This window comes from Brassica napus, chromosome C4, assembly GCF_020379485.1.
Source record: "Brassica napus cultivar Da-Ae chromosome C4, Da-Ae, whole genome shotgun sequence".
NCBI classification, from domain to species: Eukaryota; Viridiplantae; Streptophyta; class Magnoliopsida; order Brassicales; family Brassicaceae; genus Brassica; species Brassica napus.
This window is the reverse complement of record NC_063447.1, coordinates 34,506,630-34,577,359: the sequence shown is the minus strand read 5'-3', so window position 1 is coordinate 34,577,359 and position 70,730 is coordinate 34,506,630. Positions and strand designations below refer to the sequence as shown.

The following is a 70,730-nucleotide window of genomic DNA, read 5'->3' as shown; positions in this document are numbered from 1 at the left end:
GGTCTCTGGGAGGAAGGGACTTTGATGAAGTTCTTTTCAATCATTTTGCTGCTAAGTTTAGGGAGGAGTACAAGATTGATGTCGCACAGAATGCCAAGGCTAGTCTCAGGCTCAGGGCTGCGTGTGAGAAGCTGAAGAAGGTTCTGAGCGCTAACCCTGTGGCGCCGTTGAATATTGAGTGTTTGATGGATGAGAAAGATGTTAGGGGTGTCATCAAGAGGGAAGAGTTTGAAGAGATCAGCATCCCTATCTTGGAGCGTGTCAAGAGGCCTCTAGAGAAAGCTCTCTCTGATGCGGGGCTCTCAATTGAAGATGTACATATGGTCGAGGTTGTTGGCTCTGGCTCTCGTGTCCCTGCTATTATCAAGATCCTGACTGAGTTTTTCGGTAAGGAGCCGAGGCGTACAATGAATGCTAGTGAGTGTGTGTCGAGGGGATGTGCCTTGCAGTGTGCCATTCTCAGTCCCACCTTCAAAGTCCGTGAGTTCCAGGTAATGGCTGCATATCTGTGCTTTAAACATGTGTGTTTTATCGCCTAGTATAGTATCTAACGAGTCATGTTATTGATTCTGATAAGGTTCATGAGAGTTTCCCCTTCTCCATTTCGCTGGCGTGGAAAGGAGCAGCGGCTGATGCTCAAAATGGAGGAGCTGAGAATCAGCAGAGCACCATTGTTTTCCCCAAAGGAAACTCAATTCCTAGTGTCAAGGCTCTGACGTTTTACCGCTCTGGAACATTCTCTGCCGATGTGCAGTACAGTGATGCGACTGACTTGAAAGCACCTCCAAAAATCAGCACATACACGGTTTGATCTTTTGCCCAGTGTCGTGTGTATCCTTAAGACTGTAGCGTGCCTTGTTTCTCATTGTTGTTCTCCTTTTTTTTTTGCAGATTGGTCCCTTCCAGTCATCAAAAGGCGAGAGGGCAAAGCTTAAGGTGAAAGTGAGATTGACCCTTCACGGAATTGTCTCTGTTGAATCAGCAACTGTAAGTTTGTGTTGTATTCATCCAACTGATCATTCAATGCGAACTTGAGATCGTTTAGTTTATGCTAAAAAATGTTTCCCTCTCCTTCATTGCAGCTTTTGGAGGAGGAAGAAGTTGAAGTTAAGGTCACAGCAGAGCAGATGGACACTGACAAAGCCTCTGGTGAATCTGATGTTAACATGCAGGACGCAAAGGAAACCAGTGATGCAGCTGGTACTGACAATGGTGTTCCTGAGCCGGTGCAAATGGAAACTGATTCAAAGGTTAGTTTTCTCTACTGAGCTGACGGTGCTTGCTATTTTTTTTTTCATTCGTGAACTTGATGTAATCAACGGGTATGGTGTATGTGCAGGCTGAGGCTCCAAAGAAGAAGGTGAAGAAGACAAACGTACCTCTGTCAGAATTGGTATACGGCGCCTTGCAATCTGTGGAGGTCCAAAAGGCTGTGGAGAAAGAATATGAGATGGCTCTCCAAGACAGAGTTATGGAGGAGACCAAGGACAAGAAGAATGCTGTTGAGTCCTATGTTTATGATATGCGAAACAAAGTAAGTAAACCCTTTTCTTCTCTCTTTTTTTTTATTTGCATTGAGAGATTGTATTTTTAAGGGTTGGCTAATTGCTGTGTTTTTTTGTTTTTTCAGCTGAGTGAAAAATACCATGAGTACATGACCGAGTCAGAGAGGGAAGCGTTCCTGGCGAAGCTGCAGGAAGTGGAGGATTGGTTGTACGAAGATGGAGAAGATGAGACTAAAGGTGTCTATGTTGCAAAGCTCGAGGAGCTCAAGAAGGTAAATATACACACATATGATAGATGGCGCTATTTTATTTCTAAGAAAATAATGTTATAACGTTGGACTTTGATGTTAGGTGGGTGACCCAGTTGAGATGCGTTACAAGGAGTCACAGGAGAGAGGGACAGTCATTGGTCAGCTTGGTCACTGTGTTAACAGCTACAGAGAGGCAGCCGTTTCTAATGATTCCAAGTTTGACCACATTGAACTAGAAGAGAAGCAAAAGGTATAACTACAAGAGCTCTGAAATATTTCATGATTATTTTTTTGCATAAGAATGTTGAGATGTGTGTTTGTAATCTGTTGTTGTGGAATGCAAATGAAGGTATTGAACGAGTGTGTGGAAGCAGAAGCATGGATGAGGGAGAAGCAGCAGCAACAGGAGGCGCTTCCCAAGCACGCAACACCAGCTTTCTTGTCAGCCGATGTTACAAGGAAGGCTGAGGCATTGGACAAGTAAAAAATGCAAAAGCTTCTTCTCACTTGTTTCTCTCCTGTTAGTAGGAAAGTGACTGAACGTCTTTTTGGATTTTGTTTTGGCAGGTTCTGCAGGCCAATAATGACCAAACCAAAGCCGGTTGCTAAACCGGAAGCACCACAAGCCAAGGCGGCGGCTGATGAGGAGAAGAGTGAGCCACAGCCAGAACCGGCCTCTGGTGAAGAACCAATGGAGACTGAGAAGCCCACCGAAGATAGTGCCTAAGAGATGATGGTTGGTGCTGTGTATCGATTTTGTTTTTGTTTTAGCTACCCCAAAAGAATCTATATTCAAACTCTTTTCAGGAAGTATTGTTTTCCCTTTGTGTTTTTCTTCTTTATAAACTATTTATCGTGTGTGACATGAGGATTTGTTCTACTTGTTACATGTTTCTGAGCAGGTTTTTAAGCAAGAAATATGCATATTTTGCAATTTGTATCAACAGATTTATTTTAAGACTAAACGAACTTTGGCCAATAGAAAGAAATACGCATAGAAGGACTCACAGTTGATTGTTTTAGACTCTAAAGGACACCAAATTAAAGATGTTAAGTTGTTAACAAGAACTCTGTCTTGTTCTAAAGATCAAAACACTAGAGATTCGAACATGAACAGAGTTCTTGTTTCTCCCATGGAGGATGCTTACTACCAAAAACATTGCAGACTGTTTTTGTGAGAGCATGTTGATGGTAAAACCTTCTGGGATGGCATTAGATGAAGCCATTTCACCTCAAATCAAATCTCTCTCTTCTGATGATAAAAAACAGCTCTCTCTACATTCCAAGGGAACTGCCATACTCTTGACTTGGATCAATCCTTCTAAAATGCTTTGAATGCACAAATTTTCTCTCAGGGTGTGATGCTAATCGAATTACTTACACACATGAGATTGCTTTCTTCTTCTGTTAGGTTTCTGTTTCATCCGGAGGATTGCCAAAGGATCGAGTCAGGTAGTGTTTACATCTGCTTTGTTTGATTTCTTCTTTGGGGACTCTCCAGTTTCTCCTACATTGAAATCCTCACTGGCTAATCATTATTTAGCTATGGTGGTCCTCAAGTAACACTAAATGTAACATTATCATGTTGTAATATGAATATCTTGAAACTTGTAACGTGTTAAGTCTAATGTTTGTGTATAACCAGATAAAGACACCATGTTTGAGCTTAACTTTAAACTAGAGCTCCTAATGTTGGGAATAAAATATGATTGTGACTGAGATTATATGGTTTTGGCCAAGTTGAGCAAGTGAGCCCTTGACCACATGCAACTTCCTGTGTCACATTTTTCATATTGTACGTGGAGTTTTATTGTGTGATGCATTATCATATTTATAATTATTATATCGCACCAAGTAAGAAATATATATATATATTTTTTAGTATTTTGGTTGGTAGAATTTTTAATTTATATTTAACATCAAATAAGGAAACAACAAAAGAAACAAATCTGCTTGGGGTGGTGGTGGATAGTTTGGCTCCTTGATCCTTCAGTCAAAACTCTATTAAAGTAATTGTGAATGGTTACAAAAAGCATGATTCATGTGGTGAATGGTGGTGATTGTGTCCCCCTCTGTTGAATTTTGATTCATGCAGTTTCTTTCTGAGTATCTTTGATTTATTATTATTATTCAGTGTTGGTGGTTATATAGTATCTTATACTGAATTATGCAGGGCCTAACCTGATATTGCATCTAAGTATTTTCCTTTTCTTAAAGAGGCTAATCACTCTATGTTATACATCTAGTTTTGGATTTTCCCACTTCATTCAAGGTTTGTGACCTTCTTCTTCTTTTCAAGGTTTGTGACCTTCTTCTTCTTATGTGGAACTTCAATCTCGTTTCATTTGAAATTTTTGCTTTTTCAATCTCGTTTCATTTAAAAAAATTTCCTTCCAAGAACTTCTTGAAAATGCCCTTTCTGAAAAATCAATTTTTTTGCTACAGAATGCTTTAAAGGAAATAAGGAAAAAGTAATTGAGTAGAAATGGTCGTTTCCTTGACTCACAAGAAAGTAGTTTACTTTATTATATCTACTTAGATTTTAAGCATTTTATTTTCTTATCAGTTTCGCGGGTTAACTCTTTGGTAAGAGATAGTGTTGTGTCGGAGAGAGAAGGAGCAGACGGTGGCCTAAACAGAGAAACTTTTATAGTTTGGGTTTTCAGCCCATAATTAATAGTTTTCTAAGTCCATATTAATAAATGTAACAAACCGATTTGATGCAAAAGTGCATCTTATTGTTTATGCTTGATTCGGCTGATTAGAATAATGAACGTAGGAATGAGGTGACTAAAGACGCTTTTATTAAAATCAAACAAGAGGTTATAAGATTGACGGAAAATAAGGAGACAAGATCAAAGGTTTAAGCAACATGATCAAAGAGATTATTAGGAAACCCTAGATCTAGCCGCTTCTGTATGTTTTGTCCCAAAGTCCCCTTTCGTTGTCTCCTCATCCCCCTCTTATAGTGTAACCGTCCGTGATGCTCTAATCGTGTCATCCTTTGGGCCCTGTCGTTAAAGGCCGAGTATGCAGGCCTTGGTACTGTTCTCTATAAGCCGAGCGTATTTAGTCGGCTTAATTGATCGGCTAAAAGTACTCTGGGTCGAGCCGACACCTTTAGCCGCTTAAGCCGACTAAACTTGTCAAGCTTGCCTGTTATTCGATGGGCCTTGTGGAGGGATGTAATCCATCTCCTACAATAAGTCCCCCCCCCCCAGTTCACTTGTGAGCGGCGTAGCGGTCTCAGTGAATTTGTGGGTCAGGTTCGTTCGTATATCAGGTCCTAGCGTGTTTAGTCGCATGCCGCTTTATTGACGTTTCTAGTCGCTTAGAGTAGTACTTCTTCATGATCTACTTTGCTCGCCGAGGTTTTTGTCACGGAGGCACGTTTTACTCGGTAGGCGAATTACTTCGATAAAATAGCTCAAGCTTATCTCATCGGTTTTCGTTAGAAAACCGGTTTAGACCGAAATCAGGGATTAATTTCGGTTTGGCATCTCGATTAGAGATCGGTTTGAACGAGAAACTGAACCGTCGCGAGTAAGCCTTTGGGTATTTAGGCGGCCTTTGAGGCCCATTTAGGTTTCTTTAGACCTAATGATTGCGCTTCGGAGGATGTGCCCTTGTTTTTGCTATAAATAGGCTCCTCCCTTTCGCTTTCGTCATTCTTCTCTGCAAGTTCAGGTATTCCGCTTTCTCTCCCTTCTCTCTACTTTTACTTTCTTTCTCTAGGTACGTTTCTCCTCACACAGGCTTGTCGGTATCGTCCGGCGGTTGTAGTCGTCCCCTAAATCCAGGATCATGCCTCTGAGAGGTCGTTTGTCGCGAGAAGAAAAAGGGAGGGGCGTCGCAGATTCTCCGAGTCCGACCAGAGATGAACGGGCAGCTGACAGCCCGCTGGATGATTTCGACTTGATTCATCGCGACGCTCTTCGGGATTTAGACAATATGACCCTATCTCAACGCCTTTTGGTCGCTGATGCTCATAAGATGATCCGTGACGAACGCGCGGATCGCGTTGAAGTCGGGAGCAGTGACGTGAGCAGTAGCGGCTCTGAAGCGTCTAGCCAAGCCTCAAGGTCTTTGAGACGAGCTAGTCGGGAGATTCCTTTCGACCAGATAGACTGCCGACCCACGATCTATCATCATGGTGGGATCTTCGAAGAACTCGGCCCACTCCCGTTCGAATTGCTTCGTGACCCGCGGGCTCAGTCGTGGGGGAATGTCTTCGATTCTTGCTCCTCCCATAAGATGGTGAGGGATTTATTGAGGCGAAGTGGAGGTGCCGGTGTTACATACATCATTCCTTCCAAGCGACAGCGTCCTTGGTCGCCTCCAATTGGCTATCAGTGTGTCTATGAGTCTTATTTTGGAGACCATATGAAGCTCTGGTTTCCAATTCCCCGACTGATCACGTCGTACGCATTCCGTCGGGACATCGCCATCTGTCAGTTGCTTAACGGGTCGCTGCGCATCGCGGTTATGTTAATGGTGATGGCAGCGGAGATAGATGTTTCGATGAGTGTGAGAGTATTCGAAGAGTTAACTTTTACGAAGGCGGAGCCACATGGGATATTCTCAGTGAAGATGCGCTTGAGCTACAACGTCTTGTCAGGGCACCCGAACAAGACGAAGGACTGGCAGCGCTCATATTTTTACGTCAAATCTGACGAGCATGCCTTCTCGGAGCCACCTGGGGACGACTACCGCGTTCTATGGAACAAAATGCTTGGTAGATAGTGTTCGTTGTTATCATGCCTTATTCGAGTATCCTAACGGCGTGTTTCTTGTTGTTGCAGTTCGTCACCTGAATACGATCGCATACCCGGAGAAATTCTTCGAGAGTGCTCAGGCAATCGTGGCTCACAGTCATCTTCGTTGGCGTGATCTTAGTCGAGAGTGGATAAGACGCCAAGAAGCTCGGATTGCTAGAGGTGGGTTCATCGATCTTTCTCTGAGAAGTTCTATCAACAACTTAGTCTCTCTTCTTTTTTTTTACAGCTGATTGGGAATCGAGGCTTCCTGTTATGCTCGGGCCCCGTAAGTCGCGTCTGTCCCTTTTTACTCGGAAACAGCAGAAACTTCTGGACGAAGCTAGGAAGATGGACGGAGTGCCGGATTTGAGTGCACTGTTGAAGGGGAAGCTGCAATTGCTTTCGAAGAAATCGATTCCTGCCGATGTGCAAGGGTCGACCAGTTCTAACGCAGGCCGAGCTTCCAAGGAAGGAGCTCCTGGTTTAGTCGACAAAGACGTTGGGGCGGAGCCTCCTGCCTCAAGTCCTAAAAAGAAGAAGAAGAGCAAGAAACCCAGGAGGAAAGCAACCGAAGAGCTTCCTCTTGAAGAGATCGCTTCTCTCGACGAAACCTCCGAGGGTTTGGAAGCAAGGAAGGGAGAGAAAGGAAGGAAGAGGCCTTACGAAGGGGCTACTTCCTCCATTGATCGCGGCGAGGCGCCGGCAGTAGGACGAGAAGGCGCTACAAGGGGTTCCGTCGAGTCTGACCATTCCGAAACGGCGCCTGAAGATCGTTCCAGAAAGAAGAAGAAGAAGAAGTCCGTCGAGGCAGAGCCGCGTCCTTCTGATACGGAGACGGGCCACATCGATGTTGTCGCGGGAGAAGACGTTTCTCTTGAAACCCCTCCTGAGGAGAGAGAGGTCTCAGCGCGGGGCAGTGATCCTGTTACGGGTGAGAGATATATTCTTGATCCGTCTGCGAGGAAAGGGTCTCGTTTAGAGGGTTCTACTGCGAGGAGGAAGAAGATCGAGTTCCCCGATCGCGTCGAGTTTTCCTACAACGAGACGACCCCCCTAATCCTTAATCCTCTTAGATGCGCGGAGCTGACGCGCCAAATTCGTGGTGGGACGAAGGAGATGCCACAGTTGGACGGTCTTTACTTTAGGAATGAATACATAGACGCTGCTTCTTCGAGAGCTCGGGTAACTGCGCTACCCTTCATACTTTATCTCATTATTCGATTCGTCGGGTTTACTCGTCTCACGTGGTCTGTGTTTATTGTTTTTGCAGAGTGATGGGAGTATGAACTTTCTGGTTGAGAAATACGATAGTGCTCTGAAACAGACGATGATCCAGTTGGGATCTTCGGAGAAGCTTGCCCAGACGAGGTTGAAGGTCATCAAGAGAGTAAGGGCGGAGCATAAGAAGGCCAACGAGAAGGCCGTAGAGGAGAAAGAGATTCTTCGAGTAAAGTTCGAAGAACTGGAGGGCAAGCTTAAGTCTTCCAGCGCGGCGAGGAAAGAGCTCGTTCGAGAGAAAAGTCATTTGGAGCACACGGCTGCGAACCTGGAGAAGGAGAAGACCGAGCTAGTCGAAGAGAGAGATGCCGCGGTAGACAAACTAATCAGAGAGAGGCAACGCTTGAGGGACTCCCGGGGTTTGGAGGTTACTCGTGAGAGGGAAAGAGTCGAGGCTGCTATGGCTGAGAAGGCAAGTCGCCGTTTTGATCGCGTGCGCGACCATTTTACTCGTCTGTAGGCATTTGAGAAGGCGAAGAACCTGTATGGTCAAGCTTCGGGAACGAGGAAGTGCCTCGAGGTTATAAAGGCGAGTGGGACGGAGATCCCCCAAGAAATGATCGATCTCTTTACTGAGCAGGAGAAACTTTACGAGGCGGAGGTTATGAAGCTCCGAGTAGAGCCGCTGTCCGATAGTGACCTTACACTTTCTCCGCTGGTCCTTCCTTCTCGTTTCGCCGAGGACCGGTTCAGAACGTCATTCGATCCCTATGGGTTGAACGTAAATTTGATCGGGCCAGAGATGGCTTCTCGGCTCGTTACCTCGCTCGAAGTTGTTGAGGAGCCGTCAGAGGAACCACTTGTTGATGTCACGTCTATCCCTACCGAGCCTGTCAAGTCCCCGGTGGGAAGCGGTTTTGACGAGCGCCCAGAGAATGAGAATCTGAAGGGGTTTCCTGGAAAGGACGGCCTCGAGAAAGGCGACACTCTGGTTCGAGAGGGAGAGACCGAGAACGCGGGTGTCGAGGATCCTGTGCTCGTCTCGGATTCTTCCTCCGAAGGACGAGAGGATGGGGAGGAGGATAACGATGGGATCGAGGAGGCGTCGCTGCCACGTCCCGCTGAGGAGGAGACGATCTACGAAGCTGGGGATACAGATGTTCCTCCACGTCCCGTTGTAGACTCTCTTGCTTCTATTCCTACTCGGGCGGAGGACCCAACTGCTGCTGCTACCAAGGGTCCTGACGATCAAGATTCTGTTCTTTGACGTTTCACTTATGTTCTTATCTGTCGTGGTCTTGATAGACCCTGTTGTTGTACGATTAGACATGCGTTTATTATTATTTATTATTTTTTTTTTGGGAAGTCGCTGTTTTAAGCGGACTTTAAATTTTTGGGTTGTGTTTCTCATATGTACTTGCAAACTTTGTTAAAGTAAATGTCAGTATCTTTAGTGTCTCGCGATGTATTCGCTTAGAGACAATAGATTCCCGACCTTTGGCTTTTGCAAATAGATAAGGAAACGAACCGCTAGGGGATTTATTCAGCTCTTGTCGCGTTTCGATCGAGACGACGTTTAGGCGCATCGTTCTACATTGAAAACAAGGGACTGGATCTAAGAGTGGAAAGTTCTTTCGTCCGTTTCCTCAATGACAATCGAGTAATTGAGTAGCTAGTCCATTACGCGTTTAGTCGAGGAAAGGTTAAAGATTCACTTTGTTTAGTCGGTCAATGCTCCTTGGGCATAGGTGACTAGCGACTGTTGGGTCCTCAGGCTAAGTTTCTGATCAGGACATAGCCAGGAAAAGGAACGATAGTGTCCGCGTATCTTCTGCTGGAGACACGGGAGCCGTTGGGTTTGATAACAGGCATCCACTCAGTAGAAGTTGAGACAAAGAACAAGATTTTGACTTTGATTTTGTTACAGGTGGACCTGTTTAAGGCTGCCTACGTACCTCGGTTGAGGATCAAGCCATTCGTAGTTCGTTTTTCCCGAGTAAAAGTGGCCGTGAGTGGCGCATTTACTCGGTCGAGTAGAAGTGACCACGGGGTGCATATACTCGGGTTTTTTTTTTTTTTGGGATACACCTAGGAGTAGAAACGTCTTAGGTGCATCGAGTTCCATGATCGGGGAACTTCTTCGCCACGTGAAGTTTGAAGTCGGTATACTCCGGGTTTGACGACTTTGATGATTTTATAAGGTCCCTCCCACCTGGCGCCGAGTTTACCGGCGTTTAGCTCCTTAGTGTTTTCAAACACCTTGCGCATGACGAGGTCACCTAGTTCCAGAGGTCGGGCACGAACCCTTTTGTTGTAGTAACTCTCGATCTGGTGTTGATAGTTCTGGATGCGCAGCAGAGCTTGATCTCGTCGTTCTTCTATCTCATCAAGGGCGTCGAGTAGCATTTCCTTGTTGAGTTCGACGTATTGAGGCATCTTGGAGCGTCGAGGCTTGAAACATTGACTTCAGCGGGAGCCATGGCTTCTACACCGTAGGCGAGGGAGAAAGGTGTCGATTTAGTCTATCCTCGCGACGTTGTGAGATGGCTCCATAGGACCCCATCGAGCTCGTCGGCCCAGTGACCCTTTTTCAGATCCAGGCGCTTTTTAACGCCATCGATGATGAGTTTATTGGAGGATTCTGCCTGGCCATTATCTTGCGGGTAATGAGGAGTGGAGGGGCTTAGTCGAATGTTCCATCTGCCACAGAACTCCTTGAAGTTGCCTGACATGAACTGCGATCCGTTATCGGTAACGATCTCATAAGGTAAACCGTGGCGGCAAATAATATTTTTCCAGACGAAACCGCGGACTTCTTTGTCCGTGACTTGAGCGTATGCTTCAGCTTCGATCCATTTGGTAAAGTAGTCGGTGAGGACGAGGATGAAGCGTCTTTGGCGGGAACATGGAAGTGGTCCAATGATGTCCATTGCCCATCGCATGAACAGGTATGGAGCGGTGGTTGTTCGTAACATTTTGGTTGGACAATGGATACTAGGTGCGTGCCGTTGGCACTTGTCGCAGCTTCTCGCGTAAGACTCGCAATCTGCGTTCATTGTTGGCCAGAAGAAGCCCAAGCTCCTTACTTTGATTGCTAATGCACGTCCGCCCGAATGATTTCCGCCAGCGCCTTCGTGCGTCTCTGCCATAACCCTTGCTGTCTCGTCGCCATGAATGCATTTTAGGAGTACTTTACTCGCGGTCCAGCGGTGTAGTTCATCGTCAAGAACGACGTAATGGGCGCTGCGTGTTTTTAGTCGGCGAGCTTCCCATTTGTCGTTTGGGAGTTCTCCCTTCGAGTGGTAGTCGATAAACTCAGTTCTCCAATCAGGACCAAATCCGTCGTCATCTGGAGTAGCGGGTTCGATGATCGGGGCAACGAGGGTTTGGTCGATAGGAATATTGATGCTTGGTTTCTCGATACGATGTATCGGGATGGTTCGTTTAACTTGATCACGAAGCTTGCTGCCAAGGGCCGCAAGGGCGTCGGCGCAGACGTTTTCGCCTCTGGGAACTTTGATGAGTTCGAAGAACTCGAACTCTGCTGTCAGGCTTTGCACTATTTTGAGATAGGCATCCATTCGGTCGTTGCGGGCATCGTAGTCGCCGCTGAACTGACTGGCGACTAATTGAGAGTCGCAATAGGCGCTTAGTTGTTTAGCTTTTACGGCTTTTGCTAAGCGGAGTCCGGCGATCAGAGATTCGTATTCTGCTTCGTTGTTTGACGCGGGAAAGCCAAAGCTAAAAGACTGCCTGATTAGCTCTCCGGTCGGGGACTGTAGTTGGACTCCAGCTCCTGCTCCCTTGTTGGTCGATGATCCATCGACGTGAAGCGTCCAGTTTGAACTTGGGAGTATAAGATCTTGTTCCAATTTTGGGGCCAACTCGACCAGGAAGTCCGCGAGGACTTGGGACTTCGCTGCTGTACGGTTCTTGTAGGTAATATCGAGCTCGCCGAGCTCGATGGCCCACTAGTCGAAGAGAGAGATGCCGCGGTAGACAAACTAATCAGAGAGAGGCAACGCTTGAGGGACTCCTGGGGTTTGGAGGTTACTCGTGAGAGGGAAAGAGTCGAGGCTGCTATGGCTGAGAAGGCAAGTCGCCATTTTGATCGCGTGCGCGACCATTTTACTCGTCTGTAGGCTTTTGAGAAGGCGAAGAACCTGTATGGTCAAGCTTCGGGAACGAAGAAGTGCCTCGAGGTTATAAAGGCAAGTGGGACGGAGATCCCCCAAGAAATGATCGATCTCTTTGCTGAGCAGGAGAAACTTTACGAGGCGGAGGTTATGAAGCTCCGAGTAGAGCCGCTGTCCGATAGTGACCTTACATTTTTTCCGCTGGTCCTTCCTTCTCGTTTCGCCGAGGACCGGTTCAGAACGTCATTCGATCCCTATGGGTCGAACGTAAATTTGATCGGGCCAGAGACGGCTTCTCGGCTCGTTACCTCGCTCGAAGTTGTTGAGGAGCCGTCAGAGGAACCACTTGTTGATGTCACGTCTATCCCTACCGAGCCTGTCAAGTCCCCGGTGGGAAGCGGTTTTGACGAGCGCCCAGAGAATGAGAATCTGAAGGGGTTTCCTGGAAAGGACGGCCTCGAGAAAGGCGACACTCTGGTTCGAGAGGGAGAGACCGAGAACGCGGGTGTCGAGGATCCTGTGCTCGTCTCGGATTCTTCCTCCGAAGGACGAGAGGATGGGGAGGAGGATAACGATGGGATCGAGGAGGCGTCGCTGCCACGTCCCGCTGAGGAGGAGACGATCTACGAAGCTGGGGATACAGATGTTCCTCCACGTCCCGTTGTAGCCTCTCTTGCTTCTATTCCTACTCGGGCGGAGGACCCAACTGCTGCTGCTACCAAGGGTCCTGACGATCAAGATTCTGTTCTTTGACGTTTCACTTATGTTCTTATCTGTCGTGGTCTTGATAGACCCTGTTGTTGTACGATTAGACATGCGTTTATTATTATTTATTATTTTTTTTGGGGAAGTCGCTGTTTTAAGCGGACTTTAAATTTTTGGGTTGTGTTTCTCATCTGTACTTGCAAACTTTGTTAAAGTAAATGTCAGTATCTTTAGTGTCTCGCGATGTGTTCGCTTAGAGACAATAGATTCCCGACCTTTGGCTTTTGCAAATAGATAAGGAAACGAACCGCTAGGGGATTTATTCAGCTCTTGTCGCGTTTCGATCGAGACGACGTTTAGGCGCATCGTTCTATATCGAAAACAAGGGATTGGATCTAAGAGTGGAAGGTTCTTTCGTCTGTTTCCTCAATGACAATCGAGTAATTGGGTAGCTAGTCCATTACGCGTTTAGTCGAGGAAAGGTTAAAGATTCACTCCGTTTAATCGGTCAATGCTCTTTGGGCATAGGTGACTAGCGACTGTTGGGTCCTCAGGCTAAGTGTCTGATCAGGACATAGCCATGAAATGGAACGATAGTGTCCGCGTATCTTCGGCTGGAGACACGGGAGCCGTTGGGTTTGATAACAGGCATCCACTAGGTAGAAGTTGAGACAAAGAACAAGATTTTGACTTTGATTTTGTTACAGCTGGACCTGTTTAAGTCTGCCTACGTACCTCGGTTGAGGATCAAGCCATTCGTAGTTCATTTTTCCCGAGTAAAAGTGGCCGTGAGTGGCGCATTTACTCGGTCGAGTAGAAGTGACCACGGGGTGCATCTACTCGGGTTTTTTTTTTTTTTTGGGATACACCTAGGAGTAGAAACGTCTTAGATGCATCGAGTTCCATGATCGGGGAACTTCTTCGCCACGTGAAGTTTGAAGTCGGTATACTCCGGGTTTGACGACTTTGATGATTTTATAAGGTCCCTCCCACCTGGCGCCGAGTTTACCGGCGTTTAGCTCCTTAGTGTTTTCAAACACCTTGCGCATGACGAGGTCACCGAGTTCCAGAGGTCGGGCACAGACCCTTTTGTTGTAGTAACTCTCGATCTGGTGTTGATAGTTCTGGATGCGCAGCAGAGCTTGATCTCGTCGTTCTTCTATCTCATCAAGGGCGTCGAGTAGCATTTCCTTGTTGAGTTCGACGTATTGAGGCATCTTGGAGCGTCGGAGGCTTGAAACGTTGACTTCAGCGGGAGCCATGGCTTCTACACCGTAGGCGAGGGAGAAAGGTGTCGATTTAGTCGATCCTCGCGGCGTTGTGAGATGGCTCCATAGGACCCCATCGAGCTCGTCGGCCCAGTGACCCTTTTTCAGATCCAGGCGCTTTTTAACGCCATCGATGATGAGTTTATTGGAGGATTCTGCCTGGCCATTACCTTGCGGGTAACGAGGAGTGGAGGGGCTTAGTCGAATGTTCCATCTGCCACAGAACTCCTTGAAGTTGCCTGACATGAACTGCGATCCGTTATCGGTAACGATCTCATAAGGTAAACCGTGGCGGCAAATAATATTTTTCCAGACGAAACCGCGGACTTCTTTGTCCGTGACTTGAGCGTATGCTTCAGCCTCGATCCATTTGGTAAAGTAGTCGGTGAGGACGAGGATGAAGCGTCTTTGGCGGGAACAGGGAAGTGGTCCAATGATGTCCATTGCCCATCGTATGAACGGGTATGGAGCGGTGCTTGTTCGTAACATTTCGGTTGGACAATGGATACTAGGTGCGTGCCGTTGGCACTTGTCGCAGCTTCTCGCGTAAGACTCGCAATCTGCGTTCATTGTTGGCCAGAAGAAGCCCAAGCTCCTTACTTTGATTGCTAATGCACGTCCGCCCGAATGATTTCCGCCAGCGCCTTCGTGCGTCTCTGCCATAACCCTTGCTATCTCGTCGCCATGAATGCATTTTAGGAGTACTTTACTCGCGGTCCAGCGGTGTAGTTCACCGTCAAGAACGACGTAATGGGCGCTGCGTGTTTTTAGTCGGCGAGCTTCCCATTTGTCGTCTGGGAGTTCTCCCTTCGAGAGGTAGTCGATAAACTCAGTTCTCCAATCAGGACCAAATCCGTCGTCATCTGGAGTAGCGGGTTCGATGACCGGGGCAACGAGGGTTTGGTCGATAGGAATATCGATGGTTGGTTTCTCGATACGATGTATCGGGATGGTTCGTTTAACTTGATCACGAAGCTTGCTGCCAAGGGCCGCGAGGGCGTCAGCGCAGACGTTTTCGCCTCTGGGAACTTTGATGAGTTCGAAGAACCCAAACTCTGCTGTCAGGCTTTGCACTATTTTGAGATAGGCATCCATTCGGTCGTTGCGGGCATCGTAGTCGCCGCTGAACTGACTGACGACTAATTGAGAGTCGCAATAGGCGCTTAGTCGTTTAGCTTTTACGGCTTTTGCTAAGCGGAGTCCGGCGATCAGAGATTTGTATTCTGCTTCGTTGTTTGACGCGGGAAAGCCAAAGCTAAAAGACTGCCTGATTAGCTCTCCGGTCGGGGACTGTAGTTGAACTCCGGCTCCTGCTCTCTTGGTGGTCGATGATCCATCGACGTGAAGCGTCCAGTTTGAGCTTGGGAGTATAAGATCTTGTTCCAATTCTGGGGCCAACTCGACCAGGAAGTCCGCGAGGACTTGGGACTTCGCCGCTGTGCGGTTCTTGTAGGTAATATCGAGCTCGCCGAGTTTGATGGCCCACTTCGTGAGTCTGCCAGATCTGTTGGTGTTTTGGAGTATCGTTCAAAGAGGTTGATCAATCAGTACCTCCACTGAATGTGACTGGAAATACGGTCGAAGCTTTCTTGCTGCCTCGATAACTGCTAAAGCCATCTTTTCCAGAGTCGGGTATCGCGTCTCTGGTCCGGTCATGCGTCTGCTTGTGTAAAAAATGGGCTTTTGTTCGCCGCGGTCTTCCTTTATCAGAACGCTGCTGACATCAGCTTGTGACACCGCGACATAGAGAGATAGAACATCGCCTACGTTCGGCTTAGCGAGTACTGGAGGTGTTGTCAGGTATTGCTTGAGTTGAGTAAATGCATCCTCACACTTCTCATCCCAAATGAACTTCTTATTTCCTCGCAAGAGATCGTAGAAGGGGAGGCACTTGTCGGTGGATCTGGAGATGAAACGATTTAGAGCAGCTATCCGGCCCGTGAGCCGTTGTACTTCTCTACTGTTCCTCGGACTTGGGAGGTTCAGGACCGCGGATATTTGCTTCGGGTTTGCCTCGATTCCTCGCTGTGTGACTATGTAGCTGAGGAATTCGCCTGAAGAGACTCCGAATGTGCACTTTGCTGGGTTCAACTTCATGCCGTATTTGTTGAGAGTTTCAAAGCATTCTTGAAGATGACGGAGGTGATCAATGGAATGGAGCGACTTAACCAACATGTCATCGATGTACACTTCCATAGTGATGCCCAGCTTATCTGCGAACATCTTGTTTACAAGTCGTTGGTAGGTTGCTCCGGCGTTCTTCAAACCGAACGGCATGACCTTATAGCAGTAGGTTCCCTTATCTGTGATGAAGGCTGTCTTCTCGCGATGATCCGGGTGCATCATTATTTGATTGTATCCAGAGAAGGCGTCCATGAAGGTCAGCATCTCGTTTCCGGCCGTAGACTCGACTAAACGGTCAATGTTGGGAAGAGGGTGGCTATCCTTTGGGCAAGCTTTATTCAGATCAGTGAAAAAGACGCAGACGCGCCACTTGCCATTTTTCTTTTTGATGACTACCGGATTTGCCAACCATTCGGGGTAGCGGACCTCAGCGATCGAACCTGCGCCAAGTAGCTTGTCAACTTCTTCGTTTACGGCCTTCGACCTGTCAGGGCCGAGCTTACGTCGCTTCTGGCGGATAGGTTTGAATGTCGGGTCGACGTTTAGCTCATGAGTCGTTATAGTCGGATCAATACCTTTCATGTCTGCCATAGACCAAGCGAATGTACACACGTTCTTCCTGAGGAAGTTCAGAATTGACTGCTGCATTTCCTCATAAAGGTATGCACCAACCCTTACGGTTCAACTTTGATCGGCGTCGTCAATAGGTAACTCGAGAATCTCGCTTTCCTGGGAACGGACTTTTGAGGTTGGGGGAGACACAGAATTAACGGGTAGAGATGACCGTTGGAGTTTGACTGGGGCGACTAGGAGATCCCTAGCGGCCTTTTGATCCCCTCGTAGCGCTTTTATCCTTCTGTCCGTACCAGGGAACTTGACGCACTGGTGGTAGGTGGAAGGAACGGCTTGCATCGAGTGTAGCCAAGGGGTGCCGAGTATAGCGTGATAAGGAGCTTTTGTGCTTACAACGGCAAACTTAACCGTTCGAGTAACGCCACACGCGCGTACCGGGAGGCGGATCGTTCCCAAGATAGTTTCAGAAGATCCATTGAATCCGGTTAATGTCCTTGAAGACGCTTTTATGTCGTCAAGATCAACTCCCATCTTCTGCAGAGTTCCTCGGAAGATGAGGTTGACGGAACTTCCGGTGTCAATGAGGATCTTGGTGACATCATACTCTCCAATTCCAAGGACGACGAGAAGAGGATCATTATGCGGAGCGTGAACTCCTTCAGCGTCGTCCGGTGAGAAGGTTATCGGAAGATCACTTGTCCGTTTAGTCGGCCACTTCTGGGTTGTCGCGACCTGTCGACGATAGTCTTTTACAGAACGGACAGTGTCTCCGCTAGGAGGGGAGCCTCCCATGATGACATTCAACGACTGTCCCTTTTGTACTCGCTTAGAGTCTAGCAAGGTGCGGAGGTCTGTGGATATGTTGGTGTCATGCGCTGGGGGTTGAAAATGACCTTTAGCTTGCTCCAACTATCGTCGTAAGTCTGTTGGTTTTGAATGGTTGAGCTGTATGCGAAGGTCGCAGGCTGCAGCGTTGAGTTTATCTCGGAGGTCTGTAATTGGCCCTTTGTTGTTGTTAGCGTCGCTTGTCGAGATACGACGAGACTTCCGTGTGTCCAGCATCGTCCGCAGATCTTTGTGCTTGGGACTGCTATCATTTTCGGACTCGAACTTCCGCTTCAGGACGTCTCTCAGATCTCCGAGTACAGGCGCATCATCGTTATCGTCGTCGGACGACAAAGATTGCTGTGAGAGTATAACCTCGATGCGTCTGCGATTAGCAGGATGCTCTTCGTCGGCGGAGGAGTCTCCCCCACCGTTTTCCTTCGGGGTTTCCTCCTCGTTGTCTTGTCGTTGAGCGTCGTTTTGCCGACCTTTGCCGGTGGCTTTGCGCTGGGCTCTTCTTTCCTTGTTCTTGCTCCAGCTCTTGCTATTCTTTGGTTTAGCTTTCAAGGGTTCGAACTTAAATTCACCGCTCGCAAGTGACGAGAGATAATGAGCGTAGAGTGATTTGCATTCTGTGGTATCATGTCCCTTGACGTCGTGATATTTGCAATGCTTGGTGAGATCGACGGTCCTGGAAGACCCCGCTGCTGACCCGGCTCCGGCTGTTGGTTGTGTGGTGCAAACAGTATCGACTGTTTTGTCGGGCGAATCGAGCTCCCTTACCCACTTGTTCCATCCCTCGCTGCGGACTACGAGAGTTGAAACCGGCACGTTGTTCTCGTTGATGACATACATGTATCCGTCTTTGCGGCCGTTTTTGTCGGTTGGAGCATGCTGGCGCGGTTCTTGTCGCGTGTTGGCGTTTTTAGCCGCTGGCGCTTTGGGTGCGTTCATCTTGCTGAGAATGGCGTTAGTATCTTCTTCCATTCGGATGAAGTTGTCAGATCGCGCGATAGCGCCCTGGAGCGACGTAGTTGGGTTTTGGTATAAATCCTCCCGAAATTTAGAACGAACCCACAACGTGTTCCGCAAGGCGTCAATGGCGATACCGTCTGGAATGTCAATCCTTGAGACTACGGTTTTGAACTTATCCATGTAGTCGCGAAGACTCTGGTCTTTGGTTTGGTTGAGGTTCCACAAGCTAGAGGCAGTAGCGCTGGGCTTGGTGAACATAATGTAAGTCTTGAGAAAAGCTGCCGACAAGTCGCGGAAACTTCCGATGGAGTTTTCTTCTAACTGAGAAAACAAGGTTAGGGCTTGCTCGTGGAGAGTTTCGACGAACAGTTGGCAGTAGCCTGCGTCCTTTTCTTCTTTTGGGAGTCGAGCCCGCGCCATCGCAATGTTGAAAGCTGTCATGTGTTCCACCGGGTCTCCGCAGGGTTTGTACTCGGGCAGGCGCAGTTTTTCTATTTTTCTGAGTTGGACGCTGGTCAGAGCACTAGTAAACAGAGTGCGTGAGGTTGCGGCGAGGACGCTCTCGATTTGCGGGGCCGCGCTGGTTACTTGATGGATCTTCTCGCTCATTTGTTGGAAACTGAGTTTGAGCTCGGCGAGCTCGCGTATGGTTGCCAGATCAGAACCTACCTGGGGGTGGTCGGCGAGAAGGGTTTCGTTAGGCTCGGAGTCGTCTGAGAGATGTTCGCCTCCGGTCGCCGTCGGGTTGGTTGTAAAGAGGCGACGGCGTATCTGCTGGGGACGACTTGTTTGGCCGTCGGGAGCTGTGAGGGCCGCGACCAGAGCAGCTAACTGGTCGTTGGTCGTCTTTTGGACTTCGTCTTGATGAGCAAGTCGAGCCATGATAGAGCTCATGAAATCTGTGGTGATGGGCGGCGCGGCTTCGGGCGTTGGGGCTGGTTCACCGCCTGGAGCGCCGAGGGTAGCGTCGTTTTGAACCATGTAGATCTAGAACGTTACTTTAGTCGGCCCCACGGTGGGCGCCAATTGTTTATGCAGGATTCGGTTGATTAGAATAATGAACGTAGGAATGGGGTGACTAAAGACGCTTTTATTAGAATCAAACAAGAGATTACAAGATTGACGGGAAATAAGGAGACAAGATCAAAGGTTTAAGCAACATGATCAAAGAGATGATTAGGAAACCCTAGATCTAGCCGCTTATGTATGTGTTGTCCAAAAGTCCCCTTTCGTTGTCTCCTCATCCCCATCTTATAGTGTAACCGTCTGTGATGCCCTAATCGTGTTGTCCTTTGGGCCCTGTCGTTAAAGGCCGAGTATGCGGGCCTTGGTACTGTTCTCTATAAGCCGAGCGTATTTAGTCGGCTTAGTTGATCGACTAAAAGTACTCTGGGTCGAGTCGACACCTTTAGCCGCTTAAGCCGACTAAACTGGTTAAGCTTGCCGGGCTAGGGCCTGTTATTTGATGGGCCTTGTGGAGGGATGTAATCCATCTCCTACACTTACTAGTGCGAAAATGTACATGAGTTGTGTAACTTATAGCTTTGATAGACAAAGTTAAAATATTTTTAAACTCGGGGTTGTGTTTTGCATTTTTCCTCTTCTACAAGAGGTAACCACGTGGTTCGCACGCGTTTCAAAAAGCGATTGGAAGAAGAGAACCAGATCTTGAATTCTCTGCTTAGCTTCACTGCCACACAAACTCAAAGCTGTTTCCCTCTTCGTCTTCCTCCATATGCATTGCTCTTAAAAACACGTTCATCTATTCACCATGGTCGTCGTTCACAACGCCGGCTTCAGTTCTCCGGTAAGTATTCACTGTCTCCTTCTTCTTCTTTTATAACCATCAAGGTTCTTCTTCTCATAAGACTGTATATGACTGCTCCAAAGCCACTTTTGTTAGGATAAAACTCATTAAGATCTCAAAATTCTTAATGCTTTCATTTGAGCTTTTGCTTGTTTCACTGAAACTAACCAGAAAATAAAAAAAAAAAAATCTTCTCTCTTTGAAGCTTCATAACAGCACCAATCCTATTGTTAAATTCTCAAGTCAAGCTACACCGTTAAAGCCTTGGCCCTTCTTGTTCCACGGTTCAACAAGTTTGTTACTTTCAAGCAAAAGGAGATTGGCTCGGTCCTGTTCAGAGACAAATAACAATTCCATCACAACAGCAAGTGAACCCGTTGAATCTACAAAAAGAGGACCTTTGACAGCAAGAGAGAGACTAAGAGCAGCACGTGTGCTCAGCCGATACACAGAAGCAACACCTAAACCATCAAAACCCAAAATGGGGAGCCAAATCTTGGAGGTGCTCAAGGAAAGCGATAAGAAATCGAATAGGAAACCGGGTTTACCCGAAGCACCAACCAACATGCTTGATGATAGCAAGAGAGGTATGCCAAAGAAAGGGCTTACCTTTGATCTACCCGGAAGTGCGGATATACTAGTCATTGCTTTTTCATTTGTGTTCATAAGCACTGTGATGTTTGCTACTACTTTTGTTGTCTGGAAACTCGGTGCCATTCACTTCAATGAAAACTAAACCGGTTTGATTGTATACTGTGTAGTGGTAGTAATACACATAATTTTTGCTATTACAACATCTCGTCATGCTTTATTTTCAGTTTTAACCATTACATTGTGATGACTTTTCATAAAACAGCTATGGAAATAGATCATTGGTTACCCCCAAGAAAGGGCTAATGTATCCATATATTCACTCAACGGTTAAGAGACAGAACCGAACACATCAGATAGAGAGTGGTGAACCGAGTTTATTTTAACTTACAAAGGGGAGCAAGATTTACAGCAAGGACATACATTACCTACTTTTGATTTGTCTGCATCAGATGAAACTTTCTACTTTGGGAGGCTTATAGCTCCCAGTTAATGATTGGATTGAGTTAGTTATGAACATGTACTTGTTCAAGATGAATGTGAAAACTTGAACATGTAGTAGTTCCAATACCAGCTTCTTGTTCAAGATGAATGATTGGATTGAGTTAGTTATGAACATGTACTTGTTCAAGACAGAACATGAACATGTAGTAGTTCCAATACCAGCTTCTTGTCTTCACTAGAAGTGTGTATATTTAAAAATGGATAGTTTGGAATGGTAAATTTGAATAGTTGTACTCAAAATGTGATATTTTTCTAATTACCCCTTGATTTATTTATAATATTGCTTAAATATAAAATAAAACTATTAATTAAAATCAATGTTCTAAAAATCGGTTTAGGTGTCAAAGAAACGATTTTCTTAAAATCCGATGTAAGTCGTCGTCCTAAATCAGTTTGAAATAGTCTAAGTTGGTCTAATTCGATCTAAATTGATGTAAATTGGTTAAATCAAGTAACAATGTCAATGTAAATCCACAAATTTGTTTGATTTCATTTTTTGTATATCTGATTTTTAAAATTCATCAAAAAACTTATAATTAAACGTAAAAAGTTAAAATACCTAATATAAATATATAATAAATAAACATTGGTTAAAATATACATAGTCTTCTCGGTTTCACATGAAGAAAGAGATAAATCATGGAAAAGTTGGTTGTATAAAAATAACAAATAATGAATTCAATGTTAATTTTTATATTAATTACTCATTGAACATCATGCATACAAAAAAGAGTGTAGTGTACTACCGTGATCTCGAATTCTTTTACCAGAATTTTTGAGTCGTTAATATAAACTACCAAAGATTTATACATACGTGTAGGCCTAAAGAGTAGCAACAAGCTCCAAAGAGACTCAGAAACCCCAACACAAACTTCATATTCATATATACTTACAGATTCGTTATGAAGCAACGTACTACTACTACTACTACTCTTATCACGCAGTGGACAGCACTTCCAGCTCTGCCCACCAAAGAGGGGAGAGTTTCGGAATAGCATCGTCCGGTGACAATCCTGTGATCTCTCGTAACCTCCCTGTAACTTCCTTCATTGTCGGTCTCTCTTTCGTGTCTTCCCTTACACAGATTTTGATCACTTCTCCTATGTTCTCAACCTTCTCATCAAAACATTCCAGTGTCGGATCCACCATCTCCTTAAGAGTCTTGCCTCTCAAGAAATCATCAAAACTGGTATCTACCGAGTCACCTTTTTTAACATTCTCTGGGAGTTTTCCGGTTATCAACTCGAACAACAGCAAACCAAAGCTGTTGACATTGTCTTCTTTGGTTGTGTCTGAGACGTTCGTGTCTATGAGTGCATTGGTGCTGGTCTCTCTCTCTGATGGGCCTTTTAGGTAACCAAAATTGAAATCCGCTATTTTGACTGCGTAATCTTCTGTGAGGTGAAGTGTTGATGAGAGAAGATTGCTGTGGACTATAGGTGGCTTGAGCTCATGCATATGTTCAAGGCAATATGCTACACCCATTGCTATTCTTAGCCGCATTAACCAGTCCAAATGTTCTGATTCTTTATCTGTAAAAGAAAATCGTTAAGTAAATGACACAACTAATATGAGTAAAGATCTTTTTTTTTGTTGCTTACAGTGTAAATGTTCAAAGACTGATCCGTTTGATGCATATTCAAAGACCAAGATCCTAGTGAAAGGTTCATCTTCTTCACAGTAACCAAGAAGGTTGACAAAGTTCTTGTGGTTTATCTTAGATAACATTTCAATCTGAAATTATCAAAAAACATAAAGGATTAAGATGATGACAATAAAAACTTTTTTTAGGAAATAGAAAGTGAACTGGTTGACGGTAAGGTAACTTCTTTCTGAACTGCGTTTCTATGTTATTAGTCCATTCTTTGGCAGAAGCAGTAGCAACAGAAGCCACAGCTACCTCCACCCCACTAGATAGTGTCCCTTTGAACAATGTACCAATGGGACATGACCCAATTACATTACTGAACTCTTCACAAGCAGTTTCTATCTCAGATCTTTTCAGTTTTGGGACACCTGAGAGTAGAAAATCAAACAACATTAGTGTTCAAAAGAGTTAAAAAAAATGTTAATTAATATAGTGGAAATTAAATTACCAGTTATGAACACTTTCTGAAGTTGTCCACTAAGACCTGTACGCCAAGGATTCACAGATTTGCCAGCCTTGCTTTTGAAAAAGAAGACACCAGTAGCTAAAAGAAGAAGGAGAACACCGCCTGTGCAGCCAACAACAATGGGAGCTATGCTGTTTGAAGAACTTCTTCTTAGAGTAGGAATATTTGGAAAGGCCACAGAAGGAGGTGGTGCGGAAGAAACATGCAGGGCAGGTGGACTTTTTCGTGGCGGATGCGATGCTGAGGATCTACTGGTCTTACTTCTATGAGAAGGAACCACCGAAGATGACGGTGGTGTTACTGATGCCACAGGGCGGTGGTCTTTGTAGGAATTCAAATGCGTGTAGGGGTTACGGAAACGACCAAGTAATTTCCTGTGAAAACTAACAGCCTCCCTACAAAAAGAAAAGACCAAGGTTAAATGATTTGAGTACAAAACAGAAGATGCACATTTAGCAATTTTTTTTTTTTTGTAACTTAACATTTAGCAAGTTTTGTAATAAAAATGCACATAAGACAGCGTATGTATGTTCTGTAACTACTAACAACTTCTTTCTACATATACCATCAAGGAAGAGTATCAGTTCACTCAAGCCAAATGATCAATACATATACCGCCTCTGTTTTAAAATAATGTACATTTTGTAATTTTTGGCACAACATATTAAATTTTGATTATAAATGTAATATTTTTTTTCGTAATTGACTATTTTCTATAATTTTTAGTCATTCAAAATGTATAATTTACCATTGTTAACTAACTAAAAACACATTGAAAAAATACAAAATGTGTATTTTTGAAAAAAAATATTTTAAAACATGAATCATTTTAAACGGAGAAAGTATTTTTTTAAATTAATTTGAAGGTGGAATAGGATATATACATACTAACTAATTAAATTTTAGAGGTCAAGGCCAATGTCTCATCTAGCTACAAATCCTAGATCTACCATACCAACTACATTGATGTCGATACTCAACCAAAAAATCATTTGAACTAAAAAGTAAAAAAACAATCACAGAAGAAGCTGCTACTTACAAAGCTGCTGCATCTCTATCGTTCTGTAGATTTTTCGTCACCGCTAAACCTTCAGTTTCCAAAGAATCAAAGCTTAGGATCACCACAAACAACATGAGAGTACGCATCTGGAGCCTTAATCGAACGGACTTCCAGTTCTTACTCATCGTGAACCGAGAAGAGGACAAGTGGAAATAGGATTTAAGCAACACCGAAGAAAGCTGATAAAAATGGAAGCTCGGATCTGAATCTGAATATCACAGATTATAAGATGAGAGAAAGACCTGAAGAAAAGTAAGCTAGCTAGAAGACGAACAGAGAAAGAGAGAGCTTTGAGTTTGAGTTCGCGTGGCTTTGTGAGAGCAGCAGCATCATGACTTTTCAACTTTATTTACAAAATTAAATTGTTTTTAAAGCGCGTGTCCCCTTGTTTTTTGGCGCATAATAAATTCGGAATAAACGCAGTAACTTTTTTTTTTTTTTTTTTTTGATCAAAAACTTCTTTTTTTTTTAAATTATATATTCAACGACGAGAGAGAATAAGATTATGCTGTAAAAAAAACAAAGCGATTATTTCAGAGTTGTTTTTTTTTTTTTTTTTTTGTAACAATTTCAGAGTTGTTTAAAAAAATTAAAACAACGTGTAGAATTGACCGGTACATCCCTATATATTATTTGTGAAACATTACAACTTCTTTTTGTAGCCACATGTCATCACTAAGATGATTCTTAGAATTATTAGAGAAATAGGTTGGTCCATCTAATTATATAATAAGCTTTTTATTAAACTAACCATAAATTAATTATTAATGTCATTTATTATTTCCTTAAATAAAGATTACGAAATTGCCTAATGTGGGTAAAGTATATATGGCAATTAATGATTTTGAATAATAAAGATCTGATAAAAAAATGTATCTTCTATCAAAATTTTTTAATTTAAAACTATTAAAATAATTTTTTTCTAAAAACACAATAACCATATTATAAAAATTTAGATTTTTCTGTATATTTTATATTTTGAATTTTAAAAAGTGACTATAAATTACTAAAACTGTTAAAAGTCTCACATTCAAATTTTGCGATCCATGGTTTAAAATTTTTGTTATGACAAAATACAAACGATTACAAAATCATATAAGTAAAAGTCTAATTTAATTAATCATTAAGATTTAAAATATATATGTATATATATCATTCTAAATTAAACTATACACCATATTGAATAAATAAATATTTTAGTTTCAAAATTTACTTTGAATAATTTTTTTTGATAAAAATTTTGAACTAACATTGATAAATTTTTTTAAATTATCAATTACTAAAATTATTAATCACACAATGAAAATTTTGTTATCAGTAATTTAAAGTTTTTGCTATTAAAAATACACATGATAAAAAAAAACATATGAGTAGAAAGCATCATTTAAAAAAAATAAAATAAATAAAATAGACATTAATATTAAAAATATACTATGTATGTTAATATCATTTAAATTTAATTACATATCCTATCAAATTTTTTAAAAAAAAATGTTTGGATTAATAAAATTGATTTATACGTTCGCACCAATTTAATTATATATGTAATAGTTACTGACTTTTAATTATTCAATATATATTTATTATTTCATAATATGTAAGAACATATAATACATAAAATAATTTATATATATAATGTTTATTTCGTGCAAGGCGCGTATCTTAATCTAGTTGCTTTATTATATGGAAAGAAAAGAGAAGAATCTATGGGACCTTAAAAGATGCCAGAAGAGCAAAAAGGATTCAAAAGAAGAGGCCAAAGCCATCACCGTCGATAAAGACTTCTGCCGTAGCCTGTCGACATGTCTCGCTTTTATTTTGTGTGCTTTTGTTTAACGTGAATTATGGTGGGGTTTATGTATGCCACGTGGTTTTTTGTTTTTGACGTTGGATGATTGAAATTGAAGTTCAATTTAACATTTTACCAAAAAAAAAAATGATTGAAGTTGAATAATAATTGATTGATTGTGTTATGGTCTTTGCGGATTAATAAAATTATTTGAAATTTAAAGAAAAAGTACGTGGAGGAGTTTCTGACTAGTTCAACGTGGAGGGTACTTTCTTTCGTTTTCATTCCAGCTTCTTTGCCATGTGGGTGTAATAGTCATGGATGGTTGTGGGAAGTGGGAAAACCCCATTTCCTTAGTTTGTTTTGTTTTTTTTTGTCAACAATTTGTTTTGTAAATTATTCTTTTATTTCTCCAATATTTTTCAGATTTTCTAATATACAAAATAGTGTATAGTAAGTGTTCCATAATGGTTATCAAAGCCGCCCACGTTTTATTGATATTTATCCAAGTTAGAGAAATTATTTTCTTGGCCCACACAGATATCTATATTATCTGTGATTCTTATGTTTAATAACTTGCTGTTGTTTTCTTGGAGTTTATAGCTCAAGACTAACCAATTGATTAATCAGCTTCTACGAAAAAAAAGTCCGGTCCAAATGATAAAACCAATATGCAAATATTCATGCATAGGCACTTAGGCAGTACTCTACCATATTCACTATTTTTCACCGGTTCACCCTACCATATTCATATCAAATTAATAAGCATAGATTCATGCAATTGTCCTACCACCAGTAGCGGCCAGGAGTTTCAGTGGGTTGAAAGCAAAAATTATATTTTGGACCACTAAAAGTTATTTTAATTAAAAAGTAGAAAATGTAGACTATGTTAATCGAACTTGTCACCTGAAAATAATACGAAGAATATACTTACCAGTCAGTCTAGTCTAACTTTCACTGTAAAATTGACCTGAAACATTTTTATAAATTTAAAGGCCGGAAGCAGATGTTTCCTTGGCTTCTTGCCAGGGCCGGCACTGCCTACCACAATCATCAATTTATTTACGCAAAGCCAAACTGATCAGTGTTCACACCGCCCGTATTTTCTAATGTTTATCGAAATTAAACAAACATTTTGTCAACGATCTATCGTGTGTGAAACTTGTTCTTATGATCAGTTTTTCGAATGCGTTATTCAAAATTTATTAAGAAATTCTATTTTTTTTTTTTAGAAAAAGAAATTCTATATTTGAGGAAACAAATCCGAATATTTGACATTGGTAGCCAATATATACATATGTGAAGATATCTAAGGTAAATCCTTTAATTTTTAATTTTTTTGGTAAATCCTTTAATTATATATATAATGATCATGTTAACAAAAACCATTCTTCGGTCAATGACACAAATCCAAGTTGTTTTAACAAATACTGAAATGACTGTTAATCCACTAATATTCTGTTCCACTGGATAAAACGTTGGAGTTTTTGATATTTCTATTAGGTTTTTGTATTTAAGCTTTCAAATCTAAATTAATATATAAATTTATGTTTCATATTAATTCAGTATAGTTGAACTAATATCTTTTGTCAGTCAAAATAAGACTCCAATTATAATGATTTTGATAAAATATGACGTCCATCTACTTATACAGTTATACTACAAGAGTATATAAAAATTAACGACTAGATATAGATAAATAAAACCATAGTTTTGCAATGAATTTTAGGATAATAATATTTAGGGTTGACCTAACGGTTACGCCGTAATCTTAAAGCCATCGGGTTTGATTGGATGAAGAGAACGACCAAATCATTATACTATTTGTTATGTTTCGCAAATACACCGCAATGTCCTGGCATAACGTAATCTAACTTCATCCTTACGTAATTCGTTATTCCCTTTGACCTCTATACTTATTATATATTTTTTTGTTTCATTTAAATCTTTAAACCAAGAGTGCATGTTCACATGCTTTCATGTGAATATTGCTTAAAGAAACTGACAGTCTTGCGGGGACAGTACCTTGCCCCCCACCATAAAGGTAATCTAACATGACCGGATTAACCACATGGGCTGCTGCAAGATGGGCCGCGGGCCTACAGTACACCACTCAGCATCAATAATTGGGAGCTTGCGTTGGCTGGACCGGCTGATAAGATCACGCTAGTTCAGCTGTATGCAACACTCTCATATACTTGGGGCTTGGATTCGCTGTAAGAAAACATCAATTGATATATATAAAAAAAAAATGTGGATGAAACGATCATGTTCAACGACGTATAGCTGCAATAGATGACAGTAACCAATCCATCCATCGTGAATTATATACTCATATCGAAAGTCTTACAAGTTTGACTACAAAGTTACAATCCATCATAAATTACAAAACTCGGCAAACCACCATGGAGTTTTTATAAATAAATTAAAATCTTAGAAGGATCAAATTGATAGATTGAGGTTTCTGAACTTTGGTTCTTGAGCTCAACACAATCTTCAATCACAACCGTTTCAGAAGTACGTCCCCCTCTCAGATCCAACATTCTCCATTGCCTTCACCACATTGTACCCGTCCACAACTTTCCCAAACACCACATGTACATCAAGCCACTACTGTCTTCTCCGTACAAATAAAGAACAGAGAACCATTCGTGTTGGGACCTGAATTAGCCATAGACAAAAATATCCCTGGACCCGTATGCTTCAACTTAAAGTTATCATCCTGAAAGAAACTTAGTCCCATATATCAATTCTCCACCAGACACCAGTTCCATTCCACCTTGGAGACATGAATCCTGGTATTAAAAGGTGAAAGGCTGAGCCATTGTAGTGTAATGCCTTGCCTGCTTTCGCAACTCCCTTCTCCCCATCATAACACGTCCTAACAATATGTCTTATGATTAAGCAACTCAATGTAAGAAACTAAGACATGGATCAATACATGATGCTTTGTTATATCCAGAACAGATCCATCAACCATATGTCCTAAACAGTTCAAAGAACAAAGTTCTTACTCTTTGTCTGATTCAGTGGAAAAATAACTAGCGATTCAAAAAACTAAGAAATGTCCCATTCATTAGAATTGTCGATAAGAAAAGAGAGATTCTTATAACACAGAGATCTTTTGAATCTCAATGGATGGTTTTAAGGTTTCGCACAAATATTGAGCTCACAGGCGATTAAACAACACGTTTTCTGCAAGCCTTCGATATGTGCTCTTACGCATACGCGAATTAAAGAAGTAAAACAACCATAGGACCAAACTGAATTGAAAGAAAAATCAAGAACATGAACTAGTTTCATCGAAAGGTTGTACTTTTTTGCAGATTCTAAAACGAGTCTGTAGTAGAGTTTAGCTTCGTCGATGCGAGGGAACAGTAATATAACGGCTCAGGGGTTCTGTAACTAGGGTTTTTACCAGGGAGCTTGCGACAAAGAGACTTATGTGTGTTGTTTCTCTGTTTTGTCCTTTTAATTTTCTCTTCATATCTTTAATAGGCCCATTTAGGAGCCCGTTATATGATTCAGGCCCACTATCAAAACTAAGATCACTGAAAACTCAATTTCTTTTTATATTCAGATTTCCTCTCACAGTCTCTTCCATCTCACAGAAACAAACTAATGAATGAAATAAGATTCATTTTGAAATTCTATTGAAGTATTATATGTAGAACATTATCAAAATTGTTTCGAGTCAATTTGATTCCCTATACTTTTCCAAAAATCAGAAAAAATCCGTACACAAAAAATCCCTGAACAACTTCTAATCATAGTTCCTTGAATCCTTATATAGAGGATGAATGTTTTGTGCTTATGGACGCCACGATGACTTCAACCCAACAAGGAACTTGCCTTTGTACACATTCGTTGACCACCGTAGAGATAAAAGAATAGGGTTAAGCTTCTTCATCATTTCAACGGTGTCTTGCACCACAAGGTATCCTCCTGGTCTCACTATTCTATCTATTTCCACTACCACTTCCACCAAATCACACCTGATAAAACCAAAAAAAAACATCATGTAGTTTTGCTACTGATTCGAAAAACAACAAGCTTGTAGGCAGAATCATAAGTTTTTTTTTTGTTTACCTTTGAGAAAGATTGGTGAGAAGGAAACTAGAGTGCAAGAGATCATATGATCTAGGGTACGTGTTGAAAGACTCACACCATTCATGGTAAATCCCTATCAGCCCTCTGTCGAAAATCATTGATAATGTGTCTTCACCTTGTACAGGAACCACATTCATCACCCATAGAGGTTTGTTTATAAGAGCAGCTGCAAATCTGAACCCCAAAAATCAAGAAGATAATGTAAGAAAAATCTTTATCTGAACTAAACCTATATCAAGAATAGTATCTCACCCTCCATAACCAGCATTCATGTCCATCACGTTATGAATCTTGGTCCAGTTTATAGCTAAACCGTTTAAGTAGATATCTGACACGGTTTCAGACCAGAGTCTTGTGTCTTCTCTGAAACTCTCTTCACTGATCTGCTCTGTAACCGGCCTATCGGCTAACCTTCCAGGCCATTGGGAAGGCCACTTTCCGGATAAACCGACCGGTACTTTCGGTACACAGCTAAGCAGAGGAGTGTACCATGAACTGTTCTTCTTTGTGTCTTCTTCATTACAAAGAGGAGGTTCATTGTTCTTACGGGCTCCATAACAAGAATCCGAGTCTGGTTTCTGGTAAATCACAAACCCAACTTTTGTGAAACGGGTCCTCGCCACAACTTTCCAACACATTGATGTAGTCAAAGACTCCATAGCTACAAGAAACAAAAAAACAACATTCATAAAAAACCTTGACGTGTGCTAGAAGTAACCAAGAATATATACTAACTTTTCCAAACGTTACGGTGCCCTTCATCGTGTTGATAAACCGGTGTAGCTGACCAAACAAAGAACCCTCCAGGCCTTAGAATCCGGTTAAGTTCCAAAAGCGGTCTACCACCTACAACATGAAACTTTATTATATACACATAATAATCATAAAAAGCTAAGGTTAAATTAGTTGTATTATATCAAACCGTATCCGTGCCAATGGACTCTGCATCTTGCGCAGTGGATAACATCGTAAGCATTATCAGGAAATGGAAGCTTTTGAGTTCCAATAACAGCTAGTGTAGCGGGGATTCCACGTTCTAATGCAAACTGAATCTGAGCTTCGTGTTCGTCTTTAGGAGCAAAGGACATTGTGATCACGTTTTTGTCTAGTAACGTCCCACCAAAGCTAGCCACACCGCAACCAACGTCGAGAACCACTCTTACTTTCTTTCCCCATTCAAGAACAGGTAACGTCTATGGAAAAACAAGAACCGTAAAGTTAAAAGAAAAGTGGAGAGATAACAGTGTTGTTTTGTTATGTATATACCTTTTGTATGTAGTTGATGTAGTGAATCACACCGTCTTTGAACTGAGTTCCACCTCCAGGGAAGACAAAGAAAGGTCCGGTTTTACGAATCCAGTTCTGGTCTTTCTTGTAGTCTACAAGCTTGGGGTGAGGCGCATTATCATACCATATCTACACAAACACAAGAGTTTAGAAAAGCAGAACAAGAACAGAGGACAATGCTCTAATCAAGAAGCAGAACAAGAACATAGGTACTAATCTACTGTCTAATGAAGAAGCAGAACAAAAACAGAGGTACTAATCTGATCTAGAAGCAGAACAAGAACAGAGGACAATGTTTAATCAAGAAGCAGAACAAGAACAGAGGTATTAATCTTAATCTAAATCAAGAAGCAGAACAAGAACCAAGAAAGCGAGTCTCTCACCATGTCTCTGCTCTTAGGCCAAGGCAAAGGAACCTTGTAGCGTTTTGGCAAAGGAACGAGGCATCTAGGTGCAAGCACAGGACAGTGCCTCTCTCTGTGCTCCATGTTCCTCTTAGACTTGAGTTTCTTGATGGCTTTCACGTTATCCAAACACGGCATGTAATCTGGACTCTCGCATCTCTTCCACTCCACCTTCAAACTAGTCTTGTCTTTAACCCAATCCATTTCCAAATCTTGATCAACCGGTTCATCATCGTCGACGACGGGGGTCTGAGAGACCGGTGGTTCCGGAGGGGGTGGAGGGCTGTCCACGGTGGTGGGACTAGAGGTTGGTGTGAAGGTGGGGACGTCGGAGAGCGAAGAGCGACGGAGGTAAGAGAGAGACAAGTAAGGGAAGAGATCGATGGTGTCGTTGGTTAAGAGGAGGATCGTGACTGATACGAGCAAGATTGAGAGAACGCATAGGCCTGAGAATTTACGGCTTTGGAAGATGTTCATCGTCTTTTCTTTCTTCCACGCAACAGAGAAGGAGAGACTCTGATCGATCTTGGGAGAAGAGTAGCGATTGTGTTTATGTGTTGAGAGCTAAAAATAGAAAACAAGATTGGCAATAAAAAAATAACTATGCATGAGACACGTGTCGTTTTATTACTTGTTATGACGTAATGTGAGATAGGGAAATAATCTATGTATATCTTTCCTTGTGAAGCCATGATGTGTATTATTTGATGTGCAAGTTAGTGGATGAATGAATATGCCTGAGAATATATAAGGAGACAAAAACATGGTGACAACTAGTATAAACCGTAAACCAGAAATCTTTAATTTATCTATCCGGTTAGTGGCTTTCCCTTATGTTCTCAACAGAGGCGGACCTATGTGGACAAATGGGGTGTCAAATGACACATGTTAAAATTATATAAACAGTTTTTACCATGTAACACTGAAGATTCTGTAGAACATTTGATTACTTACCCCATCTATTAACCCCTCATAACTCAAGTTCAACATTCATGAAGTACACTTTTTCTTCGTTTTTCTAAATTATTGTTGTATTGGGTTTTGGCCCACATTCTCTGACCTCCCTTATAGATGATTCTGGGTCCGCCACTGATTCTCAAATGAACCATACAAAAAGTTTTGTGTGAGAATGTTGGTAAAAAAAAAGAAGAACATGTCTTCAACTAATATTGAATCAATAAAGCTGGAAAAAGATTTTGGTTCGGGGTTATGCAAAGGTTTTCGCTTAAGAAGAAAATTCACCACAAGAATTTCGTAGCCCGAGATTCCATAACTACATAATGATCCTAAGAAAGAAAAACAGACTCCGTCCTATTGAAACTCTTGTGCCTCTTATAGCTGCCATCGTATATTATGTTCATGTTGTGGAAGCATAAACTAAAAAGATATGCACCTCACTTTCTGTATAATGTGTGCACAATTTGCGATGTGTTTTTATGTATTATAGAATTGAGATACCTAATTTCATAATATTTTTAACTAGGTGGTTCACCAGCACTTTTGCTCGGGCGCGAATATTTAAGAAAAACTAAATAATAATTATTTTGGTAATATTTTTATTAGTTTTAGCTTTTGTTTGTTTTTTGTATTTTGTTTGTTATTTTAATTTCAGTTTTAGTTTATGGATTGTTTAGTTGCTTTGTTTGAATGTTACAGAGCATTCACCTTCGTCACGATATTTATTTCTGAAATTGTATAGTGGTTTAAATTTGGTAAAATTAATTTATTTTTGTTAATGTTGTTAATTATTATTGTAGTATCATATTTTGATTACTTTGGTTAATTATTTGAGTTTCAATAAATTTGTGAAAACCCACTAATCATTTAACAGTTCATAAACTAATAAAATCTAATAATTGAGAAAAAATATAATCCTCGAATATTTACAAAACCTCATGATATTCACTTTGATCAATCTTCAAATATTTACAAAACTCCATGCTATTCACTTTGATCATGCATGATCAAATAGACGAAATACAACAGATCAAGAAGTGTTCTTAACATTCTCGAACATGCATATTTCCGGCACTCAAAATATAATGGTGGATAGTCTTGGACATGATGCTCGAGTTCAAACGTCCTTATTTGTTTTCATAGATTTAGAATTTCATTTTTGGTTAGCAGAATCTTAATCAGATTTGTTTATATTGATAACAAAAAAGATTTAAATATAGATAATTTTTCTGATGAAAACTATTGGAACTTTTTTTATTTTACGAAAATACATATTTTTCTGAATAAAAAGAAAATTCTAAAAATAGATGAAAATATGATAATTAAGATTTATGTCAAAATTTTGATAGTTTAGATTTGCAGTATGATATTCCAAACTAACGTAGGGTATTGTATAGTTATCACCTAGTAATCTCTATTAAATAAATAAGATAACTTAATTTCATTTTTCCTTCCTAACTAAATCAAATTGTATAGTTAAATAACTAATTAAGTAACTTAATTTTCCTTTCTAACGTAGGAATTGAATTGTAGAAAATAGAAAAAAAATGTAAATAAGGAAAAGATAATTCTTATAAATCTTGCTAACATATTAAAGTGACTCAGATTATATGTAAATATTTTTTAAAAAGGACAAGGAAATATATTTTTAAAATTTAAATATTTTTAAAATGTAAATATTTTTTAAAATGTAAATATTTTTTTAAAATATTTTTTAAAAATATATGTAAATATTTAAAATGACTCAGATTATAATAATATGATTTATTAAAGTGACTCAGATTATAATAATTTTTAAAAAGGAAATATATGATTTATTAAAGTGACTCAGATATAATAATATGTAAATATGAACTGATGGGAGTTTCAAATATATTAATAACAAAAAAAAAACTAATAAGCCACTACAAGAAAACATCACCTTAACGAGGGCGGTTTTCCTCGTTATTTCGTCGTAAAAGAGGCTTTACGACGAAATAGCGAGGAAGCGCGTTTGCTCGTTACTCGTCCGTCGTAACACATATTTCCTCGCTAATTCGTCGTAACTTAGCGAGGAATATATTTCGTCGTAAAGACGAAGTAGGGCGATTCGTCGTAAAGACCACGTCAATATTCCACGCAAAGACGTCGCTACAATTCCTCGTAAATACCTCGAAATGAGTTCCTCGTAACCTACACGTAAATACCTTGAAAGAGTTTCCTCGCAAAATACACGTAACAACCACGAAACGATTTTCTCGTAAAATACTCGTAAACTTTTCCTCGTTATTTCCTCGCAAATGTTTCCTCGTAAAATAGTCGTTAATTGTTTCTCGTCATTTCCTCGTAAGGTTTCCACGTAAAGAGGTCGTACATTAGCTACGAATTTACTTCGTTTTTATTATTTTTACAGAATTTAAAAATATAATTAAAAAATAATTAAAATTATTTAATTTAATAATAAATTAAAATTTAAAATAAAAATAAATCAAAATGAAAATATTTTATATATAAATAAGTTTTGAATTTATATAATACAACAACCAAAAAAAAAACTAAGGGTCGTTCATCGCCCGGTAGAATTCATCACTCCTCCTCGTAACATCCGCCTCGTTATGTACGTCGGATGACTCGCCTTGAATGGGATGTTGTTGTCGCATGTTCCTCAACATGGACTCCCATTCCGGATTTGTGGCCGCAATAACGTCCAAGAAACCCTCGACTCCACCCATACGAGATTTTGTCGCGGTCAACTCGTTACGCAGCTGAGCGGACTCTCTACGCAGCTCAGTGACTTCATCATCCCGTCGCTGACCATAAGACGATGTCGCTCTCGGAACATCGTTGACGGAACCAATACCCAACGTCCGTCCCTTTTTTTAGGGACAACCTTAAAAACAAAAAATAAATATTGTAAGTAAAAATTTAAAGTTAAATTAAATGAATAATAAAAAATTAATTTTTTTGAAAATTTACCTCCTCGTAAATCTTATCCACGTCAAGTGTGGATAAGGTGACGGGTAATCCGTCGGTAGACTGCTGGGTCAGCTGAGTCTGGCGGTCTTCAACCCGAGCAACTACGTCGTTGTAGATTTGCTCGGACTTGCCATCTACAAATACGCCCGCCTTGTTCTTGTGGGTCCTCTCGTAAAGTTCCATAAGAGAAGGGAGATGTCCCGTCTCTTTGGCCTAAAAAACAGTTAAGAAAGTTAGAATAAATTAATATATATATTAAAAAATTATTTAATAAAATATTTAATTACCATTTCCAAACGGACACCGGCGTGGGGTTTTTGGCCCGTAGTGTGAAGCATCGGCCCGTTCCCGTGCTCATCGACCGTGTTACGGGAGTTAGAGCAAGCCTGGGCGATTCTAATGGAATCAGGAAGGCGCCAATAACGGATGAGGCCATCCCACACATCCGTGGTGAGCTCAGCGGGTTTGCCACGCTCATACCCCTTCACGATCCAGTCACCCTTCCAGTTGGAGACCGTGTCCAACAAGCGAACTTTCGCCTTCGCGTTAAACTTCTTCCTCACCCTCTCAGTGATCCCCAAGGCCCAAGTATATTTTTGCTGTTGGAAAAATAAATTAACAATTAGTTTTTTAGAAAGTATATATATAAATCATGAAAAAATTAAAGTATATATAATTAATTAATAGAAACTTACAGCGTAAATTTTGAACCACGTCTTTCTGACGTAGTGAGGCGTCTTACTCCAGTTTGGATGTGGCATGGAGAAGTAACCCTTGATCGTGTCGGTTACGTCCGATGCAAGACATCCGTCAACCCCCCACCTGGAAAATACAAATTTAAAATATAAATTATTTTTTAATGTTATAAAAGAAATTTAAACGAATTAAAAAAAAATTAATGCAACATACCACAAAGTTCCGTCCGGTCGGTCTGGGTCGATGACTGGTAAACCTTCTCTGCCTGGCAGACTGAGAATGTCCTCTACAGTGTACTGCGAGTAAGGAGCACTCGGAGGCACCATCAAATCAGGATGAATATCGGCGGCCATCGGAGGTGCCATCGGAGGAGGCACAGGAGGAGGCATCGGAGGAGGCACATGAGGAGCCGATGGTGCAGTAGAAGAAGTAGACCCAGAGACTCTCTGAGTGTACTGAGTCTCGGGGACAGTCTCCTGGCCCGAAGAACTGGGAGCGGAAGAAGAGGCCGGGTCTAAACGACTACCCGGCTCACCGAAGATCTCTCTGTAATGGGCAGTAAGTCTTCCTTTTCGAACCTGGAAAAAAAATGAAAATTTTAAAATTAACATCAACAATATATTTCCCAACATTATCCACATAATCAACACTAAACAACATAAAATCCGCAAACCTATCTAAATTCCCTATACTAACCACCTAATCTATCATAAACTAACCAAATTAGAGAGGAATCAGAGAGGCTAACCATTGCTACGAAATGGAGAGGAAGTAGAGAGGAAGTAGAGAGGAAAGAAAGAGTGAGCGCTCGGGTGTATATATAAGATTACATATCGTCGCAAATTCCTCGTAAGTTTACGACGAAATAGCGAGCAGTTACAAAGGCCCGTCTTTTTTTTTACGAGGAAATTGCGAGGAATCACAAAGGCCCGTGTTTTTTTATACGAGGTATTAACGACGATTTACCTTACGAGGAATTAACGAGGCTTGCTTTCCTATAAATATACCCACAACTCTCACTCTCAAACCACACACAAACTCCCAAATCACACCTTATCTCAAATCACAATCCTCAAAAAAATCCTATTCAAATTATAAATATTTGAAAAAAATAGGAAAAGGAGAAGATATTAGAATTCATGTGGGCGAGACTTACGTATTATAATTGCTGGAAGTCTTGCCACATGTTAATCTGGTATTTCTCTCCTTTTCCTTTTTTTTCAAGTTTGTACACTACGAGATATTTACGACGATTTGTACTTACGTGGAATTAACGGGTTTATGTATAAATCCGTTTACGTGGTCTTTACGACGATTTCTGCTTACGTGGAATTAACGAGTGTTTTGTTTAAATCATTTTACGTGGTAGTTACGACGATTTCATCCTACGAGGACTTTACGACGATTTGTGCTTACGTGGAATTAACGAGTGTTATGTTTAAATCCCTAGAATCCGAAACCCGAAACCCGAAACCCGAAACCCAAACCCGAAACCCGAAACCCCATACCCGAAACCCCAAACCCCAACCCCCAAACCCGAAACCCGAAACCCAAACCCCCATCTTTAATTTTCTACTTCATATATTCCAAACCCCATATTTAATTTTAAGTTTCGTCGTTATTTTTAACGAGTGTTATGGTTAAATCCCTAGAACCCGAAACCCGAAACCCGAAACCCGAAACCCGAAATCCGAAACCCGAAACCCGAAATCCAAAACCCGAAACCCCAAACCCCGAACACCTAAACCCGAAACCCCAAACCCGAAACCAAAAACCCGAAACCCGAAACCCGAAATCCAAAACCCGGAACCCCAAAACCCGAAACCCCAAACCCCAAACCCGAAACCCGAAACCCGAAACCCCAAACCCCAAACCCCATATTCCTTATTTTCTACTTCATATATTCCAAACCCCATATTTATTTTTAGGTTTCGTCGTTATTTCCTCGTTGTATTACGTTATATTTACGACGATTTCATCCTACGTGGTTTTTACGACGAATTCATCCTACGTGGTATTTACGACGATTTAGTCCTACGTGGAATTAACGAGTCCTTCGTCGTTATTTACTCGTTGGAATACGAGGACTTTACGACGATTTAAGCTTACGTGGAATTAACGAGTGTTATGTTTAAATCCCTAGAATCCAAAACCCAAAACCCGAAACCCCAAACCCCATATTCCTTATTTTCTACTTCATATATTTCAAACCCCATCTTTATTTCCATTCCAAACCACAATTCCCACATTTGCTTATTCATAAAACAAACTCCCACATTACCTTATTCATAAAACAAACCCCACATTATCTTATTCATAAAACAAACTCCCTCATCTTATTCATAAAACAAATACATCAATCGGATACATCGACATTCTCGTCATCACTAGAAACATCATCATTTTCATTAAACTCGTCTTCAACAGCTTCGTCTGTGGCATCATCGGTAAGATCTTCGTACTCGTGATTATGCGGATCAATGAGAAGGATATCATCAATTTCTTGTTCAGGTTCCTCAACTTCATTTATCTGTTCTTCTTGCAATGGTGGTTCTTCTCCACTGATGATTCGTCCTCGAGGTGTAACTTTGATTACTGCTAACCAATTTATACCTGAATCTCTCATCCGAGGGTATGGAAGGAAGCTAACTTGGTCTGCTTGTGAAGCTAAGATGAAAGGCTCGAATTTGTTGTACCTTCGTCCACCGTTGACATCAACTACACCGAATTTGTTAGACCGAACACCTCTGTTGACGACGGGGTCGAACCATTCACATTTGAAGAGGACGCATTTCAGCTTCAGTATCCCTGGAAATTCGACTTCAATAATCTCCGTCAAGATCCCGTAGAAATCTGTTTCCCCTTTCACACATATTCCATAGTTACTGGTCGCCCGTTGTCTACCATAGTCATATGTATGAAAAGTATAGCCTCGTGTGAAATACATCTGTGATGTGGTGACCTTTACAAGTGGAGATTGAATTACTTCGTGTAACCACTTAGGATAATCTGCATCGTCGTCGTCATAATCAACCTGCAAAAATAAAGAGAATGTTAATGAAATACAGATAATGTATGAAAATTTTTTTAGTTAATACCTGATTCCGCAACCACTTAATGAAGTGTTGATCTTTCCTTTTGTCTACGTCACTTGTGGATATACCAGGAAATGTTTCTTCGACTTGAGAAACAAATAGGCTGTAAAATCACATTTTATAGGAATGAATCTCTCGCAATTATACAATTAATTATACTTATATGTGTTTCGAAGTGTCAATATATGTTACCTTTCAAAATAACGAATCAATGGATCTTCGCAATTGAGTAGAATATAGGTGTGTGCACTATGAGCGTCTTGTTCACTCGACCACCAAACCTCTTTAGACTTCCCACCGAGTCGCCCAATCTGGCTAAAGATGTCTGGAACACCAGCAACTGCATATGTTGGCGCAACACCACCATCATCATATCTTCTTGGAGCTCTTCTCCGTGTACGTACTTTTGACGCAAAGTAGTACGATGTGAAGTGAGAAACTTCTTCCGTCAAACTTCCAGCAATTATAGAACCTTCAACTTTGGCGAGGTTCTTTGCTTTTCCCTTCAAATATTTCATGGCTCGCTCATACTGATACATCCATCCGTAATGTACAGGTCCACGAAGCAATGCCTCATATGGGAGGTGGACAGCTAGATGCTCCATGACGTCAAAAAATCCGGGAGGAAATATCTTCTCCAAGTTGCACAATAAGATGGGAATGTTCTCCTGAAGCTGTTCCACAACTTCTTCTTTAAGAGTGCGTGTGCTCAGATCCCTGAAAAATGCTCCAATGCCTTTTATATTCAAAAAAAAATTAAACACATTGTTAGTCATATATTATTTTGTAAATTATTGTGATATAATACACTACGTACCTGCAAGTGCTTCATGTACGTTTGTTGGAAGTAGCTCCGCAAATGCAAAGGGCAGTAGTCGTTGCATAAATACATGACAATCATGACTCTTCATCCCGGAGAACTTTTGACCCTTTTCAACACATCTAGAGAGATTCGAAACATACCCATCGGGGAACTTCACTTCTGATGCCACCCAGTTGAACAACACCGACTTTTTTTCTGAAGATAATCTGAATATCGGAACGGGAACTTGTCCATTGCTTTTAATATGTAACTCGCTTCTTGAGCAAATATCCGGCAAGTCCAACCTCGATTTTATGTTGTCTTTTGTCTTCCCTGGGACATTCAATATTGTATTCATGATGTTCTCAAAGAAATTCTTCTCTATATGCATCACATCGAGGTTGTGGCGCAGAAGAAGATCCTTCCAATATGGCAACTCCCAAAATATACTCTTCTTGTGCCAGTTGTGATGAACACCGTAAGAATCTGGCATATTACGAGGGACATGCCAATTACCACCCCAACGAACTGTTTCGTTAGCTCCGTAGTAGTCGATTTGCGCTTCAATTTGTTCTCCAGTTAGATATGGAGGAGGAGTGTCTCTCACAACCCTTTTGTGCCTAAACAAATTCTTGTTTCTTCGGTAAGGATGGCCAATGGGAAGAAATCGACGGTGACAATCAAACCAACTTGTCTTCCTACCATTCTTCAGTTGAAACGCATCTGTCGTTCCATTACAATATGGACAAGCTAATCTCCCATGTGTAGTCCATCCAGACAACATCCCATAGGCAGGAAAATCACTTATGGTCCACAAAAGCATCGCTCGCATCGTAAAATTCGTCTTCGTTGAACAGTCATACGTCCTCACCCCTGTTGACCACAAATCCTTCAACTCTTTTATCAGTGGTTGTAGGAAAACATCCAGGGACCTTTTTGGATGGTTCGGACCAGGTATTAATATGGTCAAGAATAGTAACTCCCGTTGCATGCACATCTCCGGTGGCAGGTTGTATGGAGTAAGAAAGACTGGCCACAATGAATATTGTCTCCCTGACATTCCGAACGGACTAAATCCATCTGTGCATAATCCGAGATACACATTCCGGATATTGCTAGCGAAATCTGGATGTACTTTGTTGAAATGTTTCCAGGCTCTTGCATCTGATGGATGAGTCATCTCACCATCCGTCTGAGTATGCTCGGCATGCCATCTCATCTTTCCAGCAGTCTGCTCTGATTGATACAATCTTTTCAATCTATCTGTAATTGGTAGGTACCACATCCTTTGGTACGGTACCCTATTACGTCCCCGTCCTTGCGGCTTGAATCGTGGCTTCTTGCAGAATCGACATTCTTCTAGCTTCTCATCATCTCCCCAATAGATCATGCAGTTGTCGATGCAAACATCTATCATCTCCGAAGGCAACCCAAGACTATAAACCAGTTTCTGAATCTCATAATAAGAATCAGCAGACACATTGTCTTCCGGCAAGTACTCTTTAAACAAGTCCGCCCATTCGTTCATGCAACTTTCAGGTAGATTGTGATCAGTTTTAATATTCATCATTCTAGCAGCTAACGACAATTTAGAGAGACCTTCTCTACAACCACTGTAAAGTGGTTGATTCGCCGCGTTTAACATTTCGTAAAACTTTTTTGCATCTATATTAGGTTTTCATCTTCATCATGAGCTACGAATGCATCAGCTACCATATCATGAACCCTATCATAATCTACCATCTCCTCCTGATGGTAACTATGTTCATTATGCAAATGATGATCAACCGGTTCTTTTTCCTGAAAATTGCTATTACTACTACTTGCTTCATTCTGATCATAATTAAAACCTTCTCCATGTTGAAACCAGATATAGTAATTTGCCGTGAAACCTCTATTTATTAAATGCTTCCAAACATTTTCACGATTTGCCAGTTTCGAATTGTTGCATTTCCGACAAGGACAGAACATCTTACCACTTTCTTGGGCGAGCGGTGTTGAATCTGCTTGATGCATAAATGTCTCCAGACCCGCAAGGTATTCTTTCGTCACTCTCCCGTTAGCATCTCTATGCATATACATCCACTTCCGCAACTCGTAAATAGTCCCGGAGCCAGCCATTTTTTTTCTTTCACGTTTTTTGTTGTTGGTGTGTTTAAAATGATGTTCAAACATCCATATTTATAGGAAAATTCGAATCTGGTAGTTGTAATTTTGCTATGAATTTACGACGAAAATTAATTAGGTGGGCAAAAAAAACGTGTAACACCTATAAAGTTGGTGGATTCAAAAATTTTCTCGCTAAATACACGTAAACTATTACCTCGTAAATACCACGCAAAGTTTACGTCGTATTTATGAGGAAATAGTTTTTCCTCGTAAAATATTCGAAAAATTACATCCACTTTACGACGAAACAGTTTTGTCGTTACGTTACGAGGAAATAACGATGACTTTAGTTTTTCACGTAAATTCGTCGTAAACTCGACGCAAATTTACGAGGATTGTTTTTCCTCGTTAATTTTCGTAGTTAAGCATGTGTTTTCTTGTAGTGAGCAATTATAATAATTAACTTAATTCATTAAGGGTAACAGTGTAAACCACCGTGAGAGTTAACGTGAGCGCGACAACTAAGAAACTGACTTCTCAAATAATATTATAGAGATTAATATATTTAACTTTTTATTAACAAAAACAAAAACAAAATCGAATTATTTTATTTAATGTTTATAGTTATTACAAGAAAAACAAAGTAAAGCAGAAGGCTACTGTGTCTTCCAAGGGAGAACCCACCCTGGTGGATCCCAAAACCTTCTTGTAAACCAAATTCCATCGACTCTTGCAATCCATGAACGTAACTGGCCACAGCGCTGATAATTTGAATGATATACTTCAAGACCGTAATAAAATTTATTATTAGGCCCATGACTAATAATGCAAGTCCATTGTGTTTCATCTGCCCAATTATAGTCGCTGAAAGCAACAATATACGGAGTTGCATTAAAGCTTAACTGATCAGATTTCCTGATCCCCATGTTATCTTTACAATCGATCGACAAAATACTACCAGGAATCAGTTGATTATGAAATACTACATGGTTTTTCTTGCAAGAAGCTTCGTTTAACCCAATACACATAGAACTAATAAACACAAAAACTATCAAATGATTCATGTTGTGGATCTACGGTATTTTTTTGGAATGATAAAGATGTCAAACATGTTTGAGTAACGTATAAAAGGCATTCATTCTTTTTAACATTTTCTTACAAAATTAGTAACGTATATATCTATGGATTTAGCTAAATCTTGAATACAAAATGAACTAGTCAAACATGAGAGTTTAGTTTCTATAAGTATAGTTGACCATTCACTCAATCCAGATAAGTACGGGTTGTGTTACTAAGAATGATAATATCATTATAAATAAAAAATAACGCTTACAAAGTAGCTACCTAAACAAAAGATTTCTTGGCAGAAAATAAGTATATATTTGATTGTAGTGGTAAACCATAATAAAGTCTAACAAGTTTTTCCAAATTTTATGGAAAAAGTTAATATACACATTGATGTATATCACTGCATATACACATTCATTCTAACAAGTTTCACCAAAGTTAATATTGATGTGTAATATACACATTCATTCTACTAAGGAAAAAAGTTCATTGAAGTGAAAATAAATGAAAAAGTGGTAAAAGTATATTGCATTGAAAGAAATGAAAAATGTGACGAAACTAAGTTTAAGAATATGTTGATGCTATGAAGCATATGTCTGACGCACAATAGTAAATAGTAGTAGTACTTACTGATATCACCAAGGTGAATTAAGTTTATAACAGTAGAATCTTACTTTGTGCTTCTCTGCCAACTTTGTCTTTTCTCCTTTTTAAAATGGGTTATTGTCTGCCTAATTAAATTTCAAACTAAAATTTATTATAAAGGGCGAGTCTCATATCTTTTAGTTTTACCATCTGAGTTATGTCACTCAAGCTTAAGAAAACAGAGAACTCTGTTTGACAAAGATAAAAACATAGCCAGTTTACAATATTTACGAACACAAACTAATGATGAAATGGTTTAAAACTCATTAACTGAAATAAAACAAGAAACACTACTTGGAGAATCAAAGAATTACAAAAACAAAAAAAATCTACTACTCTGCAAAATCCTCCACTCTTTTTCTATCGACTTGTGGAAGCAGAAGCTTCAGGAACATCAATCAACGGTTCAGATGTTGTCACTGCTGCCATCTCCTCCGGTCTAATCTCTCCAAGCTGTGTCATAACTTGCTGAGCTTCAGGTCTAGTTGACGGCGTAGGATCAACACAATGCAAAGCCAGTTTCAGCGTATTCAACAACTCATCACCCATAGTGTTCACATCATTCAACAACTCCACATCAAAAACTTCATTAGTGGACTCTTCTTTAACGGCAGTAGCAACCCACTGAGGCAGATCCACACCGTTCAAGGCCTCGCTCGGAGACTTCCCAGTCAAAAGCTCCAGTATGATCACACCGAGGCTGTAAACATCGGTCTTTGTGTTGGCTTTCTTCAGCTTAGAGAGCTCAGGTGCTCTGTAACCTAATGCACTAGCCGTTGCAATAACACTTGACCCTGCTGCTGTAATCATTAGCCTTGAGAGACCGTAGTCTGAGATCTTTGCGTTGTTGTTCTCATCTAGAAGTACATTGCTTGACGTTAGGTTTCCGTGGATGAGGTTTGCGTGCGTGTGAAGGTAGAACAAACCACGCGCCATTCCTTTTATTAAACTCATCCTTGTAGGCCAGTTGATATGAACATCAGGTCCTCTAGCTGCAATTACAAAAACATTGAACCGTTTGTTATACAAATGTTACATATCCCATAACATTAATCAAAGCTTACCATGGAGGAATGTGGCAAGATTGCCTCTAGACATGTAATCAAAGACCACAAGCTTCTCTCCCTTGGGTCCCAAGTAATAAGCCCTAAGTGCAAGTAGGTTCGGATGTCTGATTCTTCCCAACACATTAATCTCATTCTCAAACTCTTTCTGCCCTTTGGTGATCTTTTCTCTCAGTCTCTTCACTGCAACTTGACTTCCATCTTCAAGTGTAGCTTTGTAAACCGTTCCATAAGTGCTTTTCCCCATGATCTCTGCCGTTGCACACAGAAGATCATCAGCTGTAAACGCCAATGGCCCATCAAAGTGAACAAGCTTCCCTCCTGTCTCACCTCCAGCTTCAGCTTCTCCTCCTTTTTCGGTCTTCTTCACAGTTCCTGGTCCAGTCTCTAGGCCTTTAGGTTTGGATTTGTCTGGTTTCTTCCTCAGCAAGCAACAGAGGAGCATGAACACAAGGATAAACATAACTATGAGGAGTGCTCCAGAAGCAATGAGGATGATGTCTTTAGTACTCAGGTTCCTGCCAGATGATTTGATAGGAGACGGTGAAGGAGGGTTTATAGTAGGACATGGTGTAGAAGCACTGTATCCACAAAGCCCTAGGTTTCCGAGAAAGGAGGTGGAGTTGAACTTTTGGGACAAGAGAGTGGGAACAGGACCAGATAAGTTGTTGTAAGAGACATTGAAGAATGTGAGGCTTTTCAGATCAGTGATGGAATCAGGAATCTCTCCGGTGAGTCTGTTTTGAGAGAAATCTAGAAGTGTAAGAGAAGAAATGTCCCCTAGGGTTTCAGGAATCTGGCCACTGATACTGTTGCTGCTAATATCCATTACTCTAAGCTTAGTGAGCTTGCTTAGCTCGGAAGGTAGGGCTCCACTGATCCTATTATGACTAAAGGAGAAGACTTGTAGGTCTAGTAAGTTGCAAAGTGAAAATGGGAATGGACCAGAGAGAGAGTTGTGGTCAAGAGACAAGACACGGAGACTAGGAGAAGTGCTGTTAGTACTACCCCAAGTGTCTAGAACTGGACCAGAGAGGTTGTTATGGTCAAGGGATAGAAACTGAAGTGAAGAAGAGCTAGTGAGACTCACTGGGATTTGACCAGAGAGTGAGTTGAAGCTGAGGTTAAGCCTAAGAAGCTTAGTGGAATCAGCAAGACTCATAGGGATAGCTTCAGAGAGAAGGTTATTGCTGAGATCAAGTGTCTGAAGGAAACGAGAAGCACCTAGAGAAGCAGGGATGGAACCGGTGAGACGGTTGTTGAAAAGCTGAACTCCTCTGAGATTAGGAATGAGTCCTAAAGACAAAGGAATCGAGCCTCCGAGGTTGTTGTCGTGAAGACTAAGCTTGCGTAGAGCTTGAAGCTGTCCTATTTTCTCGGAGATTCTGCCACCAAGAGACTTCCATGGAAGCTGAATCACTATAACTTGACCTTGAGCACATTTGATTCCAGCCCAGCCTCCAGAGCAAGCGGTGAAGCCTGAACCGTTCCAGCTTGTCAAGACCCCTCTTGGGTCAATAAACTCTTGTTTAACCGCTTGAAGGCCTTGGTAATCAGCTTGCGTGATCACTACACCGTCCCATGCTTGGCTTGAGCCGGGAGAGACGAAGAAGAGGAGGATGATGATGATTAGGTGAAGGAGAAAGAAGCTTCGAAGTGAAGCCATAGGCTGATCAATGGTGGTGTTGATCAATGAAAAAGAGAGAAGAGAAGAAGAAGAGTGAATGAATGAGATTCCTAAGCAAGGATGGAACAGGTAATGGTTTTGGATTTGAAAGAGTTTTGTACAGTGAGATATGGGTTTCGTTGGAAAAGAACACAGCACGTGCCCATCTTACAGAGATAGAGAGAATCTTTGTGTTCTTTTTTATCTTCTAGTGTGAGAGAGAGAGAGAGGAGACAGAGATCAGGTGATTGTAATAAGAGGCTTTGGGGTGGAGCAGAGGCTCTGTAATAACTAAATGAGTTCTAACGGCTAGTTTCATTTATTATATTTGTTTTCTTAGTTAATTGTGTGTTTGAATACTTTGGTTTCTACGTTGGGTCGATCTAGCTCATGTCATTTTGTTATAACCATGTGAATAAAATATCTCCCATTATTTGAACATTTGGATTAGTTTTCAATGAATGCAAATTTAGTAAATATTTTTAATAATTATTATTTTTGGTTGTATGAGTTTTAAAAATCAGTGAAAATGTTTTGTTCTCATAAAAATTGATAACTAACTTTTAACACAAAAAATAATCATTCGTTTTCAGTTACAAAAAATAATAATTTATTATCCATTCTGTCATGAGTGTTATTATGGTTCATATTGGTGTCTCAAAGAAAATCATGGTTCACACTGAATCAATAAATTCGTAATTGTTGTATGTTTTGTATTTTTTTTCTGAAATGGAACCTCATCGCTTATTATATTTAGTCGTGTGTGAGTTTATATTACGGGTGGGCAAAAAAACTGAACCGAACCAAACCAAACTGACCCAACCGAACCCAGCCGATCCAAACCAAACCAAAGTATATGTGTAACCCGTTTGGTTCAAGATTTTATCAAACCAAATGGTTCGGTTTGGTTTGGTTTTAAACCATACCAAACCGAAACACCGAAGGGTTTTTTTTAATTAGATTAATTAAATATACTAATAATATTAAGATTTAATGTATTTAACCATTTATCCTAAATAACTAAACATAATTTTATACATTTTACTTTTAAACGAATAGAATAAGCACAACTAAAAATAAAATAAAGTAAAAGAATATGAATCTCATACATTAACATCAAAACGAAAAAGTTATTTTATGATATTTATATTAGGTATGAAGATAATAATATAAAATTATTGAATTACATTTTCTACATATTTATTGTGATGTTTGGTTTTACGTTTAAATATGAAGGAAATAATGATTTAGTATCAAATGATAATTTGTTTATGTTTTTATAAATCATATTTTTGTAATTGAACTAGAATAAAACTAAAAAATTAATTCGATTGAAGTGAAAAATACAAATTAAACCAAATTAAACCGAACCAAACACAAACAAAACCAAATTAAAGTTGAATCGAACGCAAACCGAACCGAAATAAAACCGAACCAAACCGAATAATTAAACCAAACCATACTAATTTGAATTGACTTTGGTTCAAAATTTCTTAGACCGAAATAATCCAAATCAAACTGAACCCAAACCAAACCATAATTAAACCGAAATGCCCTTTATATTAGGCAATTCTAATTCCAAATCTAGATGAAAGTATTGTTAATAAAGTAAAATTAGAAAAATAAAGAAGACAACAGTTAAACTATTTTAAATGAATAATATAAAATTATAAAAATAAAATACTTTGCAAAAGATCAAAGTATTTAAAACTTTTGTTTCTGGCAGACCAGCTTCGTTTAATGCGCCGGAGCTTTGCCTATGGACAACAAACCGCTCCTTCACTTCTAACGGCTATATTTGTGGGGTCAAAGACACGGATCACTAGATCTGCTACGCAAATTAACAAAGACATTTACTTGATGAAATTATACTCCAAAGTGGAAAGTAATAATGTAAATTAGTATAATTTGAAATTAGAAAGGCAAAACTTTATTTAATAGTAGTAGAAAAAGAAGAGAAGGGTTGTGCCGTACGAGGTTAATGAATACTGTATGTTGACGTTGATCTATCTTTACTTCTCTCCTCTTTAAGACAGTTGTTGAGTGGTTCACGTGTAACCCGTTAGATATGTAGGCTTTCCACTTTTGAACTTCAATTTTAAATGTTCATGTATTTGACTATAAACATTTGTTTTTTTCAGAGAATGTCAAGACTATATGAATGACGTATCATTCTTATGGGTACGACAGTAAGGTTGCAAGAAATAAATTTTACCTTAAACTCAACATAATATGCCACCAATAGAGATGTTAAAATGGATTCAACTTAACATAATAATTTTTTTAACCCTAATACTGAATTTTGTAACATGGTTACACATGGATCAGATATAATTAAATACTGGACTTAACAAAGTTAAGTTTTTTTCTTCACTAAACAAGGTTAATATACTAAGATTTTTTGTTAACAGAAAATTTGTAATCATGATTTCCTTTTAACTTGGCCCACCAATCATTTTAAAGATATTTTAGGGTCTGATCCATAAAAGTTGCGCTGGCCCAATACCTTCAGGTCACGGGTTCGACGTCTCCTACTGCTTTTCTTTTCCTGGATCAACAGTACTATTATTTTAATCAAATCCTAAGAAGACAGAGCACGACACACCTTCACGGCTTCGACGACGCACGTCTTCATCATCATGTAGTCTTCTTGATACTGGAACATAGTGAACCTACACTTTGAACACTATGTTTGATTGATGAAAGCCATCACTGAAGAACCTGGTTGTGAAAAGACTCGTTTGATAATACTGTCTGAAAGTGTTAAAAATGCTGGTAAGAGTTTTGTTTGTTCTTGATCTGGGAATGTGTATAGAAAATGGTAAAAGTAACGGGATTATTATTCGTATTAACCAAGCCTTTTTTGGTATAGGACAGACTTGTCAGACATACCTGATGAAAAACTAAAGCAGCTTAAGAAACAAAGTGAAGTTGAAGTAGTTCCTCATTCAGTTACTCTTGGCTAAAATTAGAAACTAAACGCAATTCATACACATTCATTAGGATTGTTCGTAAAATGCGTTTGTATTTTGGAGTTATCAGGACGTTTGGAATAGCTGTTTCTTCTGCAAAGCTGCGGTTTATGTCCTAAAGAATCTTCTCCAAGGTCTTTAATCTAAAGCTGATTTTGGTCACCATTTCCTTGTTATTGTTGGTGTTTTTTTTTTTTTGCTTTTCAATGAGCTTTAATACCTTTATTTTTGGGTTCTGGTTATTACTCAGGATGTGCAGAATCGAACTCATAGGCTACTGATTAATACTCTTTAAGCGTTTCTTGGTTCTATTAACCTTGATACTTGTTTAATTAAGTCCTGATATAAAACCTTACCTTCTGATGTTGGTCTTTCCTCGCAGATCACATTTTTTGAAACAATAGTTAAGTATTGAATCTCTTCTTGCATGATAAAACAAAGGAAGCAGAAAGTCAAGGAGGTAGAGTTCTTTTGACTTAAACTCAGTTAAGAGTGCCTTTGGATATCATCTGAGTTGTTAATTGTATGCAGATAATGAGGTGGGGAAAGACTGCAAGACTATAGAAGGAAACGCAAAGAAGAGGTTGAAACAAACGTTGCTTCCAGTTGCAAAGCCATGGGAACATATCGACCATGTTATTATGAATCTCCCAGCTAATTCTGCCTTGCAGTTTCTCGGTATGTTACTAATGATTCTGGTTCTTTTGTTCGAACTATAGTCTTCTGTATTTATTAAATAGCGATCTTGAATCAATGCACAAACTATTACATGTTGCCGATGCTGTTTGCGTTCTGTGATAGAGTCTAGATGCATTATGCATTAAGGCAAGTTAATTAGGGAGTAGGATCACTATAAACAGGAGATGCATTATGCATTAAGGCTTTTTGAGTATTAATTGTTTTTTTTTGGGTGTGATTTGTTCTTATCATATTGCTAATGCATATTGGCTCTGTAATTTTGTTGCTTGCAGATTTTTTCAGTAATGTAATTCAAGGGAAGTATTGGAAAGGACCTCTGCCTTTAATTCATTGCTACTGTTTCATTCGTGCAAGTGAAACCACAGAGACTAATTATAGCAGTAAGAATCAACCATTGACTCTCATTGTGCTTTCTTCACGATATCATCTTCCTATCAAAGATCTGGAATCTAAAGTAGAGCTTTTGTAATATGATTAAGGAAGCGGAAAACTGCTTTGAAGTTTCACATAGAAGACGAGGTCTTCCACAAAGTCAGAGATGTTGCTCCAAACAAGGTAATATCTCTCTACCATTGTCCTGTTTTATTTTTCTTCATGAATGAATTTTATAGAATACTTTGTATATCATGTGTAGCTCCTGAGCTAGAACTTTTTGGAACGTTACAGGCGCTATGTTTTGCCTAAGCTTTAGACTGCCTGAAGCATGTTTGATGAGACTAAAAATGACATTTTATGGAAGAGAGAAGAATCAAAACCATCCGTTGTAATTCTAGATGCATAGACTGTTCTTCATATGTTGTTAGATGAATATTATGTTTGTTTTTAGATAATGTTACATGCGCTGGTTAACGTTAGATATATAATTTTATATGTACTATATACGATTGATCAACATGTGAATTCAATTGTTTTATATTGTTTGGTTTATCTAAGAGAAAAAATAAGTAATAAGAATGTTGTCTCTCTTTGTAGCCTCTAAACTCTTTATCAAAAAATAGAAAACAAATTTTTTTTTTTTGATAAAACGATGAATTCAGTTTCATTTTAAATCAAATTATTATACGTAAATAGTAATGAATACTTTAAATAATATTAAAATTCATTTCAACAAGTAGTCATTCTATAGTAAGTATAAAAATAAAAACAAAAACAAATAATATTTTTTTGTCAACAACAAGTAACCACTAAACAATAAATGACAAGTAATCTTTCTTTCATGTTTCAAATCACAATCATGAGTTTTTAAAATGGAAACGCCGCGTTTTCAAAATAAGATTTACAAAAGCCCATATTTGTTTTCACGCATTTCTAAAAAAACAATTTAAAACGTTTTCGAAACAAAAAAACAGACATTTAACGGAGTTTCATGCAATCCGGAAAGGTAGAATATTTTCCTTTCAAATTATGTTTCTATTTGTTGTTATATTTTAACATATTGAAAAATCTTGGTTTTTGCTTAATATTTACTCTGGTTTTGATGTATTTTTTATTTATATTTGTACAATCCAATATATACATAGTAAAAATACCCAAGCAAATCTAATTCTTATGTTTAATATTATTTAAAATAAATTTCAACACATTACTGTTATATTCATTTAAGTAATTTTGAAAGTATTGGGAGTTTTTAGATGTTTGTATTTCAGAGTTCATTTCTTATAGTCAAAATTTGTGTGCATATAACTCTTGCGAAGAGAGCAAGAGCACAAAGAACCTTATTCTTTCATTCTGATCACACTCGACTGATGATTATGGGTTCCACAATATATTCTGTGATCAACATAAGGTAGATCAATCATCTCGATTAAAGGATATTTTCGAAATACTGATAGTTATTTTACCAAAAAAACACTTAATCTTGTCCCCAAAACCTATTATTCTTTGAAGTTCAAAGTGTTCTCAAAACATGGATTATATTCGAAGAAAAATTGGAGGAGTCAAACGTTTTGGGAATGCAGTAGTTATCAAAGTCTTAATATATGATCAGGTTCACATCGTGAAAATTTCTTATCAACGTCTCTTTTAGCAATTTTGTAAGTATTAGCATTCCAATATCTCAAGGGAGAGAGAGACCATTTGGGATATTTTTGTACAAAAATTTCAAAAACTAAATTAAACTATTATGTATTATATTACATTACAGAATATTGAAAATTAAATATATTTTCAAATGTTTGAAAACTAAAGAATTATCACAAGATTCATACATCTAATAATAAATCGAAAGTTTTTGTACATTTTATTCAGCGATTGGGTTGGTTCACATTTGATACCGCGGGTTTTCTATGTGTGTTTATGGTTGGTTCAGCCGATTGGGTATGTATGGCTATATTTTGTTTACTTAATTAAAAAGGATATTCATTGATGTCGATCTGCAAAAAAAAAAAAAAAACCTAAAGATGGAAAGCACAATGATCAAGTCAAATTTTAATCAAATAGCATGTATCATTAATGATAGGCTATGTAGCATTTGGAAAAGAACAAGCCACACCAACAAAAAAAAGAGTAAAATACAATCATTCATTCCTAAAGCATGGATGAAAAAAAAACATTTCGAGATCCATAATCTGTAGATCTAAGAGGAAAGTGGACTGATCTAAATCTCAAACACACTTACACATAGATTTAGAACTCGAAACGCATATGATTCAAGTTAATTTTCAACAAAAAATTATCAAGTTATACATAATCTTACTATCTAAGATAAAAACATATCTAAATGCAAATAAAATTAATCAAAATTTTATCTAGTTAGAATAAAAAAGATTATAGTTGAATTCGGAAAAGTAGATGCAATCTAATACATTCAAATAATAACTAAACTGACTACATATTATATATCTAAAATCTCATGTGTAATTAAAGTAATAGAATATTATTTAAAATAAACAATTATAAAGTTTTTTAAAATTTAAAAATAAAAGATTAATTAGTTATTATAATATATTTACTTCATAAATACTTATATATATCCATGCAAAAGCACATGATAATCACCTATAGTGCTTAAAAAAAATAAAAAATAGTGTTCACAGAAAATTACTTTTAATATCAACAATTTAGAAATAGACATGAAACAAAACCCTAAAACTATACATTTATTGAATAAATCCCACATTTTTAAAGGTAAAAAACCAATGACAAAAGTATGCAAACATACAACCATGTACGTAGTCTGTGAAAGGTCAAGGAAAGATATTAGGGCTATTATAGCTAGCAATCCAGATACTGCACTCAAAACTTGAAAGAACACCTTTAGATTTCTGTTGTTGAAGCATTCGCTGCTACATGCATCAGTGCATGGGAGAAAGACGGAAAGAACTGAAGCCTTTGCAAGATTATCAATAATATCAGAGATTATGGATTCACAACCGCAGCTGCCTTAAGTCTAACAGAAGCAAGGAGATTCGCCTGTAAAAGAGGGAATATAATGGATATTATCCACCGGTGGCGGAGCCAGAAAATTTCCTTACTCGGGTTGGAAAAAAAAACCAAAAGCATAATGTATAAACGACAAAAAAACTACAAATGTATTACTCTAAAAAAATACAAATATATTCGACGCTCACTCATAGTTTGAATTGTTTTTAAGTTTCTTTATTTTTTAATATTTCTATATTATAAATTATTTGGGTGTAAATCTAATACGATTTGGGCTTAAACAAACTTATTTACAATGTTTAAAACTACAAAATACGTTTAGTGATTTAATAAAATTTTGTAATTATAAAAAAAGAAAGATTAAAACGAATATCAATCCAAAGTTTTAAAAATCAAAATATATTAGTTGTAATTAAATTTTGTCTTTAATGATTTTGTAATTATTTTTTTACGGTTAAATTCATTTTTTAAGTAGGGTTAATACAAAGATTATACAAATTTTATCTTAACGTTTTTTTTTAAAAAGAAGTGGGGTTAGCTGACCACCACCTACTAAGCTGCCTCCGCCCCTGTTATCCACTGGAGGTACGTGTTCGACTTTTTGAGAAGCTCCCTCCAATTCTTTAGTTGACTGAAAATATTTTATAGTTACTACTATTGCAATGATTTATTCATTTTGCATATTAGTTTTTGTAGAAAAATGTTGTCCACACTTTCTTCACATTTTTATCAGACTACAAACATATCTATTAAATGTTTTAAATTTTTTTACTTATATAACATGATTTTCCAAAAACAAATCTCAAAATGGTATTTATTTTTAAAATATTAACAAATATTTTTTAAAAACAAATATTTTAAGCACAATAGTACATATTAGAAAATGAAATTAAAAACAGTATGTATCAAATGTACAAAAACTTTAGATTTATTATTAGATTTATGAATCTTGAGATAATCCTTTAGTTTTCAAACATTTGAAAATATATTTAATTTTCAATATTCTGCATTGTAATATAATACATAATATTTTAATCTAGTTTTTGAAATTTTTGTAGAAAAAGATCCCAAATAGTCTCTATCCCTTGAGATATTGGAATGCTAATACTTATAAAAGTGCTAAAAGAGACACTGGCAGAAATTTTCATGATGTGAATGTGAATTTGATAACTACTGCATTCCCAAAAAGTTTGACGACTCCTGTTTATCTTCGAATATAGTCCATGCTTTACGAACACTTCGAAAATAATTTTAAATTCAAATAATAATAGGGTTTGGCACAAACTTAAGCGACTTTCAGAGATTTTATAAAATTTCTGCCACCTGGGGAGGGACCCATAGTACGGGGTGCCCCGTGTGATTTTATAAAATTTGTGTTATTGATTTTACATTTTGGTCAAATATCCCAGTAATTTCAGTCAGGGCCGGCTCAATACTATTAGAAATCTTAGGGTAAACATTTTTTTTTTTACTTTCTAAAACACTACAAGAAAACATAAGTTTAACGACGGCGGTATTCCTCGTGATTTCGTCATAAAAAAGACTTTACGAGGAATTAGCGAGGAAACACGTTTCGTCGTTGCTCGTTCATCGTAACGCATATTTTCTCGCCAATTCGTTGTAACTTAGCGAGGAAAAGATTTTGTCAAGACGAAGTACAACATTTCGTCGTAAAGACCACGTAGATATTCCACGTAAGGAGGTCGCTATATTTCCTCGTAAATACCTCGAAACATGTTCCTCGTAAACTACACGTAAATATCTCAAAAGTTTTTCCTCGTAAAGTGCACGTAAATACCTCGAAAGTATTTCCTCGTAAAATACTCGTTTATCTTTCCTCGTCATTTCCTCGTAAAATACCCGTTTACTCTTCCTCGTCATTTCCTCGTAAAGTTTCGACGTAAATAAGTCGTAAATTAGCTACGAATTTACTCCATTTTTTTATTTTACAGAATTTAAAAATATAATTAAAAAAATATTTAAAATTATTTAATTTATTAATAAAATTAAAATTTAAAAAAAATCAATACCAAAATATTTTATATATAAATAAGTTTTGAATTTATAATTCAACAACCGAAAAAAAAGAATTAAGACTCGTTCATCGCCCGGTAGAATTCATCACTCCTCCTCTCTACATCCACCTCGGGATGTGTGTCGGATGATGACTCGCCTGGAATGGGATTTTGTCGTCGCATGTTCCTCAACAAGGACTCCCATTCCGGATTTGTGGCCGCTACAACGTCCAAGAAGCCCTCGAGTCCACCCACACGAGCTGTGAACGCAGATCGCGTCGAGTCCATCTCATTACGCAGCTGCTCGGACTCTCTACGCAGCTGCTCGGACTCTCTACGCAGCTGCTCGGACTCTCTACGCTGCTGAGTGACTTCATCTTCCCGTGTCTGACCATAAGACGGTGTCGCTCTCGGAACATCGTTGACGGAACCAATCCCCAACGTACGTCCCTTTTTCTTAAGGACAACCTTAAAAACAAAAAATAAATATTGTTAGTACAAATTTAAAGTTAAATTAAATGAATAATAAAAAAAAAAATTTTTTTAAAAAATTTACCTCCTCGTAAGTCTTATCCACGTCAAGTGTGGATAAGGTGACGGGTAATCCGTCAGTGGACTGCTGGGTCAGCTGGGTCTGGCGGTCGTCAACCTGAGCAACCGAGTCGTTGAAGATTTGCTCGGACTTGCCATCTAGAAATTGGCCCGCCTTATTCTTGTGGGTCCTCTCGTAAAGTTGCATAAGAGACAGGAGTTGTCCCGTCTCTTTGGCCTAAAAACATTTAAGAAAGTTAGAATATACATATATATATATTAAAAATTTAATTAAATAAAATATTTAATTAGCATTTCCAAACGGACACCGGCGTGAGGTTTTTGGCCCGTAGAGTGAAGCATCGGCCTGTGGCCGTGCTCATCTATCGTGTTACGGGAGGCAGAGCAAGCCTGGACGATTCTGATGGACTCAGGATCCCGCCAATAATAGATGAGGCCATCCCACACATCCGTGGTGAGCTCAGCGGGTTTTCCACGCTCATATCCCTTCACGATCCAGTCACCCTTCCAGTTGGAGATCGTGTCCAACAAGCAAACTTTCGCCTTCGCGTAAAACGCTTTCCTCACCCTCTCATTGACCCCCATGGACCAATGATGTTTTTGCTGTAAAAAAAAATTAAATTAATAATTAGTTTTAAAAAAAAAATCATGAAAAAGTAAAAGTATATATAATTAATGAATAGTTCTTACATCGTAAATTTTGAACCACGTCTTTCTGACGTAGATCAGCGTCTGTTTCCAGTTCGGATGTGACATGGAGAAGTAACCTTTCATCGTGTCGGTTACGTCCGTTGCAAGACAATTGTCAACCCCAAACCTGAAAAAAAAACAAATTTAAAATATAAATTATTTATTAATGTTATAAAAGAATTTTAAATGAATTAAAAAAAATAATGAATGTAACATACCACAAAGTTTCGTCCGGTCGGTCGGGGTCTATGACTGGTAAACCTTCTCTGCCTGGCTGACCGAGAATGTCCTCGACAGTGTACTACGAGTAAGGAGCACTCGGAGGCACCATCAAATCGGGATGAATCTCGGCGGGCATCGGAGGAGCCATCGGAGGAGGCACAGGAGGAACCGATGGTGCAGTAGAAGAAGGCGACCGAGAGACTCTATGAGAAGGCTGAGTCTCGGGGACAGTCTCCGGACCCGAAGAACCGAGAGCTGAAGAAGAACCGGGAGCTGAAGAAGACGACAGGTCTAAACGACTACCAGGCTCACCGAACATCTGTCTGTAATGGGGAGTAAGTCTGTTCTTTCGAATCGTCTGGAAAAAAAAATTAATTTTTAAAATTAACATCAACAGTAATTAACAAATTTTATAAATAACAAATTCTATAAATCTACCTAAATTCCCTATATTAACCACCTAATCATCACTAATTAACACAAAATCAGCAAACCTATCTAAATTCTCTACACTAACCACCTAATCTACCCTAAACTAATCAAATTAGAGAGGAAATAGAGAGAACGTACTATAGCTACGAAATAGAGAGGAAGTGGAGAGCAAATGGGAGAGCGAATCTCGCGTGTATATATAAGAAAGTAATAATCGTCGTAATTGCCTCGTAACTTTACGAGGAACTAGCGAGACCCGTGTTTTGTTTCCTCGTAACTTCCTCGTTGATTAACGAAGAATTAGCGAGGCCCGCGTTTTCCTATTACGAGGTTTTTACGACGAATTGTGCTTACGTAGAATTAACGATGATTATTTTAAAATTCGTCGTGAGGTCCTCGTCAGCTTACGAGGAAATAACAATGATTATGTTTAAATCCCTAAAATCTGAAACCCCAAATCCCAAACCAGAAACCCATCTTCCCTTTAACGAGCAACTAGCGTTACCCGTGTTGGGTTTCCTCGTAATTTCCTCGTCCGCTTACGAGGAATTAGCAAGGCCCACTTTTTTATTTACGAGATTGGAGACGAAGCTAATTGGTCGTAAAACCTTTCGAAACTTACTATAAATACACACCAGTTTGCTTCTCAAATCAAAGTTAAACTTACCGATTTGCTTCTCAATTCAGAAATAATTACTCACCAGTTTGCTTCTCAAATTAGAAAGATTTGAAAAAAAGAAGGAGAGAAAGATACGGGAACACATGTGGGCGGAGACAAGGCTAGACTTATGTAGGTCTCGCCTTGTTTCTTCCCTCCTATGATTCCAGTATCTTCCTTCTCTTCTTTTTTATTGGTCGTTCATTTACGAGGAATTAGCAAGGCGGTGTTATTATTCACGGGGAAATAGCGAGGCCCGCGTTTTCCTATTACGAGGTATTTACGACGAATTGTGCTTACGTGGAATTAACGAGTCCCGCGTTATTTTCGTCGTTATTTCCTCGTTAGTTTACTAGGAAATTACGAAGATTATGTTTAAATCCCTAAAATCCGAAACCCCAAACCCCATCTTCCTTATCTTCTACTTCATATATTCCAAACCTCAAACTCATCTTCCCTTTAACCTCAAACTATTCTTTCCATTCCAAACCCCAAATTTAAAAACCACAATTCCTTAACTTATAATCTCAATCTCTTATTTCTAATACAAACTCCCGTTACTTTACACAAAGTCAAATTATATAAATAGTCTTTCATGATTAAATCCATAAAATCACATGCATGAAGTCTGAAAATCAATCTTATTAAAAAAAAATATGTTAATCGGATACATCGACATTCTCGTCATCACTAGAAACATCATCATTTTCATTAAACTCGTCTTCAACAGCTTCGCCTGTGGCATCGTCGGTAAGATCTTCATACTCATGATTATGCGGATCAATGAGAAGGATGTCATCAATTTGTTGTTCAGGTTCCTCGACTTCATTTATCTGTTCTTCTTGCAATGGTGGTTCTTCTCCACTGATGATTCGTCCTCGAGGTGTAACTTTGATCACGACTAACCAATTTATTCCCGATTCTCTCAGCCGAGGGTAAAGAAGGAAGCTAACTTGGTCTGCTTGTGAAGCTAAGATGAAAGGCTCAAATTTGTTGTACCTGCAAATTAAAATAAAGAAAACGTAGAAATTAATTTATTTTGCTCATGTATGGCAAAAAAAGAATTTGTTGTACCTTCGTCCACCATTGACATCAACTACATCGAGTTTGTTAAACCGAACACCTCTGTTGACGACGTGGTCGAACCATTCACATTCGGAGATGACGCATTTCAGCTTCAATATCCCTGGGAATTCAACTTCAATAATCTCCGTCAAGATCCCGTAGAAATCAGTTTCCCCTTTCACACATATTCCATAGTTATTGGTCGCCCGCTGTCTACCGTACTCATATGTGTGAAAAGTATAACCTCGTGTGAAATACATCTGTGATGTGGTGACCTTTACAAGTGGAGACTGAATTACTTCCTATAACCACTTAGGATAATCTGCATCGTCGTCATAATCAACGTGCAAAAATAAAGAGAACGTTGAAATACAGATCATGTATGAAAAAAAAGTTTGAGTTAATACCTGATTTTTCAACCACTTAATAAAGTGTTGATCTTTCCTTTTATCTACGTCACTTGTGAATATACTTGGGAATGTTTCTTCAACTTGAGAAACAAATAGGCTGCAAAATCACATTTTATATTAATTAATCTTTGGCAATTATATAATTTATACTTATATGTGTTTAGAAGTGTCCATATATGTTACCTTTCAAAATAACGCATCAATGGATCCTCACAATTGAGTAGAATATATGTGTGTGCACTATGAGCGTCTTCTTCACTCGACCACCAAACCTCTTTTAATTTTCCACCGAGTCGTCCAATCTGGCTAAAGATGTCTGGAACACCAGCAACTGCATATGTTGGCGCGACATCACCATCATCGCATCTTCTTGGAGCTCTTTTCCGGGTACGTACTTTTGACGCAAAGTAGTACGATGTGAAGTGAGAAGTTTCTTCCGTCAAACTTCCAGCAATTATAGAACCTTCAACTCTTGCAAGGTTCTTTGCTTTTCCCTTCAAATATTTCATGGCTCGCTCATACTGATACATCCATCCGTAATGTACAGGTCCACGAAGCAATGCCTCATATGGGAGGTGGACAGCTAGATGCTCCATGATATCAAAAAATCCCGGAGAAAATATCTTCTCCAAGTTGCACAATAAGATGGGAATGTTCTGCTGAAGCTGTTCCACAACTTCTTCTTTAAGAGTGCGTGTGCTCAGATCCCTGAAAAATGCTTCAATGCCTTGTATATTCCAAAAACAATTAAACACATTATATTAGTCATATATTATTGCAAACTAAACCATTATAAAATTACTGTGTTATAATATACTACCTGCAAGTGCTTCATGTACGTTTGTTGGAAGTAGCTCCGCAAATGCAAAGGGAAGTAGTCGTTGCATAAAGACATGAAAATCATGACTCTTCATCCCGGAGAACTTTTGACCATTTTCAACACATCTAGAGAGATTTGAAACATACCCATCTGGGAACTTCACTTCTGATGCCACCCAGTTGAACAACACCGACTTTTTTTCTGAAGACAATCTGAATATCGGAACGGGAACTTGTCCATTGCTGCTTATATGTAACTCACTTCTTGAGCAAATATCCGGCAAGTCCAACCTCGATTTTATGTTGTCTTTTGTCTTCCCTGGGACATTCAATATTGTATTCATGATGTTCTCAAAGAAATTCTTCTCTATATGCATCACATCGAGGTTGTGGCGCAGAAGAAGATCCTTCCAATATGGCAACTCCCAAAATATACTCTTCTTGTGCCAGTTGTAATGAACATCCTAAGAATCATGCATATTACGAGGGACATGCCAATTACCACCACAACGAACTGTTTCGTTAGCTCCATAGTAGTCGATTTGCGCTTCAATTTGTTCTCCAGTTAGATATGGAGGAGGAGTGTCTCTCACAACCCTTTTGTGCTTAAACAAATTCTTGTTTCTTCGGTACGGATGGCCAATGGGAAGAAATCGACGGTGCCAACCGAACCAACTTGTCTTCCTACCATTCTTCAGTTGAAACGCATATGTCGTTCCATTACAATATGGACAAGCTAATCTCCGATGTGTAGTCCATCCAGACAACATCCCATAGGCAGGAAAGTCACTTATGGTCCACAAAAGCATCACTCGCATCGTAAAATTCGTCTTCGTTGAGCAGTCATACGTCCTCACCCCTGTTGACCACAAATCCTTCAACTCTTTTATCAGTGGTTGTAGGAAAACATCCAGAGACCTTTTTGGATGGTTCGGACCAGGTATTAATATGGTCAAGAATAGCAACTTCCGTTGCATGCACATCTCCGGTGGCAGGTTGTATGGTGTAAGAAAGACTGGCCACAATGAATATTGTCTCCCTGACATTCCAAATGGACTAAATCCATCTGTGCATAATCCGAGATACACATTCCGGCTATTGCTAGCGAAATCCGGATGTACTTTGTTAAAATGTTTCATGGCTCTTGCATCTGATGGATGAGTCATCTCACCATCCGCCTGAGTATGCTCGGCATGCCATCTCATCTTTCCAGCAGTCTGTTCTGATTGGTACAATCTTTTCAATCTGTCTGTAATTGGTCGGTACCACATCCTTTGGTACGGTACCCTATTACGTCCCCGTCCTTTCGGCTTGAATCGTGGCTTCTTGCAGAATCGACATTCTTCTAACTTCTCATCATCTCCCTAGTAGATCATGCAGTTGTCGATGCAAACATCTATCATCTCCAAAGGTAACCCAAGACTATAAACCAGTTTCTGAATCTCATAATAAGAATCAGCAGACACATTGTCTTCCGGAAAATACTCTTTAAACAAGTCTGCCCATTCATTCATGAAACTTTCAGGTAGATTGTGATCAGTTTTAATATTCATCATTCTAGCAGCCAACGGCAATTTAGAGAGACCTTCTCTACAACCACTGTAAAGTGGCTGATTCGCCGCATTTAACATTTCATAAAACTTTTTTGCATCTATATTAAGTTCTTCATCTTCATCATGAGCTACAAATGCATCAGCTACCATATCATGAACCCTATCACATTCTACCATCTGCTCTTCCTGATGGTAACTATGTTCATTATGCAAATGAAGATCAACCGATTCTTCCTGAAAATTGCTATTACTACTACTAGCTTCATTCTGATCATAATTATAACATTCTCCATGTTGAAACCAAATACAGTAATTTGGTGTGAAACCTCTATTTATTAAATGCTTCCAAATATTTTCATGATTTGCCAATTTCGAATTGTTGCATTTCCGACAAGGACAAAACATCTTACCACTTTCTTGGGCGAGCGGTGTGGAATCTGCTTGATGCATAAATGTCTCCAGCCCCGCAAGGTATTCTTTCGTCACTCTCCCGTTAGCATCTCTATGCATATACATCAACCTCCGCAACTCAAAAATATTCCCGGAGCCCGACATTTTTTTTTCTTTCACGTTTTTTTTTTTCCTTATTGGTTTGTTTAAAATGATGTTCAAATGTCAATATTTATAGGAAATTTTCGAATCTGGTAGTTGTAATTTTCCTAGGAATTTATGACGAAATTTAGTTAGGTGGCCGAAAAAACATGTTACAAATTTCCTCGTTAAGTAGACGTAAAACAACTCCTCGTAAAGTACGCGCAACGTTTACGTCGAATTTACGAGGAAATCATATTTCCTCGTAAAAGCCACGTGATATTACACCGACTTTACGACGAAATGATTTCGTCGTTACCTTACGAGGAAATAACGCTGATTTTATATTTCCTCGTAATTTCCTCGTACAATCGTCGTAAAATTACGAGGATTACTTTTCCTCGTTAAATTTCCTCGCTAAAATTGTGTTTTCTTGTAGTGAAATTTATATGTAGATAATGTTTAAAATATTTTTAAAATTTAATCAGTAATATTTTGTAATGAAAACAAAACTATATAAATGTCAAATAATGTTGGGACCTTTTCAATTTTATTTATTATATTTATAATTTATATATATATAAAAATATAGATTTATAAAAAAATTGTACCCCTTATCTATTATTATACCGGAGAACACGAGCTTGGACCCGGGGCGGTCGCACCGCTTGTCCCCCCTTGTAAGCCGGCCGTGATTTCAGTGTGCCTTATGCGAAGGATTCAATACCCATTAACAGAAGCTTTAAATATAATGCCATATTTTCTGCCGATCCCACTAAAAGAAACATCATTTCTGTTGTGAAACTTAGGATTTAGAACTGTAAGTTTCTGTATTTAATTAATCATAAAGTGTTCCCTTTATATAGGGGATTACAAGATAGATAAAAAGAAAGATTACAAATCATAAACATAAAAGAAAAGGGAAATCCTAATCATATATGGAAAAGGAAATTGAGTTTCCTTTTCTCCTAAACCATGTAGCCGCCTCTCTCTCTCTAAGTCTCGCGGCCGCCTCTCTCTCTCTAAGGTTGGGCCATCTCTCTCTCTAAGCGTATGGGCCGGTTATGGACCGTGCCGGTTATGGACATCCATCAATTGATTTATAACACTCCCCCTTGGATGCCATAACCATACAGGGACTGTAATACGCTTAATGTTGCCTCATTAAAACCTTATCAGGAAAACCCAGTGGGACAAAACCATGATGAAGGAAAAAGAGTACAACACGTACTACTCCCCCTGATGTGAACCTCAGTGGAGGTCTTTCAGCCTACGCATCCCAATCTGATGCGTGAGTTTCCTGAACGTGCAAGTCGGGAGTGACTTAGTGAATAGGTCAGCTAAATTGTCGCTGGACCTTACTTGGACGACCAGGACTTCGCCGGCTTTCTGAAGCTCGTGCGTGAAAAAGAACTTAGGTAATATGTGCTTCGTCTTGTCTCTTTTGATGTAGCCGTCCTTGAGCTGAGCAATGCATGCAGCATTGTCCTCATACATCACGGTTGGCTCTTTGTCCTCAGACATCCCGCAATCAGCTCGGACATGTTGGGTCATCGACCTCAACCAAACACACTCGCGTCTGGCCTCATGAATGGCCAAGATTTCCGAGTGATTAGATGATGTGACCGCGATGGTTTGTTTCATGGAACGCCATGAAATGGTCGTACCTCCATGTGTAAAGACATATCATGTCTATGATCGAGCATGATTTGGATCTGATAGATATCCTGCATCAGCAAAGCCAACTAAACCATCTTTGTTATGGTTAATATAGACCCAACTCTTTCGTTCCTTGCAGGTAATTTTATCCCGTTCCAGTGCCTTTGGGTCGGACATGAGCTAAACCTCTATAGTAGGTTCACGGCAAAGGCTATATCAGGCCGTGTGTGAGTTGCCAAGTACATTAAAGCTCATATGGCACTGAGATATGACATTTCGGGACCTAGGACATCTTCATCGTCCATTTTGGGACGAAATGGATCAGTGTCCAGACCGAGAGATCTCACGACCATGGGACTGGTCAGAGGATGGCAATCGACCATATTAAACCTCTTGAGTACCTTTTTTTTGTGTATGACATTTGATGCACAAGGATACCATCATTTATGTACTCAAGTTGTAATCCCAAACAGAATTTTGTTTTCCCGAGATCTTTCATCTCTAATTCTTTCTTAAGGTATTCAACCGTTTGGGAAATCTCTCCAGAGGTTCCTAGGATATTCAGATCATCAACATACACTGCTATGATCATGAATCCTTTATTTTCAAATTTCTTAATGAAAATACATGGACTGATAGGGTCATTTCTATATCTCTCTTTCACTAGGTACTCACTTAGTCTATTGTACCACATCCGTCCGGATTGTTTCAGTCCATAAAGAGATTTATTCAACTTAATACAATGTTGTTCTTGAGAACTCTCTTTGTTTTTCAATTCGATACCTTCTGGGACTTTCATATAGATTTCATTATCCAGTGGACCATATAGGTATGCGGTTACAACATCCATTAACCGTAAATCTAGACCTTCTCTCACGGCCAGACTTATTAAAAATCTGAAGGTCGTAGCATCCACCACAGAGGAGTATGTCTCCTCATAGTCTATTCCTGGTCTCTGTGAGAATTCATGTGCAACAAGTCGGGCTTTAAACCTCACGACTTCACCATTATCATTTATTTTCCTCACAAAGACCCATTTGTATCCAACTGGTTTGATATCATGAGGTGTCCGAATTATTTGGCCAAATACACATCTTTTTCTCAATGATTCTAACTCCAAGTTTATGGCTTCTTTCCATTTAAGCCAATCTGGTCGTTGCATGCATTCATATATAGACGTGGGTTCATAATCCTCATTATCCATAAGTTCAAGTGCTACTTCATAAGCAAATATATCATCCATATCGACATGTTTTCTGTTCCAATGTTTTCCAGACAAGACATAGTTTATTGAGATCTCATTATTATCTGCACCATCAGTACCATGAATCTTTCATTTTTTTGCACATCAAGGCCGGCCACATCAGTGGCATCAGGTCCGGCCATGTCTAAAGCCGTAGGGTTGGACGCGGCCACATCACAGGCTGGATCGGCCGCTGATGTTAGGAGTTTTTATGGCTCCTAAGACAAATGTTGTAGTATAAATGATTGTCGAACCAGTTCTGAGAGATATGAAAGCACCGAGAATGCAAGTAATCACTTAATCTAAGTGCAACCAATGGTTTTTAAAAGGGTTTTTTAAACTATAACTAACTAAAAGGAATAACTAAATGATATTTTCTTAACTATGGGAAAAGAGAACTCATGGATATAGGGATTAGACCTCGGGTGATCAAGTTTCGAACTAAGGATGGCAAACGATCAATCAAACTATCAACCTTAAGCTTAGACACAATCCTAAACAAACTCTATGTCTAGATGAATGTTCATTTACTAACACAATCCAAGCATCAAATGTCTTTGGTTGAATAATATGAAAGTAATCATAACTAGCAAGTCCAATGGCTATCTTAGCACCTCTAACAACAAATGTCTTTGGCAAAGTATGCTAAAAGCTAGGAAGAGTTGTCTCGGGCATTTCCTCGAACACCTTTCGGGTGAGAAATGCCTAAGGATCAACAACTGAGTGGCCAACTCAGAAGATGCATTAGGTTCACTCTGCTAGCAAGGAAATATGAATGATCTACACTAAAACATCCTAGCTCTAACCTAATCACCCTTAATCTCCCTAACCCATGAATTCAAAGGGGGATTACTCACTAATCTCCATGATTCCTCTTAAACCCATGTTGGATTTCAGATTAATCATGTAGAGAAACACAAAGAAAATAGATATAAGAACACAGAATTTCAATAACAAAACTGATCAATTGATTCAAGAGATGACTTTCCAAAGGTTTTTGGTGGTTTTTCTTAAGAACCAAGATGATCCGCCTCCTGGTGGCTTACAGAGTATTAAAACATAGGTTTAGAAAATAAAAACGTGCATCATGAAATGACCAAAAGGCCCTTGAGAAATCATAAGTTCGAGCAGAAATAAGACGCGGAGCGACCTCCGCTCGTCGCTCCGAGTAGTCGCTCCATGCTTCGGGAGCGACCTCGCTGTGTCGCTGCGAGAGGTCGCTCCGGACATGAAAACGCGAGCGACCTCCGCTCGTCGCTCCGAGTAGTCGCTCCATGCTTCGGGAGCGACCTCGCTGTGTCGCTGCGAGAGGTCGCTCCGGACTCGTTCTCGCATCTCCGGGTGATCAAAACGCGAGCGACTCTTCCCTGTCGCTCTGGTAAGGTCGCTCTGATAGGGAGATCAGAGCGACTTGACGGTGTCGCTCCGGACTGGTCGCTCCGGTAAGGTGCTCGCCCAATGATCACTTTAAACACTTCTTTTGGACTCCAATTGCACCCAAATGTCTCCAAGAACTCCATGTGGTACTCCAATACCTGATAAGGACTCATGTATGCAAAATGCAACCTAAACATGGCTAAATCCTAATCTATATGATCAAAATGCACATGGGTGAATGGATAAAACATTAGAAATATGCAAGATATCAACTCCCCCAAACTTGTTCTTTACTTGTCCACAAGTGAACTTTCTAGAACTCATAGGGAGAGAGGTTTGAAGGTGGGAGCTCATAGCCAAAAGAAACACAACTAGCAAACACGATTAGCACACTCTCTTATTACACTCTAGCTTCTCTAGGCCTATCTCAACTCCTTTTGTCCCTACACTCGTCATCAAGCATCCACACATTCAAATCAACCAACTCTCACATTCATTAAGCACAAAACATCTAGTGAATTCTTGCAAATGGTCAGTCGGTCCAAGTCATTTGGGTAAGGGAAGGCTTTTATTCAAGTGATTCAAAAGGTTCGAAACATAAAATCTTTACGGTGGTTTACTCTCGAAACAAGTAGCCTTGACATTGCACATAATATATCTAAGAAAGGGACCAACTCATGCATACAATGCTCAATCTCCATTGTTCTACCCTTTTCCCAAACATACAATTACACAATTTTTCCCAAATGTCAAGCCCAACTCACATCTCTCACCAAAAGATCTCAAGAACACCTTGCACGACAAAACTCTTTTCTTTGAAATCTCATAAGGATTTTTCTCAACTTCAAAACAAAACTTAGCTCTAAACAGTTTTGCTAGCCCCTTTTTTTTCCTTTTTTTTTTCTTTTCTTTTTCTTTCTCTTTTTTTTTTTTTTTTTTTTTTTTTTTTTTTTTCGGGGGCCAAGACTTTTCATAAACTGAGCTAGAAGTTTCTCTACTTATCCCATAAAGACTAGCCAATTAAGCACAAGAGTTCACTCTTTTCCTTCCATTTTCTCAAACTCCCAAATCAAACTTTACAACACTCACCCCCATCTATGGCTAGACAATGATGTGCCTAATCTAGCAAGAATGAAGATCAAGCATTGTCGTTCCCGATACTCTCAACATTATGCACATGTAAGACTTTCCTAAGAAGGCCTCACTCATCAAACAATGAAAGCTTAAAAGGAGGGAAAGGTTTTTGGGAGTGGTCTACCACTAGAGTTTGTCAAAAAAGATTGGCATAAAAGATGTGACAACTCAAGTGTGTATAGCCATGACTCAGTACACAAGGGACCCTAAGCAAGAAGCATTAAGTTCGTTTAGTTCAAATAGGGTTGTAGTTGGCTTCAAAGAGTAGGTTTCAGCAATCAACAAGTTTCAAGAAGAGTTTTCAAGGCACGAAACATACAAGTCTTTTCGAGAGGTGCATAGCTTTTCAGGTGAAACGTAGTGTTCTTTATAAGGCATTTAAAATCATTGCTCCCAGTGCAAGTGAATGCAACCTATATGCCCTAGACTCTCCTAGAAATGCAAAATGATGCAAACTAAATGAATTTTTTTTTTTTTTTTATATGCAAATAGGTATGCAATGCATGACTCATGAAACAACATCAAAGCAAACATGATCAAATGCTTGGTACCTCCCCCAAACTTGAGTTACACAGTCTCTGTGTTGTCAAGTAAAGAGAGAGATACCGAAATGAAAACTAATATGCAAAAAGGGAATGGTATATACAAGGGAGAGAAAGAAGTACCTCCTATGGATAGTAGGTGGGGGCTGATGCCCCAGCATCGTCGTCGTCAGGTGGGAAGGTGGTATAGTAACCACCGGATGCTGAACCGGAGCCTCCATACCATGGCTGGCTCTCAACCTCGTCAATCTCGTCCTCACTATCAGAAGAAGCGAGGGATGGGGACTTGTTACCGGAAGTGGAAGGTTGAGTGGGTGGGTTCCTCCACTTACGCTGAAGCTGCGCAGCAGTGAGGGGGAAGCCAAGAGCATCAGGCGGAGGTGGAGGCTGGGGGTTCGAGGTGTTCGCGAAAGCGAAGTCTGCTGAGCTACATCCAGCTATCCCCCCCCTGGTTAAGACATCAGCTACTTTCTTCATGAATTTGGCTGAGGTCTTTGCCTGCTTCTTTACCGTCTTGCTTAGCGCCTTGCACTTATCCTTCAGCTTTTCTATCGTTCTGTCCTGAGCCTTGTTCCACCTCTGAAGGCGACTAATGTGGTCATGAGCATCACGAAGAGCTCCAGGGGGAAGAACTCCGTCATGTGGCTTGAAGTAGTAGCGCGGAGGTCCATAGATATGCTCAGAAGGGTCTGCAACAGGCGAGTCATGTCGCGTAGGAACACTTCTTCTCCTTGATGGAGCAGCATTAACTGGATCGAGAGGCCCGTGTTCTCCAAGAAAGTACTCCTGGGGTATGTTGAAGCTAATAGCTCCAGGTATCTCTAAACTCGTCAGGTTCCGGTTTGGAAGAACCACTTCGACTGGCTTGCCCTGCAAATAGTAGTGGTAGACGTAGTCCTTCCCATACATCCCACTAAAATAGGTAGCAATCCTCAAGTAGGTGCCATCAATGAACTTCGGTCCCACTGCGTCCTTTCCCAAGGGAACATTCAGAAATTGGAGCAGTGGTGTGATCATTCCACCTATCCCCATCTTTGGGCGCGAGTCAGTGGTGGACCACGCCCAGTCTCTGTAGTGCTGGAGACGACCCACAAAGAAACTGACCATCCCGAAGGTAGCATAGATGTCGGTGCTGGGAAGGGGTAAAACTCCAGGTTGGGCGTAGGGACGGATAGCCGGACAGAGCAGTCGCATGTCTTCCTCAGTAACCGTACCAGCTTGCTTCCGTGGGTAGAATGCATGGACTAGCATCCTGTGGAGGTAACGTACGGACGGGTGTCGGATGTGTGAATTCTTGTCAGCCCCGGTAGTGTGTTTGTTTCCAGTGATCAACTTCCAAAGCTCCGTGGGAAGGTTCTCACACTTGGGTAGGGAGTGGTCTTCTAGGTCTTGGAACCCCATGACTCTCCCAATGTCCTTGAAGTTCATGTTGTATTCTCGTCCATTGACCTTGAAACTGATTTTGCCCCATCCTTGCCTCACATGCGCGGTGTCGTGGTAAGTGACCGCAAGAGAAGATAAGAACTGACAAGTGACATCCTTGTAGAAGGGATATGCCATGGTGAGGAGTTTTGGCATCTTCAAATGTCCTAGTATCTCTTCAATGTCAGAGTCAAGACCCAACTCCTTCAGCAGATCAAGGTCGGCGAACCTGGTTGGAGTCCAAGTGACCTCATTCTTCAAGTGATCATACAGCTCCTCCACAGATGGAGTTTT

The 70,730-nt window shown here is 39.8% G+C and overlaps 6 protein-coding genes and 1 long non-coding RNA gene across 7 annotated transcripts in view; 3 read left to right on the top strand and 4 right to left on the bottom strand.

Annotated features, from left to right (window-relative positions):
* Positions 1-2,700, top strand: part of LOC106430931 (heat shock 70 kDa protein 15) — a 3,727-nt gene extending 1,027 nt beyond the window's left edge. Inside the window, exons 2-10 of the mRNA XM_013871729.3 lie at positions 1-491; positions 578-805; positions 892-987; positions 1,083-1,250; positions 1,340-1,534; positions 1,631-1,777; positions 1,857-2,006; positions 2,106-2,236; positions 2,324-2,700. The exon at positions 1-491 is cut by the window's left edge and continues 707 nt beyond it. Of these exons, the coding sequence (XP_013727183.2) occupies positions 1-491; positions 578-805; positions 892-987; positions 1,083-1,250; positions 1,340-1,534; positions 1,631-1,777; positions 1,857-2,006; positions 2,106-2,236; positions 2,324-2,483 (1,766 nt within the window). The 3' untranslated portion in view covers positions 2,484-2,700. The remainder of the gene's footprint in view (positions 492-577; positions 806-891; positions 988-1,082; positions 1,251-1,339; positions 1,535-1,630; positions 1,778-1,856; positions 2,007-2,105; positions 2,237-2,323) is intronic.
* Positions 2,701-10,253: 7,553 nt separating this feature from the next.
* On the bottom strand, positions 10,254-11,837 carry LOC111201706. The gene is made up of 2 exons (XM_048755810.1): positions 11,766-11,837; positions 10,254-11,702 (listed from the first exon to the last, which is right to left on the bottom strand). The coding sequence occupies exons 1-2, from the start codon at positions 11,835-11,837 to the stop codon at positions 10,254-10,256; spliced, it is 1,521 nt and encodes a 506-aa protein (XP_048611767.1).
* Positions 11,838-19,927: 8,090 nt separating this feature from the next.
* On the top strand, positions 19,928-20,961 carry LOC111205850. Its single transcript, XM_022702147.2, has 2 exons — positions 19,928-20,144; positions 20,350-20,961. Exons 1-2 carry the CDS (start codon positions 20,109-20,111, stop codon positions 20,878-20,880), a joined length of 567 nt encoding a protein of 188 aa, XP_022557868.1. The 5' UTR covers positions 19,928-20,108; the 3' UTR covers positions 20,881-20,961.
* Positions 20,962-21,912: 951 nt separating this feature from the next.
* Positions 21,913-24,749, bottom strand: LOC111205316 (probable inactive receptor-like protein kinase At3g56050). The gene is made up of 5 exons (XM_022700958.2): positions 24,393-24,749; positions 23,336-23,748; positions 23,065-23,255; positions 22,841-22,973; positions 21,913-22,771 (listed from the first exon to the last, which is right to left on the bottom strand). Exons 1-5 carry the CDS (start codon positions 24,536-24,538, stop codon positions 22,176-22,178), a joined length of 1,479 nt encoding a protein of 492 aa, XP_022556679.1. The 5' UTR covers positions 24,539-24,749; the 3' UTR covers positions 21,913-22,175.
* Positions 24,750-29,824: 5,075 nt separating this feature from the next.
* On the bottom strand, positions 29,825-32,578 carry LOC111205314 (probable methyltransferase PMT22). The gene is made up of 7 exons (XM_022700957.2): positions 31,983-32,578; positions 31,579-31,728; positions 31,235-31,505; positions 31,048-31,158; positions 30,565-30,973; positions 30,292-30,486; positions 29,825-30,197 (listed from the first exon to the last, which is right to left on the bottom strand). Exons 1-7 carry the CDS (start codon positions 32,478-32,480, stop codon positions 30,014-30,016), a joined length of 1,818 nt encoding a protein of 605 aa, XP_022556678.1. The 5' UTR covers positions 32,481-32,578; the 3' UTR covers positions 29,825-30,013.
* Positions 32,579-44,500: 11,922 nt separating this feature from the next.
* Positions 44,501-47,299, bottom strand: LOC106360716 (probable leucine-rich repeat receptor-like protein kinase IMK3). The gene is made up of 2 exons (XM_013800367.3): positions 45,395-47,299; positions 44,501-45,322 (listed from the first exon to the last, which is right to left on the bottom strand). Exons 1-2 carry the CDS (start codon positions 47,058-47,060, stop codon positions 44,691-44,693), a joined length of 2,298 nt encoding a protein of 765 aa, XP_013655821.1. The 5' UTR covers positions 47,061-47,299; the 3' UTR covers positions 44,501-44,690.
* A 156-nt stretch (positions 47,300-47,455) lies between these two features.
* LOC106359616 lies at positions 47,456-51,656 on the top strand. Its single transcript, XR_002661341.2, has 5 exons — positions 47,456-50,492; positions 50,564-50,710; positions 51,004-51,111; positions 51,211-51,286; positions 51,398-51,656. It is a non-coding gene; the product is annotated as an uncharacterized LOC106359616 (long non-coding RNA).
* The last annotated feature ends 19,074 nt before the right edge of the window (positions 51,657-70,730 follow it).

Coding starts and splice junctions, on each gene's coding strand:
- LOC111201706 (XM_048755810.1), bottom strand. CDS start 11,837: ATGGCGACTTGCCTTCTCAGCCATAGCAGCCTCGACTCTTTCCCTCTC. Junction 11,703..11,765: donor GTAACCTCCAAACCCCAGGA/GTCCCTCAAGCG, acceptor CTCTTCGACTAG/TGGGCCATCGAGCTCGGCGA.
- LOC111205850 (XM_022702147.2), top strand. CDS start 20,109: ATGGTCGTCGTTCACAACGCCGGCTTCAGTTCTCCG. Junction 20,145..20,349: donor ACGCCGGCTTCAGTTCTCCG/GTAAGTATTCAC, acceptor CTCTCTTTGAAG/CTTCATAACAGCACCAATCC.
- LOC111205316 (XM_022700958.2), bottom strand. CDS start 24,538: ATGAGTAAGAACTGGAAGTCCGTTCGATTAAGGCTCCAGATGCGTACT. Junction 23,256..23,335: donor TCAGAAAGTGTTCATAACTG/GTAATTTAATTT, acceptor TTCTACTCTCAG/GTGTCCCAAAACTGAAAAGA. Junction 22,772..22,840: donor AGTCTTTGAACATTTACACT/GTAAGCAACAAA, acceptor TTTCTTTTACAG/ATAAAGAATCAGAACATTTG.
- LOC111205314 (XM_022700957.2), bottom strand. CDS start 32,480: ATGAACATCTTCCAAAGCCGTAAATTCTCAGGCCTATGCGTTCTCTCA. Junction 30,487..30,564: donor ATGAATGCTGGTTATGGAGG/GTGAGATACTAT, acceptor TTTGGGGTTCAG/ATTTGCAGCTGCTCTTATAA. Junction 30,198..30,291: donor CTCACCAATCTTTCTCAAAG/GTAAACAAAAAA, acceptor TGGTTTTATCAG/GTGTGATTTGGTGGAAGTGG.
- LOC106360716 (XM_013800367.3), bottom strand. CDS start 47,060: ATGGCTTCACTTCGAAGCTTCTTTCTCCTTCACCTAATCATCATCATC. Junction 45,323..45,394: donor TCTTGCCACATTCCTCCATG/GTAAGCTTTGAT, acceptor TTGTAATTGCAG/CTAGAGGACCTGATGTTCAT.